The 63,536-nt window shown below is 47.1% G+C and overlaps 1 protein-coding gene across 7 annotated transcripts; it reads right to left on the bottom strand.

The window, feature by feature from the left end:
• Positions 1-9,087: 9,087 nt before the first annotated feature.
• Positions 9,088-59,995, bottom strand: FBXO25 (F-box protein 25). 7 transcript variants are annotated; one of them, XM_029226581.1, is made up of 11 exons: positions 59,866-59,995; positions 53,401-53,541; positions 36,071-36,174; positions 35,097-35,146; positions 32,432-32,524; positions 18,808-18,901; positions 17,374-17,558; positions 16,117-16,299; positions 14,741-14,884; positions 11,070-11,349; positions 9,088-10,729 (listed from the first exon to the last, which is right to left on the bottom strand). In XM_029226581.1, the coding sequence occupies exons 2-11, from the start codon at positions 53,532-53,534 to the stop codon at positions 10,701-10,703; spliced, it is 1,296 nt and encodes a 431-aa protein (XP_029082414.1). In that variant the 5' UTR covers positions 53,535-53,541; positions 59,866-59,995; the 3' UTR covers positions 9,088-10,700. The 7 variants fall into 7 exon arrangements, with proteins under 7 accessions (XP_029082414.1, XP_029082418.1, XP_029082416.1 ...); XM_029226583.1 differs by having other exon boundaries at positions 9,093-10,729; positions 11,323-11,349; XM_029226585.1 differs by lacking the exon at positions 11,070-11,349 and having other exon boundaries at positions 9,092-10,729; positions 16,117-16,296.
• Between the last annotated feature and the right edge of the window lie 3,541 nt (positions 59,996-63,536).

Here is a 63,536-nt window from a genome sequence, read left to right as displayed (position 1 = left end):
TGCCGCTTCACCACAAGGGTCTGATGGGTCTGTGACCCACACGTGATGCTGTCGTGGTGAGTGCGTGTCCTCACGGCTGTGTTCTGTAGCTTGTAATCGTGGATACAGGACCCAGCCTGGTCCAGAACTGTCTGCAGGGCACCTCCTGGGTCGCAGGGTCCCTTGGGGCTCCTGGGGCAGGGGGGTGGGGTAGGGTGGTGGATGGCCACATCCTGTCCCAGCCTGGTCCACTCGGTGCCGGCCAGCTGTTACGTTCAGCCAGCTGAATGCACCTGCTTTCAGCAAAAGCACTACTTCGTAACCTAAATGGCCTTCGATTCATGTTGTGAAGAGTCACGTTGCAATGAACAATTACCCATCTTCACTAACAGCAGAACAAAGTGATGAACTGTTGATAGATTTTGGCCGCTGTTGAAAAATGTAAAATTTCTACTGAAAGAAGCCGTCTCAGGATTTGGAAAATATTTGAGCTGTGTCTTTTAGTAACAGGGTGACTGACGAACGCAAAGGTGACCCCCAGGGTGTGAGGTGTCACAATGGGTCTAGAAGGAAAGCCCCGCATAGCTGGGTAGCACCCCGGATTTGGTGCCCCTGATGAGGCCATTGTGTTACCCTGGAGACAGTGGCCCAGCACCCGACTTTCCTCAAACCCACGGGGAGAATGACGTGGCAGACGAGACCTTTTAACGGTTGCATTCGGATGAGGGATTGCAGGTGACTTTCACCTCTATGTTTTTCACGCCTTCTGGGGTATTTTGAAAAATCAGTTAGACAAGCGTACAGACCATATTAACAAGCAAACCAGCTCCGCTCTGGGTTTTTCTAACCATGTCGTCTCCCCGCTGTGTTCGCACAAGGACAGGTCAGGGTGCTGCGGCTGGTCCTGAGGTTGTGGGAAGGTGAGGTGTGGCCGGGCCAGCCCCGCAGGGGGCCCTGACCCGCTCGGTTGTTGGGGCTGCGCCCAAGGCTACCGTGACCTGGGCACGGCTACCGAGTCCTCCCGAGAGTGGGGATGTGGCCTGGAGGGACGACCTGCCCGGGCCTGCGGCCCCCAAGTCTCCCCACGTGCACAGATGAGACGGGGACTTGGCAGTGAAGCCATGGGGGGAATAAACCGAAAATTGGCTTCTTCCCTGTGAGGAAGAGACCGTCTTTTCTGACCGAGTGTCTGTGTTCCAGTTCCCAAGTGGCGACTCTAGCCTTCATGCAGAAATTCTGAATTTGGAAATGGTGCCTTTAAACAGAACAGCAAGGGAGAGATGACACGTGGCTGTGGCACGTGCATCTGCCTCGCAGGGGGAGGGCAGTGAGGAGACCTCAGACTCTGGCGTTGGGCGAGGGTCTCAGGCGCCGTCCACTCCCCTCCCTGGTGCCGCCTGGCCTCCTGCGGGGCACCTGGCCCATCGGGGCTCCCAGAGGCAGTGCCACTGCGCCCGTTTCACAGATGATCAGAGTGAGGCTCCGAGGGTGTTTGTGCCCAGGCACTCGTTGGACCAGGAGCTGAAATCCAGGTGGGGAAGCCGGAGGCACCTGCTGTTCTGAGGGGTCTGGCGTGTCCCCAGGACTGGTTGGGGGTGCAGGGCCTGGCTTCAGACTCACAGGGACGGGGTCTAAATGCTGGCTTAGACCCCGGGAGGCCACACAGTTTGTCCCTCGTCGCAGAAGGCGTGGCTGGATAGGGTGTGGCTGGCGTGGAATGCGGTGGTGAGGGCCAGGCGAGGCTGTGGGGCGTCTGGGCAGGTGTCCCCACCTGGCGGTCCCTCCTGGACGGGTGGAGCCCCCTGCCCGTATGCACCGGGCAAACGTTTTCATGAAGCGGACGGAGCATGGGATTCAGTGGGGTGAGGAGGCTGTGTAGCTGGTGGACGGGAAGCTGAGAGGCTGGCAGAGTTTGGGAGATGTTCCTGGGGCAGCAGGGGTGCCAGGGCCTCGGAGCGGGAAGTTACTCCGGATCTGCAGGCTCTGTGAGGCTGGTTCAAGGAAAGGGGCTCCTCCTGGACTAAGCTTTTCGCACCTGTCAGCCACCCAGGGTCCTGATGGTGAAGAAGCCAGCGCCCAGCTTCTGTGCATTCACAGCTCATCCAAGAGAAGACCCATCCCCAGTGAAACAGTCATTCTCCTTTTAACAACAGGAAAGGCCACGCTCGGCTGTGAACAAGAGTCCCCACACCTCGGTCACTCTGTGGGTCCTGAGGAATTGGGGGCCCCCGGGTCTCAGTGTGTGTGGGAGTGTTAAGAGTTGTGCTTTTTCTGTACAGCGTGTGCCACTCCTGAGCCCGGTAGCAGCAGGCATGTGCAAGGGAGGCCAGATTACACCTAAACCTCTAAGTGGTGGTTATTTTTCATAATTAACCCGGCACATTTCAATTTGGAAGTGACAAGCATTTCAGTTTTTAAAAACTGTATTATGGAAAATATCTATGCAAAGGTAAAAACAGTGCAGTGGGCAACTCAGCCACTGAGATTCCACAGTTGCTGAACGTGTCATATTTGCTTCACGTGTGTGTTTACCTGATAAACGATTTCAAGGCCGAGATATATATATATAAGTAAATTACAGACGTCATGACGTTTCACTCCTGAATGCGTACAGCATGCATTTCTAAAAACGAAGCTATTCCCCCAGCATAACTAACTACTACGTCAATAGCACACCTCACAAAATTAACCATTCCCTAACATCATCCAATACCCATAGATACAGTCAGGTTTTCCCAATTGTCTGGAAAATGTCTTTTTAGCTGCTTTTAATTTTGTCCTCAAGACCAAGACATGGTGTATGGATTGTGCCTGGCCTGCTGCAGGGGCTCAGCCGATACTAAGGTAGGTGTGAAATGTGGGCATGGTGATGACAAGTTCCCTCCCTCCTCACCTGCCTGCAGTTGCCTCTCTCCGCCTGCAGGAATGTGTGTCTGGGGACTTGCTTCTGTACAAGTCCACCGCTTTGTGCTGGGATCTGATACTCAAGAGTCCTTTCTCTGGGTATCGGCCAAGTTTCTGATTCTGTCCCAGGCCTCTGTCATCTGTCTGCTGGTCGCCAGTCTCCCTCCAGGGTCTTTGGCCTCAGTGAAGTGGTGGACAAGTTTATGTAATTAGAAGTTAATGTCTCAGCATGACTTTTCAGAATTGCAGAATTTAGTGATAAAGGCAGGGTAGAATTTTAGCTTTCAGGAGAGTTGACTAAATTTGGAAGGGGGTGGTGATGGGAAAAATACCATTTGCTTTGCGTTTTCTTTTTGAGAAGTATTTTTTCTTTAGAGGCTAGGGTTTCAAAATTCTCTTCTCCCTAGAAACTTAGAACTGGCTCAGTAAGCTAGCAGGAGGATGCCAAGAATTTTTGTTCTGTAAGAAATCTCCAAAGCTCAACATGCAGAAGCACCTGGAAGACCAGTTTCCCTTGGGAACCAGTGAGCAGGACCCAGATGAGGGCATTGCTCTCCCCCAGGAGATACGCAGCTCTATTCTAGTACTTCGCTGTTTCTCTCACTTTATAATTTTGGGTGCTTACAGGTCTTCAAAAGGCAATGGGAGATAAAATACTGGAAAGATATCAAAATTTAAGTAATTACCTTGAAGTAGAATTATGGGTAGCATTTTCTTTTTTTTTGTATATTGGCTTTTTAACAAAACTTTTTACAGTGAATATACATTACTTTTGTGATAAAAAAACAGGGCGACGAATGTTGAAAAAGTAACACCTCAGTTTTTAAATGGAAAATAGCAAACATATCCAAAAGAAGAAACAAAATTATATAAATCATGGGTTGGCACACTACAGCCTAGTGGACAAATGTGGCCGTCCCCCTGTACTTACTTATATGGCATACAAGTTAAGAATGTTTACATTTTCAAATGGTAGAACAACTTAAAAGAATAATATACTGTGACACATGAAATCCCACAGAGTTCAATTGGAACACTTGCTATCAATGTCCCCCCCACGCAGTCCAAGTCTGAGTTAACGGTATAGATTGTCTATGGCTGCAAGAGAGAATGTGGGCCCTGAAAAGCCAAAAATGCTTAACACCTGCCTCCTCACAGAAAATCTGCTGAACCCTGGTGAAAACTCCTTCATGTACACATCCTTCCCCTCTACAGTTTTCAGCTCCTGGCCAATCTTGTTTTATCTTTAGTCACCCCCTAGCCTCAACCAAGAGAATTAATTATGTTAAAGTAAATCCCATAGTCCTGTAATTTCATCATCTTCATGTTGTTTAAATTTTAAAGTTGAGAATTTACCAAGAAGATGTAATAATCATAAACATACATGAACAAACATTAGAGCTTCTAAACATACGAAGCAAACACTGAGGAAAGAAGAGCCAGCTCTGTATTATAGTAGGAGACCCCAATACCCCGCTTCAAGAAGAGACAATATCCACCATTAGATCAATCAATTTAATACACGTTATTATACACAGAACAAAGGAAAAACATGATCATTTCAATTGATGCAGAAAAAGCAGTTGACAAAATTCAACACCCTTTCACGATGGAAATACTCAACTAATTCTGAATAGAAGGAAACTGCCCCAACATTATACAGCCATATAAAAAGTCCCAGCTGACATCCTCTCAATGCTGAAAGACTGAAAGCTTTTCCTCTAAGATCAGGAACAAGACAAAATGCCCACTCTCACTACTTCTGTTCCACACAGATTGCAAGTCTGCACCAGACAGAGCCATCTGGGCAAGAAAAAGAAATAAAGCATCCAAATTGGAAAGGAAGTATTAAAATTTTCTGTTTGCAGGTGGCATGATCTTACATGTAGAAAATCCTAAAGACAACAACAAAAAATCAACATACAAACATCAGTTGCATTTCTGTACAATAACAATGAAAAATCCAAAGAGGAAATTAAGAAAATTCCATTTTTAATGGCAACAAAAAGAATAAAACACTTAGGAATGAACTGAGTGAAAAAGGCTGAAAGAAAAAGACAAAAATAAATGGAAGACATCCCATGTTCATGGATTGGAAAACTTCCACCCAAAGCAATCTATAGAGTCAATACAATCCCCACCCAAGTCATAATGGCATATTTGGTCGAATGATTTTCAACAAGGGTGCCAAAACCATTCAGTAGGGAAAGGACAGTCAACACACATTGCTGGGAAAACCACATATCCACATGCAGACGAATGAAGTTGGATCCTTACCTTATTATGCCACGTGCAAAAATTAAAACTATAAAACTCTTAGAAGAAAACATAGGGAGAAAGCTTCATGACATTGGATTTGGCAACGAAATCCTGGATATGACACAAAATAGAGAAATTGGACATCAAAATTAAAAACCTCTGTGCATCCAAGGACACAATCAACAGAGTGAAAAGGCAACCTAGGGAATCGGAGAGAACATTTTCAAGTTGTCTAGCTGATAAGGACTTAGTGTCCAGAGTTGTAGTAGTTCTTTCTATATTCAACAACAAAGCCACATACAACTCAATTAAAAAGAGGGCAAAGGACCTGAATAGACATTTCCCCAAGAAAGACACATAAACAGCCAACAAGCACAGGAGAAGATGCTCAACATCACTTCTCATCAGGGAAATGAAAATCAAAGCCATAATGAGATATCACCTCCCAACCATGTGGACAACTACTATAAAAAACAAACAAAAAAAGCCCAACCCCACAAGATAACAAGTGTTGGTGAGGATGTAGAGAAATTGGAGCCCCTGGGCACTGTTAGAGGCTGCACCATTTTACACTCCCACCATGGAAAATAGTATGGTGGTTCCTCAAAATATTAACTACATAATTAGCACATGATCCAGCAATTCCACTTCTGGGTATACATTCAAAAGGAAACGAAACCTTTATCTAGAAGAGAGATGTGTACACCATGTTGACAGCAGCCCAAAGGTGGAAGCAACCCAAGTGCCCATCAACAGACAAACAGAATGTGGTCCAACCACACAATGGAACACTATGCAGCTCACAAGTGAAGGAAGTCCTGAGCGATGCTACAGCACGGGTGAAAAGACAACTACTTTATGATTCCGGTTACATGGTGTGTCTACAGCAGTCAGATCCACAGAGACAAAGTAGATGGTGGGGGCCAGGGGCTGGTGGGTGGGGAAGGGGAATCAGTGTTTAATGGGGACAATTTCTGTTTGCAGAGATAAACAGTGTCCTGCAGATGACGGTGGTGGTGTTTGCACAACAATGTGAATGCACCTAATGCCACTGGACTGTACACTGAAAAACGGTTAAGATGGCAAATTTTATGTGTATTCTACTGCAATTAAAAATTTTTAATGACATTTGAATTTTCTATGTAGATTAAATAGTAAAAAGCTACTTGCATTTGTCTGTGCAAATTTCTCAAATGACTGTCAAAGAAAAGTGAAAATTTTATCCAAATAAAAACAACATAGTTGAGGTGTCTCTCCTGTCTGACACAGAAGAACAAGCACTGTGTGTGAAGAATCTCGCCATCCTGAGCGAGACGCACGTGAAAAGCCCTCTCGCGTCCTCAGGTGGCTGTGCTCTGAGCACCTCTGTTCTCCATGTGGGCCTGAGTCGGTGCTGGGGGCGGGGAGGGCAGCAGGACCCCCAGGAATACGCCTGAGAGATGCATGTGCCGATGACACCCAGAAGGTGCTGGCGAGGGGGCACTGCAGTCACACCTGTGCGGTGGGAAGGAGCAGGCCACACCAGCCATAGCAGGGGTCGGGAAGGTGCACGTGGCACGTCCGTGCTGGGATTCTGGGGGGCACCCAGGGGACACTGTTCTCCAAAAGTGAGGGTCTGCTTCCTCTGCAAAAAGGGACAGAAAGCAGAGCTCGTCTGGAGTGAGGTCAGAAGACGCGACCACACCCAGATAGGAGCAGGGGAGTGCGAGCTGAGAAGCAAGTGGATGTCGGGCCTTTCAGCCGAGCAGGTGTCGGCAGCAGGAAATCACTGGGTCCCTCAGGGTTTTCCCTCCCAGGTTTGCAGATCCTTGGGTATCTCACCGGGTGGGGGTGATGCTGCGTTTGGTGGGGAATACAGGAAAGGGAGAGGAGTGAAGCATATGCATTTTCTCACACCGTTAATGAAAGAAAGAAATGTCATAAGCCAAGACAGCTTCTGCCTTTTCATCTATGGTTTTCAGCACACTTCCTTCTGTAACTATGGAGGAAAGCAGCAGATGAAGTTTACAGCCCGTTTATTGCTAGGTTAGGGCCCATGATGAAGAAAATGAGCTCTAACCAAGATGCGTCTCAGCTAAGACAAAACTACCCTATCCCGTTAAAGGCAAAGGATTTTCCAAAAGGGAGGATGTCACCAAACTGAAAACAGACGCTTCTCCTCAGTAACTTCAGTTTCCAAGGAATTATCCTAATGCTTAAAGGAGGACACACACCAATTCTTCACAAACCCTTCCCAGAAAATGGGAGGGAACGCTCCCAAGGCAAGCTCCTTCTAGGAGGCTGTTTTCGCCCTGATACCAAAACCAGACAAAGACTCACCAGAAAAGCACAGCTAATCTCTCTTGTGAAAATGCTCAGTAAAACCAGCAAACTAAACTCACCAACTGTGTATGGAAACCACATGGGACGTGGGCCTGAAAATGCAAGGTTGGTTCAACATACAAAAGTCAACACACGACCACCTCTGTAGACGTAGAAAGAGCACTCGACAAAATCTAACATCCTTTCATGGTTAAAAAAAAAAACAAAACACGTCAACAAAGCGAGGCTGGATGGGAGCACCTCACCCTGATACAGGCGTCCACAGAGATGCCCAGCATGCACCACACCCACAGGCGAAGGGCAGGGAGCCTCCCAGGAACATGCTAGGATGTGTGTGCACTGCCATCCACGTGCATGGGGGTCTGGCCGGAAAGCTGGGAAGGAGGGAGGGAAGAAAGAAGGAAAGGTGAAAAGCCACCTCTATTTGCAGAGGACACGATGTATATCCACGTCCTAAGGAATCTACAAAAATTACCGCTAGGTTTAATTAGTGATTTCAGCAAAGTTACAGGATACAAAATCAGTATACAAACACCTTACATGAGCATTTTGTTTGATTCTGTATGTTTGTTAGAATCTATATGATTCTAAAAGCAGCATTTACAGCAGAAATAACATCAAATCCTTCAATACGGTCCCTAAAGGAGACATGGTTCTCCATGGACAGCCCTGAGCAAACGCACAACAGATGCCATGAAACTCCCAGACTAGCACCGGGACCTGCTGCAGAACCTAATGTGGCTCCTCCTGGCCCATGAGTCACAACCCGGGGGAGAAAATGTACCTCAAGGCAAAGGAAGACGCCACAGACTTCCAGATGCCACTTCCTGAGGGTGGCAGTTCCCGCAGGGGCAGCTCTGGGCCCACTCCTGGCCGTGCTGAGAGGGTAGAGGGCGTGCAGATGACGCATCGTGGGGAGTGACACCGTGCAGCCCGAGTCTGGTGAGCCCTCTGATGGAACCACACTCAGAAATGACACATGAACCTGCAGCTCAGGACGATCCCTCTCTTCCTGTTCACGTCATCTGATCTTCCGTAAATGAGTGATCAGGACCCAGGAACTGTGTGCCTGGAACTCTCTGCCTGCCCCCAAATGTATCCTGCTCACGCCCCCTCCCAGTGCTGCGGGCCTCAGGCACATCTGCTATAGGTTTTGCCAATGCCTGTGTGCGGTTTTGGGTCCAAGCACATCTGCTGCCTCTGGAAACGGGCTAATTCATAGGGGGAACAGCTGGACTCTTCTCCCAAGACTTTTAATGTTATCTGGGGAAAAAACTCACTTCAAGAGGTTAACGTCCTCCTAAGAAGAAACTTATACAAAAAAGACTAACACCCAAAAAGTAAAACAGGCAAAGAACACAATTAGGTAATTTGCCAAAGCAAAACAAAATACAGGGCTTCCCTAGTGGTGCAGTGGTTAAGAACCCACCTGCCAACGCAGGGGGCACGGGTTCGAGCTCTGGTTGGGGAAGATCCCACATTCCGCAGAGCAGCTAAGCCCATGTGCCACAACTACGGAGCCTGCGTGCTGCAAACACTGAAGCCTACGTGCCTAGAGCCCGTGCTCTGCAACAAGAGAAGCCACCAGAATGAGAAGCACGTGCACCGCAACGAAGAGTAGCCCCCGCTCGCCTCAACTAGAGAAAGCCCGCACACAACAACAAAGACCCAGCTCAGCCAAAAATAAATAAATTTATATATTAAAAAAAATACAGAAACAACTCGCCAATAAGCTTTCAGAAGACATGTCCTACCTCACAGCCTCTTCACGTCCATCTTCGGGGGAGAAAGATGGCGCCTTCCATCCTCGCCAGTGCTCTGGAAACATCCTTACAAACAACTGACTCGTTTCCCTGGTTCTGCTTCTTGTTTATCGTAAGATCATCAGAGGCACAAAGGTGCACATGTGGTGATGCTGATCACAAAGTGATCTGTTCCAGCTGTGTGGTACCAGGTCGCCAGTAAAAACCATATTTTCACAAACACTTTTGAAAAAAAGGCTGGTTATAAAATGAAAACAGTATATATGATGTTTACGGTTTTATGAAAAGCTTTCACCCAATACACACAGAGGGAAACTCTCATTTGACAATTAAGCATAGTCTTGGCTGTGTCAGTTCGGCACAGTGTAGTGAAAATACACTCTTTATTTACAAATATGCAAAACAGCAAATTTCCATGTGCTAAGAAGGAAGTAGAAATGACTTTGCTTGGGTCCTTGACCCTGTTCAGTCTCCCCTACACCTGCCGGGGCCATTCCTGCATTCCTTCTGGTAAGCACAGCTATCTCTGGGTGGCAGGGTTATATGCAAGTTTTATTCTTTTATAAACCTTTATTTTCAAAATTTTCTAAAACGTACATGCAATATTTTTAAAATAAAACAATCTTTGAAAGGTTTCAATAGATGATATCAAAATCATTGATACTACTTCCTTCCGTAAGATGCAAAACTGATGAAGTTAAAATCGGTAGATAAACATGATTTATTACTTTGCCTGCAAACGGGGATTCAGAGCACTACAGTGCAGGTCACGCTGGGCTGGCCCCCAGGTCAGGGCCCCTGCCTGCCAGCATCGGGCCATGAGCCCAGGATCACAGCCCCAGACTCACGCCTTTGTGGGTCTCGGATGTCTGCACAATTCACAACCCAACGCTGAGCACCCAGAAGACATGCACATACTTCCCTGGGTTCCTTCTGTACCCAAGAGGATTCATATGGACACGACCAATACAGTTAAAATACATCTCAAGAAAAATAAATATTCTGCACAATGTCCTTACAAGGACCAACGATCTATCCCCGCCCCCAATCACTACAAAATCAGGAAACTATCATTTGACAATTAAGAAGCGTGTGCTTGGCTGTTAGTGTCAGTTCAGCACAGGATGCGGTGCTGAAAATACAGACTCTTTCTGAACCACATTCACAAACATGCAAAGTTGCACATTTTAATGCGCTTAGAAGAAAAGCATTTTTTAAAGAAGGAAGTAGAAATGATTTTCCTTGGGCTCCCTGGCCCCACTTCATGGGTGGAAACAACAGATGCTCCCGCCCGCAGGTGCCAGGGCACTTTTCCACGTCCCTCCACGCCCTCCAGCCTGGGCACCAGGTCACGGCTCGGTCACGGAGGACGCGTCCTACCACGCTGCCCAGGCCACGGCACGGTTGGGCCCTTAGAACTTGAAGAGGTCGATGAAGTGCTGCGGGGACACGGGCGTGAAGCAGCTGTCGGGGTCAGCAGCCGTGCAGGGGTGGCCCGAGTCCTGCGGGAGGAGTGGGTCGTTACCACACGGGGCGTGTTTCTGGAGGGAACGCAGCTCAGAAGTCGCCAGCTGCTTGTTTAAACACGCCCCGGACCCCACCACAAAGGTGCGTGGACAGCAAGCGATGAGAACTACGAAAATGAAGGCAGCCACACGGCTCCCCAGGGGAGAGACTTCCCGAAGGAATTCCTGCTCCAGTGGATGGGGAGACGGGCCACCGAGTTAGGGCCCCAGAGGGAGCCCTGGGCTCTGCGCCCCCGTCCTGGCCGCGCTCCTCCCCTCCCGCCGTGGGTCAGGGTCCACCCCGGGACCTGCTCTCGGCACCGCCCACCCCACTCACCAGAGGGCCCAGCACTGCGTCCCGCAGCAGAAACGGGGCTCAGGTCAGGAGACAGAGCAGCCTCAGGACTGGGGGCCAGTAAGGCCGGGGACCCGGCGGCCAAGTCTACACCCTCCCTCTGGTCTACAGGGCAGCTCATGGGACCCCCGGTCGTGGTGAAGCAAGCAGGCCAGTCGCACATCAGCAGAGGGTGCGGCCTGAGGGGCACCAGCCTCCTGGGGACGCGCGCAGACGCGGGCAGAGCAGGAGGTACCTCGAGTAATAAAGCAAGGCGGCAGTCCTTGGAGACGGTGGAGAAAGGGTCAGGAAGGAGTGCAGAGAAGGAAGGAAAAAAGGGAAAACAGGGTTATTAGGAAGAGCCAGACTGTACTTAGCATTTAGGCTGGATGTGTATTATTTACGAAAATGGCTAAAATCATCGGGCAGCTGAATCCGAGGCAGCGTCCAGCACCTGGAGGGCCACCTGGGACACTGCCAGTTTCCACTTCCTCGAGTCTCGGACTGACACCTGATGAGGCTGCGGAGCTAAATAACCGTCGGAACTGTTCACTGGAAGTGCACAGAGCGACACTGACACATACGGTTTACACTGCAAATATTTATGGCAGGTTTCTCGGAAGCTCCCTCATTCCCTCTTTGCTGTCTGAGAGTCAACTCCTTGGAATGCAGAGCACGAACCAGACTCCACGCAAGCCCAGGCACCCCAGAGCCTGGATCCCGCGCGGACCCCTGCGCATCCACGGTTTTCAGCTCGAGGTCAGCACCAACCTGCCGCTCTCGCCTCTTGCCGGCCCGGGCACCTGGCCCGGCTTCCCCACCCTCGCTGGAGATGGGAGCTGGCCATCAGCGCGGGCTGGGGCCAGCAGCCTCCCTGCTCCGGCCACAGACCCACGGTGTGGACCTGCAGTGGACACGCCGAGACAAAAAAGGACACGGGGTCCTGATTCCCAGCCTTTAACTGGACTCATTCTGTCCGGCTTCCAACTCACCCAACCCCCAGTGTTGGCCGAAGTTCAATGAAGTCGAGAAACTCAGCTGGAGGACGGTCAGGCGGAAGGAACACGGCGGTCTCGCGTCACTGCTCAGCAAGCCGGGAGGGCCGGCCCACGGAAGCCAGACAGACCCCGAGCCGGCACCTGCGCTCGCCTGAGTGACTCGGCTCAGTGACTCCAAGACCGTGGTGCACAGTTCTTAAGCCCAGTATTTCCCCTTCTTTCACTTTGGAGGAGTTACCACGAAGGCAGGTAGAAAACTAACCCCCAGACTCCAGAGAGTGAAGCCAGAACAGACAGGACGGCTGGGGCAGCTGAGAGGTCAGAGCCCAGGCCCACGTGGGCGGAAGAGGACGAGTCTGGCAGCGTGCGGGAGCCGGACCATGGCGGGTCCCCACCAGCACCCGGCGGCATCCGATGGTGTCACGCTGCTGTCTCCCCATCAACAGGAAGTGCTGGCGAAGGTGAGTCAAAGCGCAGAGGCCACTTCTGAGCACCAGCCCCGCGCAGGGCAGGGCACTGCTTAACCTTCACGACTCCACGCGGCAGGTCTGCCCCGACAGGAGGCTTCACGAGGCTGGGAACTAGGGTGAGGCCATGGGATGGTGTGGGATGAGCCGGGGGGGGGGGAAAGTGCGGTCATCTGAGGCAACGCAGGGGGCCCTCCTCGGGAGCTGACACTGCAAGCAGTTTCCACCAGAAATTCCAGAGACTCATCTTTTTTTTTTTTTTTTTAATTTCCACCCACAGATTCAGAATAAAGTTGGAATGGCCTCTAGGAGAAAAAGCTACAGTGTGACCCCACGGGTGGACCGAACCAGGCCCTGAGGCCTGAGGCTGCATGGACATCGAAGTGCTCAGCTTTCAAGGCAAGACTGAACATTTCAGAGCCAAAAGACCAGCAGGAGACACTTGTTCTGAATTTTTCATAAACAAAAGAATCCATAGGCCAATTCTTCTGGAAACCTAAAAAATCACATCTCAATTTTAAAAAATCCAGAACTTCCGTGCTTCTCAATGCCTCAGCATCACATTCTTACACCAACAGCAGGGAGACTAAGGAGGGTGCTTCTCTGTTCACGACTTCAGAGACAGGGCTCCCACTCTCTCCACACTCTGCAACGGCGTTCTTAGAGGAACGCCCATCACATCCGCCCCAGGAAGAAACACCACTGCTCCCAGTCTCTCTCTGGAATAAAGTGATCTGCTCAGGAGCACAGAAAACCCTGGGGAGGAGCGTCAGTTCAGAGCAGCAACCAGACGGTCTCATCTGCTCTGACTCAGCCGTGAAGATGCCTCCTCACGTGTTTTCCACGGGCACCTGCCCGGGTATGCGTTTCTATCCCTGTGATTGGGACCAAGGGCGCACAATAAGGGCTCCGCTCCATGTACTGTAATCCCGCTGACTGATTCGCCTGCGTCCCCGCGCAACGCAGCCGGCACACCGGCGAGAATGAGCGCGAGGTGCCCCTGCCCCAGAGGAACAAGGTTCCACAGAACAGCCACTGCAGCCATGTAACACATTTCTTCTTTTTAATTGTGTGGGAAAAGCCGCACTAGAATACAAAACAACCAATTACCAATGACGTGACCTCCTGTTGGTCATGAGTGGGGACAGCAGGACCTGCTCGCCTGCAGCCCAGGAGGTAAAGCTCTGTTGACACAGGGACTCTCACCCCACAACCACGGGTTATAGTTAAAAAAGAGCCACATTACCACGGATATAATCTGAAATGAAAACAATTTAAAGTAGTCATTTCTCTTCCAACAGTTTAGAGTCTGCCATGTAATCCATGCAACAAATTACAGATAAATGAAGAGCAAAAGAAATACACAAACAGCCAAGGCGCTGACCAGGCGGAAGGCCTGCGGCCTTACAGCCACACCCGAGGACACGGAGGGGCAGGCGCAGACCGCCTGCCAGTTTCGCCACTTTTCTCCCTAGTGAAATTTCACCACGTTAACAAGCAAATTCAAACTCAAGGCAAACTATGGAAATGATTTCACTGAGAGGAGGTGCATGGAAGCACCCCACTCCCCCGCCCTGGAAACTTGTTTTTATCAGAGTCTGGACAGGAGAGGAAGGGAGCCAGAGAGGGAGGGGATGGGCCCAGACAACTGCGGACGTGGCTCAGTCTCCACCAAGGACCAGACTTGCTAAGTGTGGCTCAAACACATGAGAAGCCTGGGCACCTTCGTGGGCCTCGCCTCTGCTCCAGGCACAGGGCTGTGAGGAGAAGCCCCCTGGAGGTGCCGTCTTCGGGGGTCCCGACAGTGGAGGCTGAGGCCGAGTGTGGAGGGCAGCTGAGGGGCCCCCTCAGCTTCCAGAAGAGGGTGGGGGATCCTGAGCCTCGACAACAGCAGAAAGCAGCCCCGCCAGGACTCGGGCCGAGGCGCCAGCCAGCGCGCTCACCGCCCTCGGGCACAGCCCCCCCCCCACCTGCTACCACAGTGCAAGGGGACGGGGTGGGTGGCCCGACGTTCAGGTCCAGCCGCAAGTTGTTCTATGTTTGTGAACCTGTTCCCCTGCCCCAGTCCTTGGTGATACATCATTATCTTATCACAAATACAACTTGCCTTTTTTTTTTTTTTTTTTTTTTTTACCATTACCGTTAGGTGAATAGTTTGTTTCTCCAAATTTTAATCCTCAAACTCCAAGACTACATCTGAAATTTTTACCTTCCAAAAGAGGATGCTGCAGTGCCGACAAAAGTGCAGTGTGTCTCCGTACTGTTCCTTAGTGGGGTAATGTTTCTGAAGTGCAAAATACATCAACTTCCATTCGATATGACCTTTTTCTGAAAGGATCAAGTGTCTACAAAACTAGACAGACAAAATTCTGTTCAGAATCAGATGGTTTTCATAGCATAACAATTTTTTAAAAGCAGTATACTGCATGAAACATTCAATTATTAGAAATTAAATTTCAAATATAATTCAGCCTATACACTGGAATACCATGCAGCTGTTAAAGAGACTTAAAGGTTCCGATCTGGAATGATGTCCACGACATACTATTAAGCTAAAAGTAAGTTACTACATCATGTATCTGCCAGGGACTTGTAACTAGAACACAAAAAGAACACAACTCAGTAACAGAAAGACAATCCAAATACAAAATGGGCAAAGGACTTGAAAAGACATACAAATGGGCAACAAGCACATGAAAAGATGCTCAGCGCCTCGGGCATCAGGGATGGGAGGAGGCAGCCCCTCACGCCCCCCGTGAGGCTGTGACCAAACACTCAGAGTAACAGGTGGGGATGGGGGCGTGGAGCAGTCGGGGGCTGCCTGATGGGGCGGCGACTTTAAGCAACAGCTTCTCGGTTCCTTGGAATATTAGACTCCACTCCGGGGCGCCCCACCCCCGCCCCGCCCCGAGAAGGGGGACCATGGCGGCCCCGTGGCCTGGCCGCACCCAGCCTCACCCCCTCCAGCACGCACTTCTCCGTTTCAGGGACTGAACCTGCTCACCTCCAGGACGCCCCTGCCCGCCATGCCCCCCAGAGTGGCCGTGTCCACCTAGGGGACGGGCACGTGACCCCACACATCCCCCAAGCCCGTGTCTGAAGAGACACGTGACATCTGTCCCCTCGGCAAGGACCCCCTGGGGCAGGATTGCATCCTGCCTCATCCGAGACTGTCCCCTGCCCTTCACGCTGCCGTGCGTGTCGTGGATGCCCAGCTGTCGGTGCTTCACTCCAGAAACAACACGGGGCGGGGGGCGAGGAGGGGGGCAACGATGAGGGGGACACACAGGAGTCCGCCGGTCCCCGTGGCTAGTCCCGGTCCTGGGAGGGCAGGGGTGCGGGGAGCGGGTGGCCACCCATGATCCCAGAGGTGACACACCACCCGGAGAGGGGCCTCGAGTTACGGGAAAGACGAGGGGCACGTCCTCGACAGGAAGAACCTGCTCTTGTTCTGCTTCTCTGTTCTGGGCTGTGCTTAGAATCACAGCTCTTTCTCAACATGAAGAACAAGCTTTCCCGTAAGTGATTCCAGTCCATTCCCCGAAGTGGCCAGGCCTGGCCGCTGGGGCCGGAGCCCATGCTCACCTGCTTCTCGCCGAAGTGGTACTGGCAGAGCTTCTTCCACAGCCGCCGGTCCTCGCTAAGCGCGGACAGCGTCGGGGTCACCTGACCCAGAGTGACGATGTCCCACCCATCCGAGAACCTGTACAGGATGTTGCTGAGCATGTGCACGGGAAGGTCGCTGAGCGTCAGGCCGCTGTCCACCTGCTGGGAGGACCCGCGCACTTACTCCAGCGAGAAGGCGCAGGAGCGTGGCACTCACACTGACGTCTGAGGCCCAGGCGACGGGAAGGCTGCCCGCCCCTCCTTCCTCCCCACTTCTCTCCAGATAACGCCCAGCAGCGGCCCTGCCTGGACCTGCGCGACAAGCATTCCCTTCCCTGGGGATCCCGACCACTGACACCCACACTCCCCGAGTTCGCCAGCTGACGAGGCGTCACCACGCATCAGCTACTAGGGGACAGTGGCACCTGGCCACGTCTATCAAGGCCTGGATAGCAGACACGCCCCAGGTGCATGTGTCTTCAGGCAGGTGGCCCTCACAGCACAAGCCTCTGCCCGTGGGAACGAGGTGGGGTCTGTGCGGCGCTCACACCAAGGCCGCCTGGACACTGGATGTCAGATCGTCCCTTGTAACTGCAGGGCCTTAATTAGGGAATCACTGCTCTTTGTAAATCCCACATTTAGGTAGCAAATAAATGGCCCAAAGTTACAGTGTTCCAACGTCACCTTTGAAAGCAACCAGAGATAAATAAAACACAACCTAAAACACTTACTTTAGTCAATAGGGTCAACATTTTTCTTGATGAAACTAGTTACCAGAATAAACAAAAAGCATCAGAACAACTGGAGTGATCTGCATGCTCCTTTTGAACTACAAACACATGTACACACGCCATGCAACGCACAACACATCAACCCTAGAGAAGCAACAGCAGATGGACAGAGTCACTACTATACAATTTAGCCTTAATTCACTGAACGTTATTTTAGCCTGAAATACCTAATCTCCTATAGAGGTAAATCAACTCACCACCTCATCACCCACAGGATCAGCTCTTTTTAATAATTACCGTCCCCACTGTCTTTCCAATGACACCTATAACCCATTAAAGGGTCTTCTGGTCTTAATCCATCTTAAAACAGTTTAATATTTATGAAATGTAAAGGAAAAAAACCTTTGGAAAAGCTGTAATAGTCTTTCACATGTGCTTAGAAGTAACAACAGTGTTTGTAACAGAAAAACAGAGCGTACTCACTTGTAGGCCAAGAAATGCATACCTCAGTCATCTGAAGATTCTGTAGCTGCTGTTGCCAGTTGAGAATAGTTTCTAACCGGCAAACCCAAATGTTGATATTTCCCACCAGAACGGACTTCCCCACTCCTCTAATTAGAATGCAAAGGGTAGAGCTTAGGTCTTGGAGAAGATCTTTGATTAGGCGAGGGTTTTGGTGGTCATCGAGAACTGGAACAAACAAAAACAAAAACAATGCACTGATACAGTCAACCCCCGCTGTTAAGAATGACCTGCTTTCACAGCCCAAGGGCCCATTAACAGATAACACAGATATACAGAGTGTGATACATACACACAATGGAATATTACTCAGCCTTAAACAGGAAGGAAATTCTGACACGTGCTACGACGTAGATGAAACTTGAAGCCCTTATGATAAGAACCAGCCACAAATGAACAAGTATTGTGTGATTCTCCTTATATGAGGTCCTTAGAATAGTCAAACTCATAGAGACAGAAAGTAGATGGTGGGCGCCAGGGGCTGGGCAGTGGGGGGAGGGTCGTGCTGGTTGGTGTTTATGGGGACAGAGTGTCAGCTCTGCAAGGTGAGCTCTGCTGAGGATGGTGGCCATCGTTGCACAATGATGTGAATGTACTTAATGCCACTGAGCTGTGCACTTAAGAGTGGTTAAGATGGTAAATTTTATGTATATTTAATCACAATAAAAAATTATGATCTAATTTCACTGCAACTCCAAAGTGGCATCATTTCTGAGATATCACAAGTAGGATGAGATTTTAAAACTTCAAAATATTGTCTGATAGTGTATTTTTGGTTGAGTCTACAGTTTTGCCTTTAAACCTGTCAGTCTCTGTCTTCTTTTATACTTAATCATGAGAATGGATATTTAAAATGGCATATATATGCATAAACTCAAAGTTCCGTTTATTACTGGCCACTAATCAGGACCAACATTAAATTAAAATGACAGGCTTAGCTGATGCCTAAGAACTAAGTCACAACCTTGCTAATTATAGAAACACTATACAGCTAAGGTGAGCTGTGACTAGTACCCATGAAACAGTTAAGTGTCTTTTTAAAACTCAGGGATTAATTACCTTTCTCTGGGACTTCCCTGGTGGTCCAGCGGTTAAGACGCTGCGCTTCCACTGCAGGGGGCACGGGTCTGATCCCTAATTGGGGAACTAAGATCCCACATGCCACGCAGTGTGGCCCCAAAACAAAAAAAATTGTCTTTCTCATTACAATATGTTCTGTATGCAAAAGCACCTTTTAAAGAACAACAATGACAACATCAAGAACTGAGCAGCCGACCCGAGCCCTTGCCCTTGCCCTGACACCATCACATTATTTGACACCATTAATACTGGGGGGAAATAAAAGAAAAATCCAGTCTCCTTGCACCGAATTTCTAATTAAGATTTAGATTATTAAAAATATCAGTCATCACCTTACCTTTTTGAACGATTTTATCCAGAACGTTGAAGTAGTTCTTCTGGGCCACACCGCTCAGCGAGGTCAGCTGGGACTTTGCGATCAGCTGCAACAGCTGTGGGGGGCGGAGGGGGGGGGAGTTACAGGTGAGCATCACCTCTGAAGGGAAACGCCCCCGAGTGACAGGGAAGGAGAGCGCAGGCCGCAGGCCGTGACACCCTCCCCACGACGGCACATCTTTGGGGGTCCACCCAGCATCCTGCCGTGCCCTTTCCTCTGAATGTCCCAGCCTCACACGAGCTGAGCCGGACCTTCCCCAACGGCCTCACATCACGCCTGTCCCTCCGGCCTCCTGCCTGACACACACGGCACTGCCCCTCCCTCCCGCAGCTGCTGCCTGGCGTGCCTCCCAGGCTTCTGCACGCGATGCCGGCATGGCGGCCAGTGGGGAAGGCCTGGGAAGGACGGGACAGCCTTCCCGCTTCTCTGCCCCAGTGCTGTCCCCTCCCCTCAGCTGCTCCGGGGAGAGCTGGTTGTCACAAACACGGCTCATCCGTATCAGTCTTCGGTGAACCCACAGCCCACCTCTCTGTACAAACTGGGTCTCAGGAGTCCTGTGTCAGCCGCTTTCCCGCGTCCCCTCAAGTCCTGTAATTTCCGCCTCCCACGCGGGGCCTCGCCCTGGGCCACGCGTGTCTCTGGTGTGGTCCAGGGCTGCCTCTGCCAAGTCCTCCCCACCTGGACACATCCATTCACTTCTTCCCATACTGTTTCTGCCCAATCTGAGCCACTGTGGGTAAGCCTTAAACAGATTTTAGAATCTGTGAATTACATCTGCCTACTTCTCTGAAAAAGGAATTTTTCATCCCTCCTTTCCAATCCTCCTAGCTGCCTCTGTGAGTTTCCAGAGGGAGAAAAGAAAATGCTAACTCACATACTCACGCTGCCATGCTGACCGTGTGGAAGTTAAAAAATCACAAATACGACAATCACATGAATTGTGGGGAAAATCATTCCGCAACGTGCAGTGTATTTACATGAGGGTCCTATGCCGCAGTGAGCAGAAGCAACACGCCAGGGCCCTGGCCAAACAGCACCTGAGAAGCCCAAGGCTGCAAGTCAGTCCGGCTCCTCATTTTTTTTTTTTTTAACATCTTTATTGGAGTATCATTGCTTTACAATGGTGTGCCAGTTTCTGCTGTATAACAAAGTGAATCAGCTACACATGTACATATGTCCCCATATCTCCTCCCTCTTGCGTCTCCCTCCCACCCTCCCTGTCCCACCCGTCTAGGTGGTCACAAAGCAAAATGTTAGCGTCTTCCGTCTTCCTTGTTCGGCCAGCATCACAATCAGCACCACTTTAACACTGACTCAGACCCTTTCCCCGCCTGCGTTTACAACCAACTTAGAGACCTGAGGCCAGCTTCACTGCTAACGACAGCCGGAAGGGGTGGGGCTCCCAGCGCTGACCCGACAGACCAAGCCACCAGCCCTGGGCAGTGAGTAACAACCAACCTTCCCTGACAGGCTCCCTGCTCTCAAGACCCTCAGGATCTGAGAGAAACAGAGCAGAATATGCAAATACATGCCTCTCCTGCTCCGCAAAGAAAAATGAGAGTGCGGGGCCCGTGGGCCGTGGCCCTCAGAGAGCCGTCCAGGGAGCCCCCGGGACCCCAGATCTAAGCTACTTCCCTGGTACCACTGCCGCCTCGCTTGTGTGCAGTGCAGGGTCCCGGTGCCCCACGAGGATGCTGCACACGCTGAATCCAGCCCTGAGAACGCACCATCTTCCACCATCACAGACGCTGCGAAGATGGGCACAGGAGGACACAGGCACTCTTTATTTTTAAATAGAGAAATTTTTTTAAAACTTATTTTAACTTCCATATGGTAAATATTAATAGACAAAACCCACATAAGCAAATTTCTTTGGGGTCCTCAGTAGTTTCGAAGTGAGGAGGACCCCTGACACCAGGTCTTAGTCTGAGAATGGATATTCTGTCACAAAAGAAAGTAAGTATTCCAACCACCCCCTCCTATCATCAACAAAAACTACAGTTTTCTAATATCACGTAAAAAAATCCTTTAGAAAAAGGCTAAACTCACTAGCAGAAGGCGTGGGGTTGGCATGGTGGGTTAGCTAGTTATCCACAGGGCACCCACCAGAAAAACCACCACAGTGGGATGTGCAAACACAAAAGTGACCATGTTAATAGATGACAGTGAAATCTTAGGTTATAATGGTAATTAACATAAAAGTGCAGAAGACAGTTTTTTTTTTTTAATTTATTTTTTGGCTGCTTTGGGTCTTGGTTGCTGCGTGTGGGCTTTCTCTAGTTGTGGCGAGCGGGGGCTCCTCTTCGTTGCAGTACGCAGGCTTCTCATTGCGGTGGCTTCTCTTTGTTGCGGAGCATGGGCTCTAGGTGCGTGGGTTTCAGTAGTTGTGGCACATGGGCTCAGTAGTTGTAGCTCACGGGCTCTAGAGCGCAGGCTCAGTAGCTGTGGCGCACAGGCTTAGTTGCTCCACGGCACGTGGGATCTTCCCAGACCAGGGCTTGAACCCGTGTCCCCTAAATTGGCAGGTGGGTTCTTAACCACTGCGCCACCAGGGAAGCCCCCAGAAGACAATTTACAAAGAAGATATAACCACACATTAGCCTCTATTCAGCTAGATATATAAGACAAAATCTGTTGGAAACCTAAAGAGAATTTGTCAAAAATACAAATATTGTGGGAGATTTTTATACATCTCTTCAAATTTAACAATTCTAAACAAGTAAGGATGTGGAGGAATTAAATAATATAACCGCCAAACCTTGTTTAATAAATAAGCAGAAAAACTTACATCCTTCAAATAGAGAATCTGCATTTTTCTTATGTGTCAATAGAATATTTACAAAAATTAACTATGAAAATGGCCACAAAGGAAAATTTAACGCATTTCAAAAAAACAGAGATCGTACAGGCCGAACTCTCTCATGATAATATACTAAAGCTAGAATTAAATAAAAGTACGGAAAACCTCAGCTCTCTGAGCTCCCAGGCACGTCTGGAATGCCCAAGCGCACGTGTTACGTGGTCAGGATGACAGCGTGGGTGTGAGGGAAGGACAGAGGGTGACGGTTTCGTGTTCAGGTCGCTCTTTCGTGCAGCACAGGGCACCCTCAATGGGCAGAGGCCGGGGGCCGTGCCGTCTTCACTCCTGGCTTCACGCAGATTTCCACACTGACCCGTTATTACCGAGGCGCTACCGGAAGGGCTGGACATGACTGCCTAATTCTTACAACACCCCTAGAAGACGTACTGTATTATCACGCTGCACAGCGAGAACTGAGGCCCAGAGATGAGGAAAATGACCCCAAAGTCACACAGTAACAGGGACCGGATTCAGGACTGAAACACTGCAAACTCTTGCCACCTGCGTCCCGCGCACCTCACACGTGTCAGGACGCAGCGAACAGCTTCCACAGGCTTCAGCGATGTGCAAGTTGATTACCTGATTTTAAAAGTCTTCTCAGTTTTACCGTATTTAATGAAAATATTTACCGTATTTAATGAGACCTAAACTCTGCAATAGCAGATCCTCACCTAGATGTTCACAGAGCCGGAGCACTGCCAGCACCCAGGCTTGTTCGCAGACTCTGTGTCCATGTTGTTATAACTCTCTGGGAAGTGTCAGGAGCTTTCATCAGGTTCTCCCAAGGTCCGTGGCCCCGCTCCTCCCCCAGGGACGAGGGTATGTCATGCAGGGCGAACGCAGGCTGCGTCGAGAACAAGGGTCCCATCTGGGGGACCAGCTCGGGCAGATGGCCTGTGAGAAGTGACCTCTTTTCGGACTGTCCCTCTTGTCCACCCTCCGTGGGAATTAACACCTCATTTGACTCTCATCCTAGTCACTGACTTCTAATACTGGCAGAAGGAAAAACTGTTATCTTCTATGAATTGAATTGTTACACAATCTATAATTTCAGTTTTGTTAAAAGAATTCTTAGTTCTTGCTTTTGGTCACATTCTACAAGTTACATTGTTGGCAGCATAAATATGCGGGAAGTTAAAGAAAAATGAAGATGGTACTGGACACTTGCAGACTCTGTGCTAGTGACATTTCAAATTTCCAGAGGACATGCCATCTAATCAGCGCACTCCTGCTGGCTGGACACACACATCCCATAAAACGTCAGAGCTACAACATCTAATTTAATTCTCTTGAGGCCAAACTGTCCAGTTAGTGTCCAGTAGTGTTTCCTTTGACTGGAAGCAGGCATCCCTGGGAGGTCCCACGTGGTCTCTTCTCCTTCATGAATCTTGTTCTTAGGAGCAGTTACATATTTTGCTAGCTTACTTTAATCCAACACTTTTTAAAGGGAAAAATTAGAGAAACTCCTGGAGTAAGTAGCCTATACCAATTCTTGAATCAACAAGAAGGACGTTTTTAAAAAAATAAAATGTAAACATATCTTTTTGTGCTAAGGAACTCGGAGGGCATTCCTTTTGTGAAGAATTTGTTTTCTAATAAGGAACTTCCTCCATTTCTAAATACCAGTTTTCTTGAAAAGAGGAGGTGCCTGTAGGTTCAGTAAAACAACTGCCAAATTAATTATTTTAGTCTCTTATGAGCCAGTTCGTATTCAGGTAGAATTTGTGCAGAACGTTTACCGTGGAAAAAATCACCAGAACATCTCAGGACAACCTGCTCATCCGTTCCCTCATCGCGAGTGGAGCAGCTCCAGGTCTGTTCCAGGTGCTGGGGGTATGTGTGTGGGGGGGTGCCCAGGGAGTGGGCACGTGACAGGGACCAAGCTGGGCTGTGACCCAAGACACTGCAACGTGGCACACAAAGGCTCAGGTCAGAGATTCTACGGATGGTCCCTCTCAACAGTCGCCCTGAACTCAAAAGGCCACTGTTTTAAAATGTCTCCACGCATGTCAGGAAGTCACTGCTTTCCACGAGAGGAGAACGCTATAGTATCAAGGCAAAGAAGACCTTTAATACACGCATCTCTGCTGTCAGGACCGCCTGTGACCTGAGGCACATCTTGCCCGCTTCTCCTCCCTGAATCTGGGGACAGAGCTGGACCTGCATGGCTGCTGTCCCTCCATCTAAGCCACCCTCAAAAGGTCAGCCAAGCGTAGCAAGCGCTCCTGAGCTGAGCACGTTCAAGAGCTTGTTATGATCCCACCACGAACTCGTCATGGCAGCCTCGGGGCAGATACAAACCCCGTTAGGTGTCGTGGAAGAAGAGATCCCTGGTCAGTAAACTGAGAAAACCAGACACAACCCAACACAGAGGTCTGGCCCCTCCACCCCCTGGCCCTGCTGCTGCCTCGCGGGTCCCTGGAAGCTCGTCCACGACCATGGTCTCCCCCCTCCTGTCCCCTCGTGAACTATTCATGCCACGTGGTCCTTGGCAGAGATCAGGAAGAAGCTAAACATCTTCACATAACCAGACGGTCCAGCCGGAGACGTCCTTTCCCTTGTTTTCATGATTCCACTATTTAAAGGACCCAGGAAGCACTTGGGAAACAGGAGTTCACGTCCAAAGATTGAGGAGTGTTGGGAAACAAACTCCTGGGGCCAAAGTCCCAGGACCTAAGGAGGCATGTAAAGATGAGCAGACCAGCTCCCCAGCTCAAGGGCAGAGGTCACATGAATACCCGAGTGGCCCCGGCCCTGCACACACTGCACCTGGTGCCCCGCGGTGAGGAGGCCCAACCTGTCCTACCTGACGGACAGGCAAGGGGCCCAAATGACACCCCACCACCACCAATCCCTTACCTCGAACAGAAGGAAAGGGTGTCACTAACACGGAGGAGGTGCATCAGGTACATTTTCACCCAGAGTCGCTATGACGGGCACCTCCTGGGGGACCTCAGTGGCACAGGGACAGCCCTCCCCGTGGAGCCTTCCGACGCGGCCTGGGTTCCGGGTGTGTGGGCCAGCGGCAAGTCTGCAGGAGACCCACGTGTGCGACAACCGTCTGCTCTTTTCACCATCAGTCGGTTTCACGATTCATCAGCAAAACGTGTTCTCATACGCACTCCGGTGGCAGCAGGGCCTCCTTCCAGCCTGTGCCAGAAAACGGAAGGCTTCCCGGGCTCTGTTCTTTGTAATTTTTTCACTGACTAGTTTGCAATCATGTCGTCTAACCCACCGTTAACACAGGCTCATTTTCCACATGTTCAAAGTGAGATGGTGTGAGAATATCTGACTATCGTGTAAAGAAGTATGCTTGATCCTTCGCAGAAGACAAAACATGAACAAGCATGACCTCTCCTCTCACAGAGAAAAGCACACGGCGCCCCAGGGGAGAAGTAACGGCCCTTCTGCACGGTTTCCGCGGCTGCCGTGAGGCAGCCCCACGCCGCGCGGGGTACGTCAGCGGCCACCACTCTCAGGGTTCTGAGGTCGCAGGTCCAGACCCCAGTGTCGGCAGGGCCCTGTTACGTTGTGGCCCAGGGAGGGAACCTCCTTGCCTCACTCAGCTCCTAGTGTTGTGGAGCCCCTGGGCCAATCTCTTCACATGGCTTCTCCCTGTGACTGTGGCTCTGTTTCCTCTTCTCTTAAGGACACAGTCATCGGTTTAGGGCCCTTCCCACTCCAGCAGGACCTCATCCTAACTGACTACATGTGCGAAGACCCCACTTCCAAATAAGGTCACGTTCTGAGGCTCCAGGTGGACATGAACCTTGGGGGACACTGTTCAGGCCCGCAGACTCGCTATTTAGAAGTAATTCCTCAAAAACATAATTCCTCTAATACAGGAATGTGGAACAGTGAAAAGACTTAAGCAAAACTCTACCACTAAACTTTTCACGCAGGCAACCCATGCGCAAGACGTGAACCCCTTTGTGGCTCAGGTCGGCATCTGCCGTGCACGGTGACCCAGCCCATCGAGCTGGCAGAGGATCAGAAGTGAAGAAGCAGGGAGGGTGCTCTGTGAGCCGTCGAGTCTCCCGGGATGGCCTGTGTACGCCTGGAGCAGGGCCGGGCCCACCACTCAGCTGCCCGACTCCCGGGCCGGAGGCTGGGCCCCGTTCTGACCGCCACCTCCCGCAGTTAATCCTCACACAGGACAAAACTGGAAAGAAAGTGATGAGAGGTGTGCCATCTCGAAGGACAGTGAGAACTCAGGGTCTGTCCACTGAGATCAAGTGGCACATCCGCACTCGTCCCCTTTGCCTCCTGTCACCAGACCTTTTCGCTGCCCCTCTTCCCGCTCACACCGACACCCTCGTCTCTGGCTCTTCGGGGTGGGATCCTGCACGTACACGTCTGTGACAAAACGCGGGCAGTCCCTGGGGGCCGGGCTGAGCTGCAGAGGGGCTGCACTCGCTGTGGCCTTTCAGAGCTCCCCTGGGGTCCATGGGGCCTCCAAGCCCGACCGTTGGTCCCTGGCGCCCTTCACTTCAAGAGCCACAGCGCAAAACCAGGAAATCGGCCCTGCTGCATCCTCCTGGCCAAGTCACTCAACAATCCTTTATGTTTACTCATTTGTATAAGTTTCAGGTGCACAACACTGTGCCTGGCAATTGTAAAGCTTATACTCCACTTACAGTTATTACAAACTATGGCTGCATTCCCTGTGCTGCACAATATATCCTTGTAGCCTGTTTATTTTATACCCAGTAGTTTGTTCCTCTTAATCCCCTACCCCTACCCAACAATCCCTCTTAGAAATCCGGTTTCCACAGCCAAACTTCCTTCTAAGTCAGAAAGTTGTTGAAATATCCTTTCAGAATATCGTATGCGCTTCTGGAAAGTCCTACCCCTTTAGTGAAATGTTCTGAATGGAGAAATACTATTCTGCGTGATCCCACCTTGTATAAACATGAATCTTCCATGACCGACTTCTCATAAGCACCCTAATAAGTGCATCTGTTACACCCTAAGCACACCCTGTATTTATTAATATTTCCTGATCCCCTACTGTGACTAGAGGGTTAGTAGATTCTTTCTGTATGACCCCGAGTACAAGAAGGGACTTAAATACGTCACAGACGACAGGTTCACCAGCACCGCTGGAAAGGCCTGATCAATTATTAAACCTCACAGATCCTGCCCTGCCAGCCAGCACCTATTCTCTAAACAGGCCGTGAATGCTAGCAGTGAGTATTAGCGTCTGTTAAAATGTTTCTCAACAAATATTTTAATAATTAAGCTACAGAGTTCAACTCTCCTAACGCTACGAATACGACGGTGCAGCACACACAGCCAGCACCCGACAGCTCGCGCTGCTCCCTGGGCGACGCGCAGGACGGCCCGCCGCCGGGCATGGCTTCCCCGAGCTCAGGGAGGAGCCTTGGGCAAGCTGGAAGGGCCGTCAAGAGGCTGAGTTACTGTCACAGATAAAACCTGATGCTCCTGTGACCAGGCCTCAAATAAAGCTCAGAGAAACCAAACTGTCAGTGAGTAACACATTCCAATTATTAGGGAAGTTAATGTGAGGAAGTTAAGGTAACCAAGGTAGAAAAAAGTCACTATTTACAAGCCAAATAAAGTGAATAATGTGTCACAGACGGCAGCAAAGCTCACTGACCACAGGCAGGGAATGAAGTATAAACTCATTTTCCAAATAACCCAAATAAAGGTACATAAACGTAACGATTCTGAGAGTTTTTCCCCTACGAGGAACCTACTTTAGGAAGCACAGCGCACCTGGCATGTTTATACATTTCAACTGCTACCCTGTGCTGCTCTCAGGGAGTTTCCTGACAGCCTCTATGGCCATCGCCCCCAGATGCCGACCCTTCCAGTCCATGCTCTCCTTGAGCCCGCCCCGTCTCTCCCAGAGGACCCGCAGCTGCTGTCCCCGCGGTACTGGGGGGCCTCGGACTCCAGGGAGCCACCATGCATGACCTACACGCCCCACAGAGAGAGACAACCCAACTCTCCCCCAGGAAGGGCTGGCACTGAGGGGCTGCCCAGTTTCCGGGCGTGCAATGACACTACGGACAGACGCCACCTCTCTGCACTGCTGAAACTTCAGTGTGTATCGCTGACAGATGTGACGAGGTCTATGGCTGGAAAGTGAATTAGACGATTCCCTGACACTGTTAGTTTGGAAAGACAAGTCAACCTCACAGGATGGGACTGTGCACCTCTCCTAAGGGTGCTCAGCAATGTGGGCACCAACATTCTCATCCCTCCCACCTCAGACCAGGGGACACCAACTACTAGACAGGAGGTAAAGATGCTGACATTCAGTCTCCAATCATGACACGGAGCTAAAAGCCCACTTCAAAGGCCTTTTAAAATACCAACTCTGCTATAAATCTCCCCCTTTGCGGCGAAATAACTACATATGTGCTAATAATTCCAAGTCTTTGGTTAATTTTTCTACTTAAAATTTTCAAAATTCCACCAAGTTTAAGTCTTTGATTTATCTTAATGAAAGTAAGGTCCTAAAACTGACCAAAAATGCTTTTAATTTACTTATACATTACATATAAATGGTATGAATGAGAAGTAAGCTCAATTACGGACCAGATATTAAGAACTGTCCACTCACCAGGGCCAAATCTAAACTGCATCTTGACTGTCATTTTTTTCCCCCAATAAGCAAGTTTCTCAGCACATACTATAAAATAATAACTGCAAATAATCAGTTAAGGAGAGAAAAATTACTAGTGAGTAAAGACCAGTTTTTATTGATTTTCTGGAAATAAACTTAATAGTTCAATAAATTATGCTAAGGGCTTTTCAGTAGCCAGCCAAGACAACATTCTCAATCTATAAATAAGCATTTTTTTGTGAATTACAAGATAGTTTTAACAGCAGTTTAACATAATAGCCATATCGCTGACTACCAACTAGTCTGAAACTAAACATACAGCATTACATTTGTAACACAAATTCTGCTGAATGGTGGTGAAGAACACGACTGTTTACAAGCGTGCAGACGAAGCTCAGCGGTGGAGGCGGTGTGTGTATTTACGCACGTGTTAGCCCAGAGCAAGAAGTGGTGTTTGGATTTATCTGTGGCCAGATGGACAAAATGTAACGTGAATGAGGTTTAAGAACAGGCCGAATGCACGAGGAGTGTGTGAGAGAGCACGCACTCATCCATCCCACCACAGTGCTGAGGGGGCAGCTCACAACCCCATGTTTACAGGTTTCCTTACGATTCCCACCAGCGCCAGCAGGCACTGCCTATGTGATTCAACAGTGACCCTAAATTAGGTGCCATGTTCTGAGGAACATGGCACATGAAATTAGTTCTCTATTCTCCTTTAAAAAGTTGAGTGAGGGGCTTCCCAGGTGGCGCAGTGGTTGAGAGTCCGCCTGCCGACGCAGGGGACACGGGTTCGTGCCCCGGTCCAGGAGGATCCCACATGCCGCGGAGCGGCTGGGCCCGTGAGCCATGGTTGCTGAGCCTGCGCGTCTGGAGCCTGTGCTCCGCAACAGGAGAGGCCACAGCAGTGAGAGGCCCGCGTACCGCAAAAAAAAAAAAAAAAAGTTGAGTGAATGCAGCTTGGAAAAACAATGTTTATTCCTCAAAATCAGACTAAAATTTTGAAAAATTGCAAAAGTAACCTAGGTATGAAGATGTTTCAAATATTTTTAAACAGACAACACCAAAAGTGGCTTATTTCATATACAGGATGTGGAAGAGACAATTTAATTTGGATTTGTGTAATTAGAAAACGTCAAATTTCCATTCCTGCCAAAGTATAGGAGAATAAAGACTAAACTTCCATTCCAAACTACTTATATTTATTTTGACAACTAAAACAATTTATACTGAACACTAAACTCTAATACTAATTTTTATTCTGAAACTATGTAGTAATTATAGATTAGCCTCAGTTTAAAATGTTAATTTTAGATAAACAAAGGGATTTCATATAAAATATTAATACTAATGCTTTTCATATAAATTCTTAGAGGAAATATTACTGCATGCCATCCGAAATGTAAGGAAACTCTTTCATCAGTCATTTCAAAACCACTGCTTGTACATCTACAGCTCTTCTAATATTAAGGAGTGGCCATCTGGACAACACAGCACAAGTTATGGGAAATTGTCTTGTTGAGAAGAACTGCAAGAGACCCTCACTGTCCTGGTAAGTGTGGTGTAAACATGAAAGCAGCAGAGAGGTGCCAAGGACACCACTCCAGCCACTGAGGCCAACTACGATTCAGTGCGATTCAGGGGTACTGACCGCACGATGATGCACTAACAGACCCGCAAAGCAGTGTTTCCACCCCAGTGGCGGGGTGCTGAGCGAGAGGGGATCCCACCCCCACAGACAAGGTGGCAGCAAGTGCAGGGGGACATGTCACCCAGAGGTGAGGCACAGAGCACGATCAAAAGAAAGCAAGTGGGGGCATCAGGCCTGCTGGGGAGGCAACAGGAGGAAAGGGAAGGGAGAAGAGACAGTACAGCACGTGGACCTGATCACAGAGAGTCACTAGGGCGAGGGGACAGCACACCATGGCCATGGCATGTGGACCCGATCACAGAGAGTCACTAGGGCAGGGGACAGTGCGCCATGGCACGTGGACCCGATCACAGAGTCACTAGGGCCAGGGGACAGCGCACCATGGCCACGGCAAGTGGACCCGATCACAGAGTCACTAGGGCCAGGGGACAGCACGCCATGGCCACGGCACGTGGACCCGATCACAGAGAGTCACTAGGGCCAGGGGACAGCACACCATGGCCACGGCACATGGACCCAATCACAGAGTCACTAGGGCCAGGGGACAGCACACCATGGCCACGGCAAGTGGACCCGATCAGGGACAGTCACTAGGGCCAGGGGACAGCAGGTCATGGCCACGGCACGTGGACCCGATCACAGAGTCACTAGGCCCAGGGGACAGCGCGCCATGGCCACGGCACGTGGACCCGATCACAGAGTCACTGACAGCTGGCTTCATTTGTCTTTGTCTTTCGGAGAAGGCAGACATAAGCAGATCAGTTTGGGAAGGTAACTGGCCTCAGGAAGGGTTTGAAGGAGCAGGAAGCAGGGGCAGGAGGAGGGTGAGGAGGCAAGGACCCCTGATGGGGAGGCCCCCCCTGGCAGGAGCGCTCGGCCATCACGGAAGTGCCACAGAGAGAGGCCAGCCGTGTGGGAGGGCCCAGTGGTGCTGGCGGGCCTCGCATAGCGGCCTCAGCAGCTGCCAAAGCCACCAGCCCCGGCGGCCGTTTCTAGAGGCGATGCAGAGAAACGCCACTTCACGCGTTAGCACGTGGACACACCACACATTTTACTTTTTAGTTACGTATTTTTTTACACATACTACAAAAGAACCAGCAGAGAAAGTCTACGATCTGCCAGGTAGTACTGTCTAGGATGAGGACAACGTCTGAAGAAAGGCTCCTCAGTGAAAAAGAGATCAGCATGTGGACAAAACAAAAATCCCAAGGCTGTTCAGCTGACCAGGTTCAGTAGGACACAGAGCACAGAACGCTCAGACCTTCTCTGGTCAGCAAACCAAGGGCCTGGACCAGCAAGATGAGCAGAAAGCCCGGCACTGAAACCAGGAGGCTCGGTCCTCCCTCCCACGTCTCCGTCCTCCCTCCCACGTCTCCGTCCTCCCTCCCGCGTCTCCGTCCTGCCCCAGAGTCTCTCTCACGCCCCCACGAGTAAAATCCCTTGTGTGGATCGCGGTCCAGAGTGGCTGGTATTAGACAACTAAGCATGATCTGAAGTATCAAAAAGCACGTGGGTAAACGCTTACTGTGTAACAGACCTCTCTGCTGACACACGTTTTCCTGGATACTCAAATCTTGGCATTTCTACACAGTGGAGTCAAATTCCAGTTCGGTCTCCTGGAGGGAAGAGGTAGCTGGTGGAGGCCCCTGTCTGGTGCGCAGGCACCTGGGAGAACTCGAACCCTCGGAGGGACTACGGCCTCCACACAGCCCCCACCTGGTGAGGCTGCAGGGAGCACGTGGCTAGGAACCCCAGGTGCTGGTCACATGGATGCCCGGCAAACTCTGACTGGAACCAAACCAAACACTCGGGCTTAAAATCATTTAACCACCCAGTTTTCTGTCCTTCCAGTAGCACTTCCAAATGCCTAGCAGGCATTACAAGGAATATCTTTCCAGAGTCTCACAGCACCATTAAAAATCCAAAATCAACAGCTTTGTGACCCATCACTTACTCTTTGCCTATAATAGTAAGAAGGTGAATAAGTTTGTTAGGCAAATAAAAGCAGACAGTAAATGGAATATATGGCAAGATCCTTTCTTTTCTGAATGTAGGCCAAGACAAAAATTTCCTCTAAAAACATGTTATTTACACAATAAGGCTTCTGTGGAGTTCCATTCGGTATAAATTTCCTTCTTTCTGTTAGCCCACGGTCCCTCTATTAAGCAGGGATCATACTCCGTGAAAAACACAAAGTAGAAAATGCATGTGAAAGGATTCCCAGGATACCTTCTGCCTCCTCTTTGCATCTCCGACAGCGCGACGGGCGGGGAGTGTGCCCCTGCCTCTGTGGGAGCCTGCAGACGCCGCAGCGCCAGCCCGGAGCCTCGCCCGACTGCCCGGCCCCGGGGGATTCTCTACCAGCGAACAAGCACAACTGTGCGCAGCTGTCAAAAGCATCTGAAATGTTTCACATGAAAATCCTCAAAACGCAGGCGCCCCAAAGTGTCATCAAGTGACTCTGAAATAAAATACTCACTCTGGCCACGTAAGTGAACCTCCGGGCGTCCTGGACCGCACTGAAGAAGTCTAAGCGGTTAAAAGCTTCTCCCAAAGTGCAGTAGCCGTGTCTCTGGAAAAACAGACACAAGTGAAAATCTGTCAAATGAGTCATGAGTCAAAACGAGCAAACAGTTAACGTGAATTAGTCTGCGCAATTTCTTTTTTAATTTTGGCAAAGGATATTCGTTTTTATTATGATCTATTCCATATTTAGCTGAAAATAGAGTAAAATTAAAACAATGCTAAATTTAAGTCATTATATAATCAAGACACTACGCATTGACATTTCTACACCACTTAATGACAAGGATAAATATTGATTAAATATTTGTCAATTTCCTTTGTTGGCATGCATTTGGGGGGGGACAAAATTAAGCCTAAAATCATAAAATAACTGGATGTATTCTAGGCTGTGCAACTACAAATACATAAATCATGCTTGGCCACTATGAAGAAGCATCTGCTATAACTACACGTTGGAATTCGATTCCTCTGCGGGGAGTCCTGTGTGCCTGCAGGCCTGGACATACGCCCAGCCGCTCAGGATCAAGGCCTAGAGGCACCTGAGTGGGGTGGGGTTCTGAATACCAGCATGTGGGTGCAAAGGGCTAGAGGTGATGGGACGTGACCGTGGGCAGTGATATGCCCTATATTCCATACTGGTTTGTACAGATCTCTACCCCAGGTTTCAGAAGACATTTTAAACTCGATCTTCTGTATTGGAATACTTAGAACATAAAGAGATCTTCAATGCAGAGTTGTGAGTATAGATAAAGTGGGGAATAATCACAGAAAACATGAGGTGACAAACACGCCTCACATTTCAAACAGAGGACAGGAGAGGGGCCAGAGGGGGAGCTGGAGGGGAAATCCTTAGTCTCTGACAGGAGACGCACCGTGAGGGCTGATTTGGTTTTACATCCAAATCCCAACAACACTCTCAATGTGTGCACAAGCCTACAAGATACACTTATTTAAAACATTCATTATGTATTTTTACTGAATATCCACTAAGTACAAAATATTTTCCTGGGAGCTGTGGAGGAAGCCAAGATTAACTGGTTATCGATCACAACCTGAAATCAATCACAGCCGGGAACTATTCTCTTTCTCAGTGAACAGAATTCCAAACACTGGTGTCCCTTCCAGGCAGTCACCCATCTCACAACAGCCTCTTCTTTGGGGGGAAATAAAATCACACGTTTGAAGCACACAAGCAGCAAACACCTGGCGGGCCCCAGGTGAGAAGACCAAAGGCGTGATGTGATGCGGAGAGAGATGGGACCAGCTCCAAGTCCTGGCTCCTGCCTGTGCCGGTTCCCAGGACCCACGCAACACTCTGCAGACTCACCGCAAGTTCCCCCGCTGCCGCGTGTGCAGCCGAAGCTGGACCTCTGTTCTGTAATCAGTGTCGTGACACCCAGCAAATGAAATGTCTAACAGTCTTTCTTTCTTTTTTTTTAAATAAATTTATTTATTTTATTTATTTATTTTTGGCTGCATTGGGTCTTCATTGCTGCGCGCGGGCTCTCTCTAGTTGCGGCGAGCAGGGGCTACTCTTTGTTGCAGTGCAAGGGCTTCTCATTGCGGTGGCTTCTCTTGATGCAGAGCACAGGCTCTAGGCGCACAGGCTTCAGTAGTTGTGGCATGCAGGCTCAGTAGTTGTGGCTCGCGGTCTAGAGTACAGGCTCAGTAGTTGTAGTGCACGGGCTTAGTTGCTCCGCAGCATGTGGGATTTTCCCGGACCAGGGCTAGAACCCGTGTCCCCTGAGTTGGCAGGTGGATTCTTAACCACTGCACCACCAGGGAAGTCCAAATGTCTAACAGTCTTTCATAAGCTCAAACTAGGTCAGATTCGCCAAACACCTTCCAATGGTGTACTGGAGTGTATGTTACGGGTTAGAGTGGTTTCATACCCATTTAACAATGTTAACCATCGCCAAATAGGTTGGATAAATTTTCTATCTCAGAATCTAATCCTTAAGCTTCTAGGAAGCTGGGCTGGTTTCAGAACACCCACTATTAACACTTCTGGCACCCTTAACTTACGCTAACATAATACATGCTAAACAACCGCTCCCTGAGTATTTTCCCCCATTGTTGCAAAATAAGGCCAATGCAGAGTTTCTCAGACAACAGATGGAAGCAAGCTTCTCCAGATGCCGAGAGAAAAAAGAAACATGCAGAGTTGAGGTGAACAGACCTTTTGCAAAAGAAAGGCGGGCAGGGCTCAACTGCTCTTTGCAGATTCCAGCTTAACTACCATCACCTTAGCTACTACTCTACAAAATAAATGAGGGGTTTACAAACTGTTCTCACCAACCCAAAACACAGGAGAGCCAAGACACAGCCCTACTAGTACCAGAGGCTCACTATGAACAGCTTTTGGGGAGGGCAGGGAAGGAAACATCAAAGTACCTGGGGGTCCATACTTCTTCTGAAACAGCCCTCCGCTGATTCAGATTCGTACGGGGCATTGACATACACCACACACACGAAACACTGTCTCAAGACCCTCTTATGCTTTCACCTCTTAGAATGTGGACACAGGTGTGATATTGCAAAACAAACAATTTAATGTAACATCACATATTCAACAGTAACAATACAAAACATACTCTTATTTATAATAGAATACTTACTTCTCTTGTGCTTTCTTTATGGACATAGATCCATTTTTCACGATAAAAACCTAGAATAAAAATTAACTTCTTTTTAAAAGCTGGTGAATCATTACAAAATGAAGATTTTAAGGAACTTCAACAGTGGCACATGCTAACAAAATTATCTGACATCATATAGAAGAGATGCTTTGACTTGGCTAAATGCAACCAGAATTGCTTCGTTTCCTAATATCAGTTTAAGAGGTACTGAAACATCTTTACGTGAAAGATGATTTATGACAGTACCACGTCTAGGTAACTTGGAAGAAAAAAGTGTCACCAAGTGACTGCAGTCATATCCAAATACAAATGGTTATAAAAGTGCATTTGGTATACACCCTAATAAAAGTTCTCTTCCTCTTTCATGGCCCCGTATGGTGTTCCATTTAAATACACTTTCCAAGTAACTCACATCCCAGAGCTTTGAGGATCACGAGTACATTGTCCACGGCGGCCTCCAGAGGGCGCACGACTGAATTCACTAACAGGGTCTCAGGGACTCAAGTCTGGGCATCTGCACAGGGGTCCTTTCAGAGCCTCCCCATCCCCGTCCCGCCTGCATGGCTCCAGTTTTGACCATGTCTACCTTCTGCTCCGAACCAGCAGCGTCTCCTGCACCAAAGCCCAACGTCAAGGTCCCTAAGGTTCGGCCTTACTGCTTGGGAGTGAATGGACCTGAATTCAGGACTGCTATTCAACATTCAGACACAGAGGCTGTTTTGTAGGTTTTCCTGTCTTTGGTTTCCTTGTAGCAAATCTTACTAATGACTTACTCAACTAAATGGTTGAGCTGCAAATATCTGACCACTAAGTCAGAGGGCAACTGTGGATACAGTGCTGCTACGTGTATAACTGTATCAGCATTTACGTCATAAGACAGCACTGTCAATGCCATTCAATTTATCAACATATTCAACAAGTAAATATGAAATTATTAATGAAAATGTTCTTACACTGAGTATTTTTGTCATTTCTAAAATGGTCCTTTTTCCTTTTTTTGGATGCATATTCATGCTCTTCATTATTGAATATTTCTTCATCTTCACTATTTAAGATACTGAAATAAAGATACATTTTATTAAAATATTTTTACAGGGGTTTCTTCATCTGGATTTTCTTTTGTTAAAAAGAAAAAAGAAATATTTCGTTTGCACTTCAGGAGCCCAGAATAAAAATCATGTTAAATTCTGAAAGCAATCCTTAATTTTCAAAGCAACAAATCACAGGTTTGAAATTACAAGGCTAATGTCTACTTTTTTGTTGTTGTTGTTTGTTTGTTTGTTTTTTGCGGTACGCGGGCTTCTCACTGTTGTGGCCTCTCCCGTTGCGGAGCACAGACTCCAGACGTGCAGGCTCAGCGGCCATGGCCCACGGGCCCAGCCGCTCCGCGGCATGTGGGATCTTCCCAGACCGGGGCACGAACCCGTGTCCCCTGCATCGGCAGGCGGACTCTCAACCACTGCGCCACCAGGGAAGCCCCATGTCTACGTTTTTTGCTTGTTTTGAGAAACCTGAGATTTATCCTGGTTCTTATCAGAATCCTGTATCAGGAAGTGATGCACAAGTTTTAGAATCGCCTAAGGATTTTGAAATGCTCGACCAAGGTAGTTTCAGACTTTAAAACTTATAGTTTTATAGTTTATACTCTGGAAAAAAGTTAATGTGACAACATGATACCTAATACTAATGATTTGCTATATCCCTGACCCAGTGCTGAGTAAACTCAACATTTCTCTTTGTCCCCATACTTCCAAAGACTTAACTGGAACTACTACTGTATTTCCTTACTAAGCATCAACCAACTAATGCTACCTGTTAAGGTGCTTAACTGAAGCCAGATGAAGTGAAACATTTCTTTTTTCCACTTAAATACATCTAACTCAAAGCTTTCCCATTTTTTTCTTTTGGATAAAATAAAATCATAAGGTAATAACTAAACAACTTGAACACATTTTCTTTTTTTAAAAAATTTCTTCCTTGAAGTAAAAAATAAATAAATAAGACTATGCAAAAAGCAGTCCACCCCCTCAAAACTGAACATGCACACAATTTTTATTTTCAGCACACTCACAGCTGGATTGTTTTCAGTCTGACAGCAAGCAGGGGCTCTGTGGAGATGAGCTGGCTAGCGGAGGGCCAGGGACTGATACTCAAAGCAGACGGAGTAACCCTGCTGGCTGCCTCGTCGCCACTCTTTGACAAGAAAATTGTACACAAGCTCCTTCCACTAACCTGTATTCACTTTTAATCAAAACAGCTGATCTTCCCAAATGAATCCATTTATCACCATCAGAATAGACTTAAACAACACTGGCAATAGTCGTAAATCATGAAGACAAGCAAAAGTGCATTTAGAAAAAACAAACAACTTAACATTCAGTGGCAGGCGTTAAATAATACAAATTCATAGAAGTGGGTTGATCCTGGCTGTATCTCACATTGGTTTGTTGTCATTGATTCAAACACTGAAGGTAGAAGATTTCAAATGTGAACAGCTTTTCCAACTACAATCACAAAGGCATCAAGGGAAAGCAGAAGTACACTGCTCTCCAGAAACAGCATCACAGAAAGGAAACCAGGCACCAGGAGAGGAGGGAGCTGCCCGGTATCTCCTGGGAGAGGGAGCCGTGTCTGGCTAGGCCCAGGCAAGCGAGGGGCACTGGGCAAGCACCCATGTGTGCTCTGCCCTGACTCTGCCCTGGGAGGGCTGGGCCGTCTGAAGGGAGGCAACAGGCCCGGGGACAGACGTACAGGAAGGAAGCACAGACATCTATACATTTCAACCGTGTTGACTTACGAAGGCGACACTCTCAGCCCTCCACGCCCACCGCTCGGCACTCCACCAGCACCCCGTCACCCTCTCTCTCAGGAATGTTTTTCTGATAAACCCACCAAAGGTGCATGGCTTCCCCACACCCCACGTCCATGTCCAACCAAGACAAGGATACGTATGGAGAAGAACCATCAAAAACATCTCCTGACATGCAGGTAAACAGCAAGGACCTACTGTATAGCATAGGGAGCTGTATTCACTATCTTGCAATAACATATAGTGGAAAATAATTAGAAAAAGGATACGTACGGATATATGTGTAACTGAGTCACTCTGCTGTACACCTGAAGCTAACACAATATTGTAAATCAACTATACTTCAATTAAAAAAAAAAAAAATCTCCTGACAGAAATAACCAAGGGCCGAGGAAAGAAGTTACTCTCTTCTCCTAACTCACGCCTTGAAGTCAGCCTGCGGCTTTTAACACTGTCCAAGGGTGACCTCACCTTTTCCCACCTTAGGATCCTCACCCTAGTGATGACCCATTAGACAACTGGTGACATTTTTCTCAAGAGTCACATAACATGGTCTTAAGCTTCAACCCCAGACCTTTCTCGGGCCAGCACAATACTCTGTGATGGGCTATCACCTTCCAATCATTTCCACCCAATTCTAGGAAATAAGACAAGGGAGGGTAAACCTCCGGGTTTGAACATGGTTAATCGGCAGTTCGTAACTGTAATGTTGTAAGACAAGTCACAGAAGTTTTGTAATTAGTAAGAAAAATTACCAACATTTGTGAATGATTTACATTTTAATATTTATAAAGGTAATTTGTGCTAATAAAAAAAAAACAAGTATAAAATGAAAAGTCTCCCTTGCCAATCTCACACCTGAGAATTGGGTAAATTTTCATTATTTCTATCTTCACTTGTTCTGGTTGCTAATTTTATAATTCAAACCAAAACAAAACAAAAAACCCAGGCACATACCTCTGTTTTGAGCTGCCTGTAAGAGACAAGGAATTAACCTCATTACTACCCTCCCCTCCATTCTGGGTGGCAATTCATCATTCAAAAATCATCAACTCATGACCCATCTAACCTCATCTCTCTCTCCACCCATTTCTTGGCAGGGGACTCACTTCAATTATTTTGACATAAATCCCAGACCGGCTATCATTTCAGGTGTAAGTGTCTCAGGATGATACTTAGTCCTGCTGTGATCTGTGTAATTACTGTTTCTTCATGGATGAGTTCTCCAGGGCGTTCCCATCAGCATCCAATGTCTCTTAAAGGTGCCCAGAGGGCAGGGACTCCTGCTGGACTAACCCCCGGCTGGGGGATGCGCAGGCACTGCTGCCTGGGTGCCCCTGCCTGGCCCTCAGGGAGAGATGGGGAATAGGTGGGCTGTGCTGTTGGCCCGTGTGTATCCCAGGTCTGGAACTGCGGGCACCCCGGCCACCTATGGTGCTGCCCCGACCACGTCACTGCTCAGGGCTGGCGTCAGATACCTCCACGGCCTGGGGGAGGGAGGGATGCCCAGCACGTGTTCTGTCGGTAGTTCTGTTGGTGGCTCCTACTGCATTTCTCAAGTAAATACCCCGAGGCTGTCCCTGGGAGGAGCCCCCTGCTGCAGCCACCTCCTTGGCAATACCATCCCACACTATCCCCACCCCACACTCTCCCCACCGGGAAGCCCTTCGGCTACAGACCATGCAAGCGTGTCTCACAGACTCCTTACCCTTTCGGGTGCACCAAGACACTGAGAGTTGCGCCCCCCATTTTCTCTCAAGTACAATGTATATTTACAGTATTTAAGATAATATATACCTTTTTTTAAATCATTTCTAGGATTTTGCATAGGAGGGGAAACTGCAGCATCCATCCCCACCCAATTGCTTGAAATCAGAATCTTAAAAACTGTACTAAACCAGAAATATTTATTACTGCCTTGGGTTAAATAGTGGCCCCCTCAAATATGTCTAAGTCCTAACCCCTGGAACTTGTGAATATGAGGGTCTTCGCAGATATAATTACATGAAGGATCTCAAGACAAAATCATCCTGGATTAACCAGATGGGGCCTAAATCTTATATGGGGAGAGGCCACACAGGAGAGACACGGGGGGATGGCGGGTGACAGCAGCCAAGGGACAACAGCCGAGTGACAGCAGAGGCAGAGACTGGAGCTGAAGGACAGCGAGCATTGCTGGCAACCCCAGAAGCTAGAAATTCTCCCAAAAAGCCTCCAGAAGGGACCACCCCTGCTGACACCTGCATTTCGGACTTCTGGTCTCCACACTGCAAGGAAAAAATTTCTGTTGTCTTATACCACTGGGTTTTCAGTATGGCAACCCTAGAAAACTAATACAATTCTCTATCTTCTTAAATTACTTCAGTTGGTATTGCTCTTGAAAGCACATATGGGCTATCAATTCTACCATACAAATAGAGGAGACTCTGGGAAGAAAAACGCAGCGAAATGAAATATTTAACATACCAAAGTAAACATGACAAACAAAATGTGATCATTTTACCAAAAAACAAAACAGAGGAACCCCTCAGACACAGTCACCAGTAACTGACTGCCAAGCTGACTTCCACGGGCGTTTCTCTCAGTGAAAGAAACTTCTCTCCCAGCAGGGCCACAGTCTCTGCTCTAACAGTCCCAGGTTACTGTTTTCAGTTGTATGTCGGTCACCTATTAAACTTAGCTTTTTATCCTCACATTACCGACAAAGGGTCAGGGTTATATTACTTTCTCCTGCTGGCCAAATGTTCACATTTGTTTTCCTGATATAAAGTCACTTTTGCATCAGTGTATTATTAGCCTCTCTCGCAAAAAAGATATTAAAAAAAGGTCCAATTTTTTTAAGTTAAAAAAAAATGCAAAACCTGTCTGGTTTTAGCATTAGCACTTCTGTCCTAAACATCTCATGTGACATGCTTAAGGAATCTGATGCAGACATGATGCATGAAGGGAGCAGCAGGCAGATGGCAGGATGGGATACTGAAGACCAAGGTGGACAGCGGCCCAGGCAGCCCCACGGCTCTGCCAGCGGGAGAAGCAGTGGACACCCCCATGCAACTTGACGAGGGGAACACCGTCTTTCAGAGGTTCCAGAGGGAGCCCTCTTGGAGAAGGGCCACGTAAGAAGTCCAAGCACAGCAGCTGCAGACTCCATGAGAGAGAGCCGGGAAGGCACGAGGGCATAGCAGCCACCCTCTGCATTCCACCGATGCCCCGCAGGCGTGCTCTGATGGCTTGCCTCCAACCTGCTGCCTTGCCTGAATGACAGACCCACCGAGCACCTCATGACAGTCACACTCCCGCTTACTCTAAGAGTGCACGTCCATAACGTGAGAAAGACACAAAGACCTGACAGCAGTTCTGCAGGAGGAATCACAGGCCAGGAATGGAATGGGTTCAGGTGACATAGTTAACATACTCAAGTGAGTCAAGGATTTATCATTTAGATAAACCCAGTCTTAAAGGTAAAGGTCGCAACAAACGTTATGAATGTGCATGAACAGAGAAGTACGGCAACCAGGAAATTAGTGGAGAATCCACTACAGAATGAGCTCGGGAGGCCACCAGGACTAGAGAGGCAGAGGCAAGAAGTCTGGTGTTAAACAAGTAACATGTATGTACTTGTAGAATTACATGTTTCTACACGTACACGAAGGGTCCATGATGACAGAAAAGACACAGCAAGTGATGGCTATAAGACACATAGCAGAGAACAATGACTAACAAGGTAGGAGAGGGCAGGGGAGACAGGTCAGCAGCTAACTGCAATATTACACACTGTACGGAGCCAACAGTCAGTGTTCAAAAAGAAGAAACCAAGGATACCACACAAAGGTATTAGCATAAAGGTGAAAATAAGAGGTAAAAAACTTCCTAAATATCAAAAGAGTAAAAGCAAATAAACCACAAGGGGCCAGACTCTCTGTTGTGTGCATGAGAGAGGTGAACATAAATAAAGACAGACAGATACAGATGCAAACGTGTACTGTACATCCAAAACATTAATTTCAGGGAACTGAGGCCAAACGGAGCAGTAAGCGTGAAGGGGGTTGGCTCACTTTTAAAGGAAAAGTGTTTGGGGTTGGCTCACAAAGCAAAACAAACACCATACCGAATACGCACACATATAAAAGGATGGGGAAGTACACATCAGCATGTACAGACCCAAGAAAGACAAGTGTGACAGGAAGCTTTATAGCATTAAATACATATATCGATAAAAAAGTAAATAATATAAACATACAGCTTGAAAGCTAGAAAAAGAGTAAGTGAACAAAAAGACAGAACTGTTAAAGATAAAAACAGGTGGGGCCTTCCCTGGTGGTCCAGGGTCTAAGGCTCCACACTCCCAGTGCAGGGGGCCTGGGTTCAATCTCTGCTCAGGGAACTAGATCCCACATGCCGTAACTAAAAGATCCTGTGTGCCGTAACTAAAAGATCCTGTATGCTGCAACTAAGACCCAGCGCAGCCAAATAAATTTAAAAAAAAAGATAAAACAGGTATTAATAAATAGTAAAAGAGTAGAACCGAAAAATAAGCCCCAAAGCTGGTTCACTGGACAAAACAAACCAGCAAGATAAACCACTAGATATCTTATCAGACAAAACAGAGAAAGTACACTATATAAAATTAATGACAAGAAGAAAATTACAAACACAGACAGGAAATTTTAAAAATTGTAAAAGGCTACTTTGTACAACTCTTTGTTGGGAAGAAATGAAACAAGTTTTTTAAAAATATAAATTTAACAAATAAAAAAATATCAGATTTTTCCCTTAGAGCTAGTTAAATACAAAGTTCATTTAAGAAGAAAGCGAGGAAGAATTAGGAGACAATTCAGAACAAGAACAGCAGTGGGAGAAGTCTAGTCCTACCTGATATTAAAACAAATTATAAAGCCTCATGAAAACTGCTTCTGGTCCAGTTCAAGATGTTGACAAAGGAGGACCCCAAACTCACCTCCTCACAGACACACGGAATTGACAGCTACATATGGAACAATTTTCTCTGGGGAAAACCCCCAAACCAGCAGAGCACCCCTACACTTCAGCTGAACAAGAAAACAACACATTTAAGTGGGTAGGAGAGGCCCTGACACATCTCACCACAAACCTCAGCCCCGAGGGGCTGTCCAGAGTCGGGAGGGAACTCCCAGCCTGGAGCTTCTCTCTGAGGAGTGAGGGACGTGAACTCACATCAGCACCCCAACTTTTAAGACCTGCACCTGAGAGACAAGCCCCCAGACATCCAGTGAGAGCTCTCCACCAGCTGCCTCCAGAACACAGTACAGAGACCTCAGCCCAAAATGCACCAGCTTCCCTGTGAAAGAGGCCTGTCAGTTTACCTTCAGCTATGGCCGGAGGGGCAGGGTGCTAATGAAATACTCATCTGGGGGCTGACTGCAACCCTCTCTAGAGACAGGAGCCTGGCAGGCACCACATTCATACTCTCTCCCTGCCCCACTGTGGGTCATCAGCATCTCTGAGTGAGGAACAATGCACACATCTGGTACGCGGACTGTCATGGCTGCTGCCCAGAGAACCCAACCCTTGATAGCCTGGCTCTGGTGGCCAGTGGCGCTGTGTTCATGGGTTCAACAGGACAATAGCAGAGAAGGAAACCATTCTTAACTGGCTACCCCAGGGCTCAACTCAGAGGAAACCGACAGAAAAGCCCACCTCCCAGTCTTCCCCTGAGAGGTATATGTGCGTACTTCAAAAGCTGCTGCCTCAGGGTCTGACTTCCAATCAGCTTGAATCTAGGTAACAACTGATATACTCCCCTTTGCGACACTGACAGGTCTTGGCACACCCTCAACTACTGAGAGAGACTAAAAATAAAGTAGGCTGATTGGACAATCACAGAGGTTTGAGAGACAACCAAGAGCTGGGGCAGGGTTGAACAGTAAGGTTCATCTCCTACACCAGGCCACTCCTTCAAGACTGGAGGAGGTGGCTGTTTTATCTAATGCACAGAAACCAACACAGAGAGTCAAGGAAAATGAAGAAACAGAGGACTATGTTCCAAATCAAAGAACGAGATAAAACCTCAGGGAAAAAAACCTTAATAAAATGGAAATAAGTAATTTACCTGATAAAGGTTCAAAATAATGGTCATGAAGATGCTCACTGAGCTCTGGAGAAGGATAAATGATGAACAAAATAAGAATTTCAACAAAGAGAAAATATAAGAGTACCTAATAGACGTCACAAAGCAGAAGAATACAATAACTGAACTGAAAAATACAACAGAGGGGTTTCAAAGCAGACTAAATGAAGCAGAAGAAAATACCAGTGACTCAAAGACAGGGAGTGGAACTTACCCAATCAGAGCAGCCAAAAGAAAAAAGAATGAAAAAGAATGAAGATACCTTAAGGCATTCTGGGACAACATCAAGCAGACCAACATTCACATTACAGGGGTCCCAGAGGAGAAGAGAGAAAGAGGCAGAAAACTTACTTGAAGAAATAATGGCTGAAAACTTCCCTAACCTGGAGAAAGAAACACACATTCAGATCCAGGAAGCTCAGAGAGTTCCATATAAGATGAACCCAAAGAAAGCCACACCAAGATACATTATGATTAAAGTGTCGAAAGTTAAAAACAAGAGAAGAGTCTTAAAAGCAGCAAGAGAAAAGCAATTCCTTACATACAAGGGAATCTCCATAAGAATATCAGCAGATTTTTCAGTAGCAACTCTGTAGGCCAGAAGGGAGTGGAACAATATATTCAAAGTGCTGGAAAAAAAACAAAAAACCTACCAACCAAGAATACTCTACTCAGTAAATTGTCCTTCAGAATTGAGAAGAAATAAAGAATTTTCCAGAGAAGCAAAAGTTAAAGGAGTTCATCATGACTAGAACAGCCCTACAAGAAATATTAAAGGGATGCCTTTAAGCCGAAATGAAAGGGTGCTAAATACAAAGAGGGAAACATGAAAGTATAAATCCCACTTGTAAAGGTAAAAATACAGTAAAGTTAAGAATAATCTAATGTAAAGGCAGTGGGTTAATCACTCATAAAGACAGTATGCAGGTTAAAAAACAAAAATATTAGTAGTAAAAATAACTATGACTACAATAATTTGTTAATGGATACACAACATAGAAAGATGTAAATCGACACCAAAAATATAAAACGTGGAGGGAGAGTAAAAATGTAGCTTTAGAATGCATTCAAAACATAAGATGTTATCAACTTAAAACAGACTATTACAAATACAGGTTGTTTTATGTAAGGCCTGTGGTAACCACGAAGCAAAAATCTATAGTAGATACACAAAAGATAAAGACACAGGGAACTAAGCATACCACTAAAGAAAGTCATCAAACCACAAAGGAAGTAAACAAGAGAAGAAGAAAGGAACAAAGGAATTACAAAACAGCCAGAAATTAACAAAATGGCAATAAGTACATACCAATCAATATTTACATTAAATGTAAATGGACTAAATTCTCCAATTGAAAGACACAGAGTGGCTGCATGGATTAAAAAAACAAGACCAATATATATGCTGCCTACAAGACACTCACTTCAGATGCAAGGACACACTAAGACTGAAAGTGAAGGAGTGGAAAAAGATAGTCCAGGCAAATGGAAACCAAAAGAAAACTGGGGTAGCTAAACTTACATCAGAAATAGACAAAATAGACTTTAAGACAAAGACTCTAATAAGAGACAAAGGAGGTCATTATATAATGATAAGCAGATCAACCCAACAAGAGGATATAACATTTGTAAACACAGGAGCACCTAAATAAATAAAACAAATATTAACAGACCTAAAAGGAGAAATAGACAGCAATACAACAATAGGAGGTGACTTAAATGACATATTAGACCACATGGACTTAACAGACATATATAGAACATTCCATCCAAAAACAAGAGAATACACATTCTTCTCAAGAGCACAGGAAACATTCTCCAGGATGGATCATATTATAAGGCCACAAAACAAGTCTCAATAAATTTAAAAAAGACTGAAATCATATCAAGCACATTTCTGACCCTGATGATATGAAACAAGAAAGCAATTACAAGACAAAGACTGGAAAATGCACAAATATGTGTAGATTAAACACATGTTAATGAACAACCAATGGGCCAAAGAAGAATTCAAAGGAGAAATGAAAAAAATACCTTGAGACAAATGAAAATGGAAATACAACATACCAAAACTTAGGGTATACAGCAAAAGCAATTCTCAGAGGAAAGTTCATAGTGATAAGTGCCTACACCAAGAAACAAGAGAAACCTTAAATAATGTAACTTTGTATTTCAAGGAACTAGAAAAGAAGAACAAAGCGTAAAAGCAATGGAAAAGGGCTTCCCTGGTGGCACAGTGGTTGAGAGTCCGCCTGCCGACGCAGGGGACACGGGTTCGTGCCCCGGTCCAGGAAGATCCCACATGCCACGGAGCGGCTGGGGGGCCGGTGAGCCATGGCCGCTGAGCCTGCGCGTCTGGAGCCTGTGCTCTGCAACAGGAGAGGCCACAACAGTGAGAGGCCCAGGTACCGCCAAAAAAAAAAAAAAAAAACCACAATGGAAAAAATAGTAGGAAGACAATGGAAAAGATCAATGAAACTAAGAGCTGGTTCTCTGAAAAGATAAACAAAATTGACAAACATTTAGCAAGACTCACCAAGGAGAAAAGAGAGAGGACTCAGAGTCAGAAATGAAAGAGGAGACATCACAGCTCACACCACTGAAATAAAGGATCTTAAGAGACTACTATGAACAATTATATGCCAACACATTGGACAACCCTGGAGAAATGGTTAAGTTCCCAGAAACTCACAACCTACCAAGACTAAATAATGAGGAAAGAGAAAATCTGAACAGACTGATTAAGAGTAAGGAGATTGAATCAGTAACCAAAAACCTCCCAACAAACAAAAGTCCAGGACCAGAGAGCTTCACTAGTGAATTCTAACAAACATTTAAAGAATAATTAATACCAATCCTTTTCAAAGTCTCCCAAAAAAATCAAAGAGGAGGGAACACTTCCCAAAGTCATTTTGTGAGGCCAGCATTACCCTGATACCAAAACCACACAAGCAAACCACAAGAAAATTACAGGCCAATACCAATGATGAACACAGATGCAAAAATCCTCAACAAAACACTAGCAAACTGAATTCAACAATACATTAAAAGGTTCATATACCATAACCAGGTGAGATTTATTCTAGGGATGCAAGGACGGTTCAACATCCGCAAATTAAACAGTGTAAGACACCACATGAACAAAATGAAGTAAAAAAAATCATAGGATCGCTCAATAGAAGCAAAAAAGCGTTTGTCAAAATTCAACATCCATTTACAATAAAACTCTCAATAAAGAGGGTATAGAGGGAACGTACCTTACCATAATAAAGGCCATATATGATAAGCCCACAGCTATCATCATGCTCAGTGGTGAAAAGCTGAAAAGGGGAGTTCCGTTTGCTCCACATCTGCATCACCATTTATTGTCAGCCTTTTTAATTCCAGCTATTCTGGTGGGTGGATAGTTCTACCTCACTGTGGCTTTTTTAAAAGCCTTTATTTTTTAGAGCAGTTTTAGGTTTACAACAAAACCAAGAAGAAGGTGCACATCACTGGGGTTTTAATTTAGTTTCCTTGATAACTAAAGATTTGAACTTTTATCTTACTGGCCATTTGCACGTTTGTCCAAGTCATTCTCCCAGTTGCTAACTGAGTTGCTTGTCTCTACTAAGTTGCCAAAATCCTGGAAGAACAGCTGTCAGTGTAACAGCTGAGTTCAACCAGGACACAGAAGCCACATCAATTATTTTAACTGAGAAACTTAAAATGAAAATGTACAAATATATACAAAACATTGTTAACTAGGTAACCTAAAAGCCGAAAAGAACACTGAAGCATTCCAGAGGTAGTGACTGCAAACAGCTGTCACCACACTGCACTGGGAGAGCGAAGGGCACAGGCTGGAACCAGCAGGAGGAAGCACTGTTGGCTGGTGCTGGAGTCTGAGCTCAGATGAGAAGCCTCGAGGGCCTGGGATCCACCTGCGGGGTGGGGTGGGGGCACCAGCATCTGGTGTTGAAGGGACACGATGAGCCAGGTCTGCAAATGTCAGAAAAGCTGGGAGGGACAGTCCAGTGCTGCCGACCTGGGGGGACAGGTACAGAAAGGCCCCAGCAGCAGCTGCCCCAGTCCCACCCCACAGGCCCCGTGGCACCCTCCCCAGGCAGGGCCTAGCAGGGCCCACCGGCTGCAGCGTCACAGGGAGGTGTGAGCAGGTAGAACGGAGCCGAGAAAACAACTTAGTGACAGCTTACAAAACACGATACTTTCTCCCAGTCACTGGCTTGCCTGTTGATGTTCTCAATGGTGACTTTTTAAAGCAACTTTCAAAGATCGGTTTAGACTTCAAGAAGAGTTGCAAAAATAGTACAAAGTCCCCACCCCCAGCTTCCCCACCATCTCACATAAATGCAGGACGGCAACCAAAGCCAGGAGTGGATGCTGGCACAGTACCGCTGACTCGCCCACAGACCTGTGTCTCGCCAGCCTCCCGCTGGTGCCCTTCGCTGTTCCAGGACCCCATCCGGACCTATGCGATCAGGGTACACGCTGCCCCTGTGTCTTGCTCCTGGTCATGTCACCTGGATCACTCGGTTAAGGTGGGATCTGCCAGGGTTCTCAACTGTAAAGCTACTGTTTTCCCTTTGTGAATTCATAGATATTTTGGAGGACGCTTTGCAAATATTGCTCTTCCTTAACATCTCACCCACTAATCTCAGCATCTATCAGTGGACTCGGCCTGCAGCCATCATTACTGTGGTGTCCTAATGGTGACACTCTACTTCCCTATTCCTTCCACATTCACTAACTGGAATTATTCTGTCAGGAAGAGCTGTCCCTTCTTCCCCACTTATTCATGTGTTATATCCCCATAAACTCAGGGGTATTTATCTTCTCCTTTGAGTTATAATCCAATACCACCATTATTTGCTTTTTGCTCAAATGGCTCCAGCTTTGGCCACTGGACTGCTTTCAGGTTGGCCTCTGCCCTTTTGACATCTGACATATTCCCATCCGCACCCCCCCTTTTTTTTTTTAAGTATTTCCTTACTTTTGGACACCACAAGATGCTCTAGGCTCAGCTTATTATTTCCGTAACCCAGCTCTGGAATCAACCACTTCCCCAGGAACCCTTCAAAACAAAGATCCTGGTGTTCAGTCTGCTCATTGCTACTGGGGCACCACCGCTCTTGGCCTCCCAGAAGACAGAACTGGGGAACATGTTATATTAATTCACCTACACACCGATCCCTATCTACCCACCCACCCACCCACAAGAGCAACAACCGCATGAGTAACACTGACACCACCACCACCAATCCAGCACCACAAGGTACAGTCTAGCATGATTTTGTGACTTCCTTCTCCAAAGTGAGAGATCTGGCTGTCATTATCTGCATCTATTTACTCACTCTGCTCAACCCTAGTATACATGATAAATAGTTTCAGAACTGCTAACCCACACCCTGGGGCATGAGAAGCACATGTACCACCTAGAGTGTCTGTCTATAGCCTGACAATATCCTGTCAACATGGTTTTCCCAAGTTCCCAGGTCAGCTCCTTTCTTCCACACCCACCTCAGTGTGGTTATGGGGTTCGTCTGTAACACAATCACATCCATCTGTCACAGTTGACATCATTTGGGTGACCAGCTCCCCGTCACACACATCCTGGTTGGTTTTTTTTTTAAGATTTACACAGAGCAAAATTTGCTTTTCGTGCTGCACAACTCCAGGGGTTTTGACGAATGCAGAGTCGTAAAGGGACCGGCGCCTTCCCTACAGGGCAGCTCTACGACTCCCCAAAAAGCCTCCTGCCATCTGTGTAATCAACTCCTTCCCCTACCTCTAGACCCCTCGCATCCACTGGTCTGTTTTTCACCTCTTTTTCCAGAAGGCCATATAAATGGAATCACACAATATGAAGCCTCTTGGGTTTAGTTTTTCTCACTAAGCAAGATGAAACTAAGATTCATCACGTTGTGTCAATCAACGGTTTGTTCCTTTCGCTCCTGAGTGGCCCTCCCCTGGAGAGCTGAAGAGCATGGGTGATGTCCAAGCTTTGGCAATTACTGGAAAAAAGCTGCTATTAACGTTCACATACAGGTATTGTGTAAACATAAACTTCCATTTTCCTTGGGTAAATACCTAGGACTGAGATGCTGGGTCATACGGCAGCTATATGTTTAACTTAATAAAAAAGTACCAAACTAGTCAGCAAAGTGGCTGTGCCATTCTACACTCCCATCAAGCTTACGAGAGGACATTCTTGCCAGCACTCGGCACTGCCCTCACCAGCACCTGTAACGTTCTGTTGTTTGTTAACTGTAGCCGCTGTGGTAGGTGTGTCATGGCACCTTATCTGGAAGGTGAACACTTTCTCCACACTTCTGTCTAGGCCACGTCGGCTGTCTCACTCCCCTGGAACTTCCGGTACGTTTCTAGCTGGTCTGCTGCTGACCCCTCATTGCACTGTGATCTCAGGCTCGCCGCGACGTGTGTCTTCCCAGATTGCCTGCACTTCCCTGCTGACTAATGACGTTGAGCTTATTCTTCTCTGCCCAGATTTACTTCCAAGAAATAAAAAATGGGAAAAAAGGATGAGCAGTGTGGTCAGATGAACACGCACTGACAGCAGGAGCAGAAATAGATACCACCTCGTTGGAAAATGGAAGGTGGGCCTGCCCGTGACCCAGCAGCTCCACTCCCAGGCACGAGCCCTGAGGATCTCGCGCATGCACAGGAAGGTACACGGTCAGACTCCACTGTCATCAGACGAACGGCCACACCCCAGCTGCGCAGGCTGAACACCTGCCTGCCTTTGCCGACGCCCCCCGCACTGCCCACCCACTCCACCTCTCAGCAACCTACCAGCTCCACTTGCAAAACATCTGAATCTGAGTACTTCTCATCACCCGCCACCTCCATCCTCTCTGAGCCACAGTCATTTCTCACTTGGGTCATTACACAGGCTCTTAGGAATGCGTCTATCTGCTCTGCCTCACGTCTCTGCAGCCCATTTCCAACAAAAAAGCCAGAAGGAGCCTGTTAAAACACAAACCTGAACAAAAGCCCCCTCTCTCTGCTCCAAACCACTGACCCGTCTAGCTCTGAGAAAACCCTGCTGGCCCTTCATGACCGGCCATGGCCACGCTGGCATCTGGTCCCCTGCTGCCCCTCATCCCACCCACCTTGCTGTCCCCGCTGCTCCCGAGTTCATGACACCTGCCTCGGGGTCTCTGCTCTCCCTTCCCCACCTGGGCCGCCCTCTCGGTGCCCAAGGTGTCATTCAGCTGACCCTTCTCAGAGAGGCCCCCCCGCGATACTTCCATGTACCACCCCCACCCCAACGGTCTCCCCTCCCACCCCAGGTTTTTTCCTTCACAGCGCTTAAGACACGGAACAGACCACACGGAGCTCCTTTTGTCCTTCATCTGACTGTCCCACTAGAATGCAAGCTCCTCCAGGCATGGGTTTTGCCTCTTTCTGTTTACTGCTGGATCCCAGCACTGGGAATACACAGTAAATGCCTGACATACGGTATAGACTGAGCACATACAACAGCATGTGTAATCACAAAACCAGAGGCATCTCAGGTCTGGCTCATGGAGGGATTTATCTACACACCAAAGGAGCACAGGCAGGACTCAGGCTCCTTCTGTTTCCAAGGAGCCCCCTCTGGAGAGGAGGGGACAGCCACATCCTTTCTGTGGACAAGCAAAGCAAAGTCACCTTCTCCTGGTCCCTCACTGTGAAGGGTCTGGAGTAAGCACTGGGCTGGGAAGACCAACACTCTCTCCGTTCACAGAAGGTAATTAATAAAAACATCTCTGATCCACACATCTTTGTGTGTTCTAGATGAAGCTGATAAAGATTCAGGATGAACTTAACAAAGATGAAAACTAAAAGTCCAACTGCAAGGGTCTGAGAACAATTCATTTACAACGGTCCCACCATGTTCTCTGGCAGGGAGTGAGTGAGTTGCCCACGGTCCCATCCTGTTTGTAAAGTTTATGTAAGGTTGGTAATTACATATACCATTTGTATAAAGAGAAGGCACCCAGACTTGCGAGGCACCTGGATGGGAGCAAGGTGTCTTCACTCCACCTGTGGTGGAGAGTCCACGGCTGCTGTGACACAGCCTCTGTCCCTGTGAGGACACCCACACAGAGAGGCCTCTGCCAGCACCACTTATATTTCAAATGATTTTCAAATAAGTGTGAATAGGAGTGGGTGAGTGGGAGTGTCTGTGGGGAAGGAGGGAAGGGAGACAGGAGAACATGGAGTTTATCATGCAAAGGTCTTGATTGTATGCCTCTAATTCTATGCATATACGAGAAAAAAGTATTCTTCGATATTCACAACATGTTTGGAATGAGAGGAAATAAAGAATACATGAGGAAAAAAACACATGCAAATTCCTTAGTGTAGAAGTAGCAGTAACATTCTATTTCATGCATCACAGCTTTTTTTAAACTGACATTTTAGAATTCAGAATGGCAGAGAAATGCCACAATATAAATTCAACGAACACTGTGTGTTATCCTTCCTATAATCTTAAATATAAAATTAATTTCTGCTTTAAATACCGCAAACCCCAATCTCCAGTCTAAAGGTACCAAATTCCTAACAGAAAAACAGATGACCTGTCAGTTCGAAATACACAATTGATAGTTATGCAAATGTGAGATAAACACATGCAGTAAAATGGATGACTAGACCCGTGACACTTTGGAGGAAGAGGTCTGCAGACCTCCCCAATCCTCCAAATGCTCAAATACACTTGTGACGGGGATTGCGGGTGAGCACACCACGGCCATGCGGGCCTGCTCCTGCATCCATGCAATCTCTCACTTTCATCTGGAGAAAGACCACAACCCCCAGCCTGCCCTGCAGCTCCCACTCCAGCCCGTGAGGTTTGGCACAGGTACCCTCCTCCTCTACCTTGCCAAGCGCAACGCGGAGGTGAGGGCAGAACTCCACCCTGAACCCCGCCGACGAGGCTACCCTCTGGGGATGGCAGAGCTAAAGGCCACCTTACCAACTCAGGCCTCTGACAGAGAAGACTATACTCCTGTCTCGTGCCAAGCCACTGTCACCGTGGGCCTCTGACGCAGGCCGCCAAAACTACATCTTTTAATTCCTTCAGGTTCCTCAGCTGTAATGGGAGGTTAATAAGAATAATACCTATCTCTCGGACTACTGTAAGGGTTAAACGTCTCAAATTAAAAAGAAGACGGCAGCATCTGTGCATGGGCACTAGGCGATCTACCAGGCTCAGACTTTGGCTAGTAACTTGTTTCCTTACACCAGCCTTGTGCAGGTGCGGGGGGGGACTCTCAGCCAAGCAGTAAGTCATGGGCTCCAACAGGTGAAGCCGTAAGAGTCAGGCGGGGACGGTGTGGCTCTGCTGAGCTGCGACTCACGTGCCGTGGCTGGCGCCACACCGGTCATTCTCTCCTTCAAGTCCCTCACTCCAGGGTTCACATCTTTTCCAGCCGTCTTCTGTTTTAATCCAGCTCCATCCAGGAGATCTCCAGTCCTGGCCCAAAAATGGCATAGCTCTCCTATAATTTAAGTTAAAAATGTATGTGTAATTGATGTAAGTTTCTTTTCATTTAGAACATTTATTCGTTAACTTTAACGAATACAATTCTTAATATTTAAATGTCTGCACGTGCCTTACATGCCAGCTAGACACTGAGGTGAAACACTGAAGGTAACACAGGACTTCAGTTGTACTAAAATAAGACAGATGGGGACTGGTGGATTTATTAGCCCAACCCTGCACGTGTCATGAAAGATTTCCCAGAGGTGACGTCTCAGCTCATGCCTGAAGAACAAGCAGTCAGGGAGTGAGGAAGAAAAGGAATATGACACCGAAGAGAAAACTCATGCCAGAAATTAGAAGCAACAGAACATGAAACACTGATGCTCAGCCCTGTACACAGTCCAGTCTGCCTGAGGCTGACCATGTAAGGGGGGAGTGGGGAGTGGCTGGAAGTGAGAATGGAGAGGCCACTGGGGGCAAACAAAGTCAAAGGAGCTGGACTGCACTCTGAGGACACCAAGCGGCCGAGAAAGGAAGCTCCACTCCGCAGGGAGACAGTTCAACCAGACCTGAGCTTCACAAAGACCTCAGGGCTACTCAGTCTCTGCCAGCGCCTAGTGCCTTCCTAGTAATAAATGCTGTCTGAAATTACTTACATGGCTACAGTCTGCCTTCCTCAAGAAAACGCGATGTCTTGTTCAACTCTGTATCCCAACACTTGGAACGATGCCCGGCGCACAAGGGTAGCTCAACAATCACTGAATGAATGGCTCAGAGGGGAGGGTAAGGCTGGAGAGCAAGGCAGGAAAACCGCCAGCATCTAGACTGTACAGACAGAGACCAGACGGCGTGGGGACAGAAGAAAGCCAAGGGGCCAGCTTCAAGGGTCGCTGACACTGAAGGGACAAGCAGGTGAAGACAAGCCACGAGAAAGGACACCGAACAGGAAAAGCCACGGACGTAGGGGAAGTGGGAAGGCAAGAGAAGAATGGGTTTAAGAAAGAAATGATCAACAGAGAGGCAAGTGTTATAAAGAAGCCAGTACGGTAAGAATTAAAAAGTATACATCGTGTTTAGCTACAAAAAGGTAGTTGATGACTCAACAAAAAGTTTCCATAGAGTAATGTGTTATATTAATCTCATGTCCGACAACGTAGATTTGGGATATTTCACTAATGTGGAAGTATCATATCACATCATATCATAGAGTACACAAGAGATGAAAGTGTTCAAATACCATCTCCCAAATATATTTAATGTACCTAACAAAAAATAGGCCATTAAATAGGCATTTATACTGGCTTAGAAGAGACAAAAAAATTTCAGAGGGAAATTATAACTCTTCAACAATATTCCTGTGTCAACTACAAGCGCTCAACATGAAACGTATGATGAAGTAATTTTCCTTTGTACCAAGAGGATCTCAAAACCTTGCTAAACTAAGTAATAATCAGAACACATTGTTTTCAGTCATATATTGTTTAACTGAAATTCTTTCTTTAGAAGATAATTAAAAATAATTCCTTAAATTTCAAAACTATTTTGATAAGCCTCATCTCACACACTTGTTTCACAACTACTGATCACCCTAAAATGCAAAAGCCACCACCCATGTCTAGTCCATCCAGATTATTTAAGGTTGTCTCCAATAGCAGGTGTCTGATACTTTTTCATGACGCTTCAGACAGAAGCCAGAGAATACTTTTACGAAAGAAGGCAAGTACCATGATGTAGTAGATGATGCTTAAACGACAAATTTAGTCTCATAAAACACAAACAACAGAAGAATGTCTTTGAGGACCACCTCTGACAATTGCCAAAGTTTATCTCTCAATATCATATTTAAACTGCGTTTAAAAAAAATCAAGTGGCAACTGTGCAGAATATTGCTAATAGGTCAAATACAGTATTACTTCAATGACAAACATATAAACACAGACTAAATGTGTCATTACCTTATGTGTCCCTTCCCTAAGGGTATACCAGTAAACCCTTGAGGAACTAAAAAAACAAATGAAAACCCCCTCCACACACAATATATGTAAGTATATTTAAAATATATTAAAAATATATGCGTAAAAAAAAAATATATGCGTATGTGCAGTCAAAATGTACAAACCAACAGTCATAAAATAAATAAGCACTAAGGATGTAATGTACAAAACGATAATTAACACTGCTGCACATTATATTTGAAAGTTATTAAAACAGTAAATCTTAAGTTTACTAAGAGTTCTCATCATGAGGAAAAATATTTTTTCTTTTTCTTTAATGTTGTATCTATAGGAGATGATAGATGTTCACTAAACCTATTGTGGTAATCATTTCATGATGTATGCAAGTCAAATCATCAAGATGTACACCTTAAACTTACATAGTGTTATATGTCAGTTATATCTCAATAAAACCGGGGCAGGGGGGATGTTACGTAGAAAACTGTCCCTTGAAGAATTCTCTGTAACAGGAACAAACTGTAACAACTATAAACAATTAAAATATCTAAAAGAGGTTTTGTTAAATATATTTGTTATTACACTGGGATTGTAAATGGCTATTAACAATAATTGTGCAAATATATGTTAACATGAAAAGATATTCACAGTATATTAAGTGAAAGCAAAGCAAGTTTTAGGAAAATATATGTGATACTTCTGTGTATTTCTACATGCAGGCACAAATTTATATATGTGTGTATAGAAAAAAATCTGAAAGCAGATATAGCAAAATGTAAACAGTGAATATCTCTGCATGTTTGAATTTCAAGTGATTTTACATTATTTTTTATTTGAGGCATTTTTATTTTTAATATTTCTTTTATTAGATGAAAATGTATTACCCACGTGACAATTTTTATAGAACACGACTTGCTGATCTGAAAGGCAGAAATGGTGACATTGTTAACCTATATTATTTGATTCCTGATGCAGTTGAAGAATTGTCCCCAGTATGTTTCCTTTTTTCTTTTGTGATCTGTATGCTCACAGACTTTACAAATTTATTATTTTAGTTTTTTCCTTTCTTGTAGAATTTAGAAGTCTTCATATATTTAAATTAATAAAATTGGTTTCTCATTAAATATATACATATATATAAATGTGCATACATGCAATCTTGTAATATGAGTACTAAATGAGTGGTAAAGAGAGAATAACTAAAAGAAACTCAGAGTAAAAAGCAAACCACCTGGGAAACCTCTGAAGAGAAACTAGGACATGAGCTTGGCCTTAAAGCATGGTTAGATCTTAAGTGAATGAAGAAAGGAAAAAAATACCAATCACAGAAATGGTGGGTGAAAAAAATGAAGACAGGAATACATGTGACATGTTTGAGAATAAGCGGAATAGGCTGGCTGAAATAGAGAACAGATTGGAAAGGGGACTAGGAGAACGCAGAATATCAAAATTGTTTGGACTTTATTCTCTAAATAATTTAAACTTTTTGAGCAATCCAGCAATGTGAGCCGTGCTATTTTCACAATAATTTGCCAGGGTGTGAAGGACAGACTGAAGGGGAGAACAGAGGCAGAAAGAAAAACTACTTAACAGAAACTTCTTACCAACACCTCCGATAACAAGATATTTTAAGACTTGATGACACACATTGTACTTGCCTATTTAGACACCATGCCCACTCACCACTTAATGCACTTATATTCAGGCCTCACAAGCAATCCCTATAACATTTACACTAAGTTTCTGCAGTAAAGTTAAGAGTCAGCTAGGGGTTTCCTGTAAGATAATTGATTCCTTTACAACTACCAAAACTCTACAGATCATTCATATTGACTTTAACAACTCTGTGAGAAACAAATATAGTTAGCCTGAATTTTTCAGCTGCTAAGTGTTTATATTTCCATGGGTTGGAAGGAGTGAAATGCAGCTAACTGGACCATGGAAATAAAAATAGTACATTTCCAAGAGTTTTATTTTCAACACAGAGGAAAAGATTTGTTTCAAAATAAATGTGTGTATTCCATTCCATATAGGTGTATAATCTTTATACTTATGCTTTACACTTGCATATAACTTTTTTTAAATTGAAGTATAGTTGATTTACAGTGTTGTGTGAGCTTCAGGTGTACAGCAAAGTGATTCAATTATGTACATTTTTTTTCATATTCTTTCCCATCATAGGTTATTATAATATATAACCTTATATAGTACTTATATGTAATCTTTATACTTTATGCTTTAGTTCATGAACTAAAGCAGAGATTCTGGAAGCACAGATATTACAAACAATAACAAAAAAGCCATCAGGGAAAAGAAAAAAAACAGAAAGAAAAAACACACGAGTTGCAATGTGAAAGGCTTGGGTCTCAAATTTTCAAAAATAGTCCCAGTCTGAAGCATCTAACAAGTCTGCAAATTGAAAAATACTGTTAAACTTTTGGAATGATGACAACCCATCATTTTTTATGGAAATGTATTTATCTGTTCTGCTAAAAGATCTGAATTGCTATCATGTTATAAATTTAATTAAAATCACCTTTGTTTTGATAATTTCCAAATACAAAAATAAGAACTAGAAATTACTCCTGAAAATTATTAAATGTGTAAGAGCAACTACTCAAAAGTGGCTACTCTTGTAAAATAGCTGGTACAATCTGCAATTGTGTGCACATTTCATGCCAACTAATGTCAGAGAACATATGGGGCCATCTGCTGTAGATCTTCCCTCAATCTCTATTTTATATGGCAGGACATGGGGGTGAAGCACTGCAGGAGAACAGGGCTTCATGAAGTTCATTTGCCAGTGGAAACTCCTGCACAAGACAAGAAATGTCTTTCCTTCAACAAGCACACTTTCCGTTAACTAATGATAACAGCAGCAAACATTTACTAGATCTCAGTATGGGTTAGGCATCACCCTAGACAATTTACCTCTATTATCTCATTGAGTCCTCACACTACCGTATAAGGTAGGAAATGTTGCAATCCGCATTTAAAAGTTTTAAATCTCTATTTTATAGATGAAGAAACTGAGGCAAAAAGTTTGGTGGAGCTGGGATTTACAGTCATGGAATCTCAATTCACAATCCATGCTCTACCACTATATTTTTAAAACAGCAATTCCTGAACACCCTATTAGAAACAGATGTCATAAAACTGCAGGGGTTTTTTTCTTACATTTTTTAGCTTATATGTCATACATCATCAGATATGATCTAAAGTAATGATTGATCTAAATATAAAAACACTAAGACAAGGAAAACATGACAGGAAACAGCTCTAAAAAATCTGAAAAGGTTACATGTATAACAGTACTTACTCTCCTCAATTACTAAACTGATTTTCAGAACAATAAAGCCTATACCTGTAGAGCAAGAGCTATGGCTATACACATTACAAACAGATAAGAAACAAACAAGTTACAGTGAAAATAAAAGGCACTTTCATATTCAGAGAAAAAAGCTGGCAAAGGAGTTTCTCTTCCAGTATTTCTTATACTGGAAATTTCATCATAAATTTTGAGAAAATAATTTGCATTGTTCTGAGATAAGAATGACTGATCCTCAATTTGATAAGCATTTGGCTTTTTCTATTGCTTTCTCTTCCTTACAAGATTTCCAAATAATTGAGGGTCAAACATGAAAAAGGCTTATAAATGTGGAAGAATCTGATCCAGAAAGACCATCAAGAAATGGTAAACCGAGGGCTGAGAATCAGAAATGGGGTTTACTGCAAGAAGGCCTGAGAGATAATCACAGATGCCTCACGGAAATGGAAAACCTTCCCGTAAGAGGGGAAAGTGGAACACGAAAGAATAAGGTATAACGTGTCTTCTGTGATTAGGGCTGGAGGTAAGGATTTGGAAGAGGTAAGAAAGGAGGGCTCCGCAGGAAAAGGCACGATTCCCCACACTCCTTCAAGATGAGTCTGAGCAGGGCCAGGGCTGGGAGAAGGGTCCAAACGGAGCTTACCGCGAAGAGAAGGACGCAAAATTGAAACGCGTCCGCTCAAGAAAAATAAGAAAGGCAACCGAAGAGGGGCCGGAGCAGAACGGGGGCAGAGGACGGACGCCGGGAGGACTAGGGCAGGCCCGGGCAGGTGCCCGCGCGGGAGGGGCTGGGGAGGACGAGGCCGGAGGGCAGACGCCGGAGACGCCGGGCCGGGGAAGGGTGGTCCGGGAGGCCCCGGGCCGGGGGAGGAGGGGGCCGACCCGGTGGGAGCGGGTTTAGGCGGGGGCGGGAGGGGACCTGGGCTGCGGGACGCGGAGGGTGGGCGTGGGGCTGAGGACGGGTGGGCCGCGCCGTGTGGCGGGCAGACTGCCTCCGTGCCCACCTGATGCGCGGACGCCCATAGTCCCCACCTAGCGCGCGCGGCGTCCCAGTCCTTACCTGGCGCGCCGACGGTCCGGGCCCCACCTGGCGCACTGACAACCCCCAGCCGGCACCTGACGGCGGCCCGTCCGGATTTATTGCCGGAAATCGCCCACCGCCTACCCGGGAGCGCCGCGGGGAAGCCCCGCCCCCGGCCGCGCTGATTGGCCAGCGCGGCTCCGCGCGGCTGTGTTGCTACCCTGATCCCTGAGTTGGCGGAGCGCGCGCGTGCGCAGTGGGCGTCGCCACCCGGGCCCCCCCCGTGCCGCTGCCCGCGCGTGCGCAGTGGGTGCGGCCCGTGGGGCTGGTGGGGGAGGTGGGGGCGGCTTCTCAGGTGCTGAGGGAGCAGAGAAGGTGTAGGTCACCTAGGTCGTGACTACCGGGCCGACTGCAGACAGACACTCCAATCCGCTCACCCCAGCCTGCTCAGCTTTCCAACTCAACCTGAATTTCGGGAATGCAGCTTCGATTTGCCCCCAATCCCCCTGTGCACCTCATTACCTTGTATACTGAGTTTTAAGGCCCAAGTACTTTGTATTTATAAACGATTTATTGGGGTTTTCCCAGTTAGGAGACAAGAATGTGGGGTTCCGGAGGGCAGGGTAGGAGCAGGGCCCCCGGTTCTGGCCAGTGCGAGCTCTCGGCCGGGTCGGAGCAGGACCGAGAGGCGTGGGCATTAACTAAGGCCTGAACCTCTGTGTCTCACTTTCCCCTCAAGTAAAATGGAGCCGGCAGCGGGGCTTACCTCACAGGATCTTTATGAAAATTGAATTAACATGGTCAAACATTCAAAACAGTACCTGGGGTATGGTGAGCAGGACATAAGTATTTGATCTTAGTATTTTTCTTTTTGTAAAATGTGTAAAATATAGTAGGTATTCATATTTTAGAAAAATAATTTTGTAAATTATTCCTCATGTGCTTATTACAATGGTGTTCTTTGACTACATGCTTTTAAAATAATGGGAAAGTGATTATGGACAGAGGTCAGCAGTGTTGCTTGCATATCCTCAATGTAAGAGCCGCCCCCTTCTTTTCCTAGTTTTAGGTATCGTCCATGGATGAGCGTTTGGTTCTTTCCAGTATTTTGCCGTTAAAAATAAATGAGAAATAAATAAATGAGTAGCTGTATGCGTGAGTGGTTTTGGTTTATTTTTTAAATTTGTGGGGTGGTGTGTTTGCGGGTAAATTACTATCATTGGAATTGTTGGGCCAAAGACAAGTGCAAGTGGAGTTGTGGTCGACATTGCCAGGGCAAGAGCCCCGCCGGCACCCCACGGGGCTTAGAGGAGTATGAAGTCTAGACTAATTGGCCAACGTCCACATAGCTCCTTGTGAAGGAGTTCCATTGGCTGGATTGAGAGGAAGCAAAGTGACAGCCATCCGCAGAGAAACACAGGGGCCCCCCAAGTGGTTCAGGTCAATTCCGTCCAGCAAATATCTCTGAGAGCGCACTTAGCTTTCTGCTTGTAAGAGGAGCATGTTCACGGCCCTCTAGAAACTTCACCAGTGGAGAAGGAGAAAGCAGCAGAGGGGCAGGAAGATGCTCCGCAAAGACAGGGTGTGGCTGGGCACTGTGGAGCCCCGGGAGTGAGGGGAGAGCCCCCGGGAGGGAGCCTGGAGGTGAGGGGGGAGTTGCCGTGGGGCGGGCGCAGCTTCAGGAGCAGTGACCCAGAAGGAGGGGCCTACCTACCAGACTGTGCCAGCGTCCCTTCATCTAACAAGTCTATCAACTGGGACAACGGAGAATTTCGAGTTCTTTATTTTCCTAAAAATAATCCAATTGTGATTCGATCCAAGGATTTGGGGACACTTAAACACATTGTTGCAGCCCCTCCCCAAAGTTGGGGTCCGCTGTAGCGGTGAGCTGGGGCAGTCACTGGTCACAGGCGTGCTGGTGCCTCCATGCCTCACCGGGGGCTTGGGGTGCGGCCAGCACGGGGCCCCCATGCGTCCTGAAGGCTGCTACACCGCTGGGGAGTGTGTCCCTGATCCTCTGGAGACAAGCTCAGCTTTGCTCCATCCAGGCTCAGAGAATTGTCTCTTTTTCCATGCTCCACCCTGTCTGGAACACATAAGATGTTTAATGGCATCTTTATACAACACATGAAGACTAATTCTATTTTCTATGCAATGATAATACTGGGGTGCAAAATAAAAACCAAACCAAACCACCCAAACAAAACCCTGTCACCTTGGTGCAGACTTGGTAGAGCAGTAGGTACATTAGGGTGACCACACAGACCACATGCTGGGTACCGTGGCAGGCGGTGAGGATGTGAAGTTGAAATCCCTGATTTTCAGGAGCTCACTGTTTCAGGCAGATATAGGATGGCAAATACACAGTGAGAAAATGGGGTGATGGCTATAAAGACGTACAAAATATGGAGAGGCCTGGGGCAAAAGCACCTCTCTGACAGATGCCTCCAGGCCAGCAGGCATCTATGGCCAGGGCAGAAGAGGAGATAGCTTGTGTTTGCTGGCTTGTTTCAGATCTCCTCTCGGTCTTAGGCCTCCTTATCTTTCAAATAGGAATCGGAATAGAATCTTAGGATCCTGACCTAAGAGGTGGCCAGGAGCACGTGGTAAGCTTGGGACGGAGGGATGGGAAGGCTGACTGCACAGCCACCTGCAGGCACCTCATCCCTCCACTTTTGAAACTCTGTACTTGCCTGACAAGACATGTCGTCATCAGGCTTCATCCTGAGAGCAGCCAGTTTGCAAGCCCACAACTCCTCATCCAGCTCCAAACCCTCTCTGTTCACCTGGCGCAGAGCTGAAGCCAAATCCGGCCTCTGTGGGCAGCATGCCATTAACCATTAACTTCTCCCACCTGGTGGGGGGTCTCAGTACCTGCCAAACAGCTCAAAGACGTTGTTCTGTGTATCCCTTGATGGGGAACCAGGACCCTGCCCCAAGGCTGCTCTATTGTTTCTCTTGAGTTCCCCTCCCTTCCCTAATTAACAACTGCTTGAATCTGCCCCATGGAACTCATGGAAGGTCATGGAGGCTGACTGAAGCCTGTTTCCTATAATCAAAGAAATGGGGACACAGGAAGGATTTTGTGCCCAGGAACCCCACTGGGCCCTGCTCGGTATCAAGGCTGTCTCTAACTCCACTCATGGACATGTTTACATTAATACAGATGCCCCAGCACATTCCACCCTAAGTATTTATCAAAGATAAATGAAAACATGGCCACGAGGAGCGTGTACAATAATGTTCATAGCAGTTTATTCCTTGGAACAACCTAGATATCTGTTTGCAAGGAAGTGGACTAACAGACTGGAATATTCAAGCCGTGGAAAGAGAATGAGCCCGCTGATACGTGCGACAACGTGGACGCTTGTCAAGAATAGTATCTTAGTGAAGGAACGCAGACACGGAAGTATATGCCGTGTGACTCCATTCGTGTGAAATGCGATAGAATCACGCCCGTGGTGGCTTTACGGGGCCAGGGTAGGGACAGGGCAGCCTTCTGGGGTGATGAGAGTGTCTGGTGTAGTTTGGGATGAGACTATGCCTGTGTTAAATATCACTGAGGATTTCACTGCAAGTATGTTAAACCTCGATAAGCCAATACATATTTTTTCTTTGGGAGGAACATTTCTATCTGACATATTCCTGGCCAAATTTTATGCAACATATTGAATTAAAAAAATCAAACAACCAGCAAATATGTTGAGGGC

Source organism: Monodon monoceros, unplaced genomic scaffold (assembly GCF_005190385.1).
Source record: "Monodon monoceros isolate NGI ecotype Baffin Bay Population unplaced genomic scaffold, NGI_Narwhal_1 Super_Scaffold_17, whole genome shotgun sequence".
Classification (NCBI taxonomy): Eukaryota; Metazoa; Chordata; class Mammalia; order Artiodactyla; family Monodontidae; genus Monodon; species Monodon monoceros.
The sequence above is the reverse complement of the archived record's forward strand: the minus strand, read 5'-3'. Positions and strand labels throughout refer to the sequence as shown.

Excerpts from the sequence above, each read along its gene's own strand:
- FBXO25 (XM_029226579.1), bottom strand. The coding sequence starts at position 53,534 with ATGCCATTTTTGGGCCAGGACTGGAGATCTCCTGGATGGAGCTGGATT. Across the intron at positions 36,175-53,400 it reads TGTGGCGCCAGCCACGGCAC|TATCTTAAATAGTGAAGATG; the intron begins GTGAGTCGCAGC and ends TCTTTATTTCAG. Across the intron at positions 11,350-14,740 it reads GCAGCATCCTCTTTTGGAAG|GACTGCCGCCTTGCTTTATT; the intron begins GTAAAAATTTCA and ends ACCGTCTCCAAG.